The sequence below is a fragment of the Onychostoma macrolepis genome, chromosome 22 (genome assembly GCF_012432095.1).
Source record: "Onychostoma macrolepis isolate SWU-2019 chromosome 22, ASM1243209v1, whole genome shotgun sequence".
NCBI classification, from domain to species: Eukaryota; Metazoa; Chordata; class Actinopteri; order Cypriniformes; family Cyprinidae; genus Onychostoma; species Onychostoma macrolepis.
Window position 1 is genome coordinate 413,002 of NC_081176.1, and position 67,371 is coordinate 480,372.

Sequence of the window (67,371 nt, forward strand, 5' to 3'; positions counted from 1 at the left end):
TTGATATCATGATATTTTTGTCTTCACATGTTTATGGCAAACAAAAGCCACTGAATACACTTTTAAGAATGTTTACATGAGGCAAAAATAAACCATGTTCAATTTGTATATATTGTGCTGGATTTATTTGCCACTAAAGACAGGCCTATGCTATAATTTTGTAGAAATTTCTGCATAACGTATTGTCTGTTTATGATACAGCAGATAATGTAAATCTACAGAATTTTCCGTTTTAAAGTTGAAGAAAAATGCCCGTAAATTTAACAGAAAATGTCCTGGTAATTTTCTGCCAGTACATTATCCGTTTTTTTACCCCCATCAGATTCTCAGATGGATATTTAATTGAGTTATTAACTCATTTTTAAATGGACAATTTATTAGCTGTCCTACACTATTCACTCAACACAGAATATAATTTCTTCTTTGTATAAAACCAGACACGCTATTGTGTGTTTCACATTCCTGTCCAGTTGGTGGCGCTGATGCACAAATCTGTTGTGAACTGGACTCTGTTTTTCTCCGAGATGGAGTCGTATCTGGTCGGGTGACAAACATCAATCGTGAAGATCGCACAGGTGTTTAACAGCGATCACAAACCGAAAGTGTTTTAAAGACTTCTGGATTCTGTTCCTACACAAGATCGTCTGAACTACTGCAAGTAAGTCTGAATACTTTCACGATTACAGTTATTTAGGAGAATGATGAAAGGGACATTCTAAAACGCTTAACGTGGCTTAACGTACCTAAACGTACCTAAACATCGACCAGGGAAAACCAAATTTCTGTCAAACCTTACTTGTAATAAACACTAACTACTGTCAAAAGAACGAGCCCTTATTCCACAGATAAAGTGAATAATTTCACGTTAAGCGTTTTCTCCCCCATAGAAGTCCATTATAAGGAAACAGTTTAACGTGGCTTAACGTACCTTAACGACGACCGGGGAAAACCACATTTCTGTCAAATTTTACTTATAATAAACACTTTCTGCTGTCAAAAAAGAGCTCTTATTCATCGTATAAAGTGAATAATATCATGTTAAGCTGTTTCCTTATAATGGACTTCTATGGTAGAGAACGCTTAACATTATTCACTTTAGACGCTGAATAAGAGCTCGTTCTTTTGACAGCAGAAAGTGTTTATCATAAGTAAAATTTGACAGAAATTTGGTTTTCCCCGGTCGTTGTTAAGGTACGTTAAGCCACGTTAAGCTGTTTCCTTTTAATGGACTTCTATGGGGGAGAAAACGCTTAACGTGAAATTATTCACTTTGGAATAAGGTCTCGTTCTTTTGACAGTAGTTAGTGTTTATTACAAGTAAGGTTTGACAAAAATGTGGGTTTCCCTGGTCGATGTTTAGGTACGTTAAGCCACGTTAAGCGTTTTTCACGTTAAGCGTTTTAGAATGTCCCTGATGAAAGGGTTTCAGAGCTGAAGCGTGATTTGTTAAGTTATAACTTATACCTGTCGCCGAAGTAACAAACACCGAGAAGCAGAAAGATATTAAAACAAACCGTTTAAAGACGATGCACGTTAAAACCTTTGTACAAGTCTGTAAAAATGTGGCATTAAGAATAATTCTAAAAGGGTTATTTTATTTCCTTTTTCCATTTTAAGACGCGAGGCTGAAAGTATTCTGTGGTCAAATCAAACCTGTTCTTCCGGATAGAGAGGAAATAAACCCGAGCAAAATTAATCTTCTTTTAAACTTCTTAATGCTCCGAAAGTTGTTGCAGTAATGTTCATGTAAATAAAGACATGTGTTGTGAGTAATCTGAAGAGATTATGACACCAATTACATGGCAGTATATTTGTAGCATATGTTATTTTTATATTGATTGTTTGATAACTCAATCATTCACCACTAGTTATTTTTCTTCATCATGTATTCCTCTGAACTCTCATGATGTTGATCTCAGACAGAGACACATTGTCATGTCCAGGTCCTGATGAGCATCTGATGGTCTTCAGAGACACAAAGATCTCAGTGTTGAGCTGTTCATCTGCAGTATGTCAGAGAAGAGAGGAAAGATGAGTCTCTCACAGAAACAGAGGTAAGACTGAGTCTGCTTTCACAGAAAAATCAATACTTTTCTATTATCATCTCAAATGCTTTGCAAAACAAATGAGAACGTCCTAGAAATGTTTTTAGATTGTCACAGGTGACTTGAGACTTGTTAAATGTCTCGTATACTGTACAGGAATATTTAGCCTAGTTAAAAATGTTTGATTCATCATATATGATAATCCCAGAATTAAAATGTTTTACATTTTGTTTTCAGGTTGCACATTTAGTCGATAGAAAATGTAAATAATATGGTAACTTAAGCAAGTCAAAATAATCATTGAAAACTGAAGTATGTTTTGCTGTAAAGTGTTCTCTCTCTCTCTCTCTCTCTCTCTCTCTCCACTTTGAATTAGTTTTAGAAAAAGTCCATTATGTCATACCGAGTCGAAGGCTTTTTTTTTTCTTTTTCTTTTTTAAATCAATGAAGCAGCCAATTTTTTTTCCGTGTTTTTTTTTTTGATGAACATATTTTTGTATGAGTGTGTAAATGTGATTTGAAGTTCTCTGTTTAGGCATGAATCCAATTTGACAATTGTTTAAAATCTTGTGTTTTTGGAGAAACTGAATTAATCTGTTATTAATGATGGAACATAATAGTTTTCTGAGGTTACTGCTCACTATGATGCCTCTATACACAGTACACAGATGTCATGGTTCGGTACGTACCTCGGTTCGAGGGTCACGGTTCGATACAATTTCGGTACAACGGGAAAAAAACAAAAATCTACTATGCTCTGTTTCGTTTAATTTATTTTGAAAAGACAGTAGTACAAATTACTACTTTTTTTTTTTCTTTCCACCTAGATGTGAAAATACTAAATATTATTGCATTGTTATATATATGAAATCTGCTATATATATATATATATATATATATATATATATATATATACATACATACATATTTCAAGAATTTATTCCTTGTATGTATTTGATTTAGTTTACAGATAAACAAGGGAAAAAAACAGTGCGACACATGACAGCCTATATATGCTGAGTTCCTGTTCATTTTGTGACGCGCTTAATTTGTTCACAGAAAGGAAACTCAAATGGCAGAAAGCGACATCCTAATTGTTTTCTTGTTTTGTTTTCATTGTGAGTGTACACAAATAAAAGCAGACCTTTATACAGTGATGCATTATTAATAAGACAATAAGCGCACACACACAAACAAAAAAAACACATCAGTTCCAGCATTGCTAACTTGACAGCACAGTTGGTACTTTATCAAAATAAAATACAGTGAACCAAACATCAGTGCGCCCGCCTCTGTGCTGGAACAGACTGAAGTACAAAGCCTATCATTTACATAATAAATAATAGTTTCGCATTCAGATATGTTACATCGCAAATATGGAAATATGATGGAATATTTGGATTTGTGCCGAATGAGAGAGGTAGGATACACAAGCACAAAGCCCCATTTCGCAAACAGTTGAGTGCACAAGCCTTTAAAGTATACTCCCTTGTCAGTGAGAGATGCGTTCAGAATCAGCACATGGTCACTGTTTAGGGGGCTTTGTTTTCAAGTGCACAACTCATGGCATTCGCTGTTCTTCTGCTGGCGGTTATCAAACAGCGTTGCATTACTGCGGGCGCCCCCTTCTGGATTGAGGGTGAATTGCCTGTATGCCTCATGCACCGAACCGAGATGTCCGTACTGTGACGGTTCAGTACGAATACATGTATCGTGCCACCCCTACTCTATAATTATTTGGGTCGTACTTCTCACCTTGTTTAAAAATTGGGGTGATCACGTTCTCTTTCCAGATCTCAGGGAAGTGTCTAGATTTTAATAAGGGATTGAATAATTTCAGGATAGCAACTCTCAGTTTGGAGCTGCTGTGTTTTAGGATCTCATTTCATCCAAGCCTCCTGATTTCTTATTTTTTTAGGGATTTCATCTTCTCCATCAGTTCAGTTAATTCTATGGGCTTGTCTAAATGGTTTAGCCGGTCTCTTCTAGTGTATTCCAGGTTATTTAGTTGGAGGTCAGATGTTTTTGGTCGAGGGTTGGTTCGTTTAGTGAATAGAGTTTTCCAAAATGTTCAGTCCAGATGTTTGGGGCACAGATGGGAAGGTGTTTGGATTTGTCTAATTTGTTCCATAAATCCCAAAAAGAATTTTGATCGACTGCCTCCTCAATTTTGTTTATTTTTTTATGTGATCAGTTTTCTTCTGTTAATAGTGACTTAAGGGTTTGTTGATATGTGGCTTGTATTTGTTGGTTTGCGGGTCTCTGTGTTTTTTTTATTTGATAATGATCACAATTCTTTTCTTAGTTTTTGGCATTCTTTATCGAACCAAGCATCTTTAGCTATTTCTTTTTTACATCTGTAATTTTTTTTTTTTTTCCTCAGGGCTTTTCTGACCACTGTAGAAAATATTTTAGTTAACTGCTCAGTTGTTAAATTGATACTTCTCTTCTCTTCACTAAATGTAGTCAAGAGAAATGAGTCTATCGTGTTCTCAACTTGTGTGCTGTGGAGCGCAGCTTTGTACTGGACAGGACTGACAGGACTTTAGTCTTTATCTGTGATGGTGGCGTAATCTACTGTGTCGCTGCCTAAATATGAGCAGTATGTAAATCGACCCAGAGATTCACCCTTTATTCTGCCGTTAACTACAGGCCCAGGCTTTTGCAGAGCTGCAGGACTTGTTTTCCATTTCTGTTAATTGTGTTGTCATAATTCTGGCAAGTGAACTGTTTACATATTTGTCTCCATCTGAACTAATGTAATCCACTTCCTTCCCTGTTCTAGCATTCAGAACCCCATTAATAAAACTGAACCTATAGACTGAAAGTAGATGATCTCTGACTGTAGGGTTGAGAAGATGCCTTTGTTATAATAAGGCGACTCATGTGGGGGGATATGTGACACACAGGTACAGGTACAAAAATTTTGCCACTAGATGGCGGGCCAGAACATAGTCAGGATCATTTAAGAAATTAGTTGATAAAAAAATGCAACTATAATTGCCTGACAGACTGTTACAATGTCTTTTGTAACTGGTAATGAGCTGTTACTCTCTGTTAAATCCTGTAGTAGGACAATCATTAACAAAAAGCCACATGTGGCAGTGTCTGGCAGAGTAGGCTATGTGAGCGGAGTGGAGCGTCAACAATTTCCCCTCCGTGCTTCGAGCATTTAATAATCACTCCGCTCTGGGTTCAGCATTTCCTGCTCCACTCCTCGCTCACTGATATCAGAAACACCGCTCACATTCTTTCTGATCAAGCTAGCTAAATATGTTTAACGTGAATTCTTGCTAAATATGCAGTTATCTGTTGGCATGAATTATACTCTGGATGGAGCGGTGGTGGAGCGAGTGAAAACCACGACGCTCCGACTTTTTTTTTTAAATCTGCTCCTCGCTCCAGTCAAAATCACACCGCTCCACTCCGCGCTGCACTCCACTCATGTACTCTGATTGTGAGTAACTGTTGCTGTCATGACGGATCTATTTCAGAACCAGCCGCTATCAAAATAATCTGGCTGCGGGCACGGGCCAAATATTATTGCCAGTTTTGGCCCGCGGGATGCCTGTTGCCGACCACTGGTATACGTAGCTCTCTGTAGTTTGAAGGGGTGTAGATTTTGGAGTCTAAACGGCTCCATGTCTCAAGTAAAATAATTATATCTGAACCATGTACAGCGTTAACAAAATCAGGATTAGTACTTTTCTCTCCAAAAGCTGAAAAGAGCATCCCTTGAATATAATAACATGTTATTTTAAACTATGACATTGGGAAGTATTTGTATTTACCAGAATAATGTATGAATTCATGACCAAATCAAAATATAGATTAATCAACTATAAAAGGAAGTATAGCGGTTATACATAAAAATATCACGAGTGAATCAGTTTTACAATTGTCAAATTTGAAAGTTAGTAGAAATAAGTCAAATAAAAGTCATTAAGAAATACTGATCATATTTAACTACAGACACACTGTGAGTAGTTAAGCTAATAGTTTCTCACACATAATTTTCAGCATGTTTTTATCTGGTCGTTGGTGTCTGTTCTACCTCTTCCTGCTGCTACAGCGGTGTAGCTGTCTGACTGTCTTACCCTCTCCTCGTGATCACAGAGTGTCTCCTTGATGGTTTTTGCAAACAGTCTCATGCTCTCTCGATGGATGCGGTCACACAGATGCTCATGAGTGATGCGCTGATGGTCAGCTCTGTGGACATTCATCATTGAAGCACAGACTCCAGTGATCTCCGCATTGATTGAGTTGATGATCTTTTGTGGTACGTCTCTTTGAGGTAGAAGGGTTGAGATGATGATGATGATGATGATTTTGTCTCTGAGGTAGATCCTGCTAGCTGTGTTGTACAAGGCTTTAGTGACATATATCTTTCCAGCACTGAGGTGGTTTGTTCTGGTGTGAAGAATGATGTGTGACGGTGCACCGAACACACCTCTCGCAGCAGCCTCAAAGCTGAGTGTGAGGAGAGACACCAGAACTTCTTCACAGATCTCCCCGGAAACAGTCGTCTGGGGTCAAGATGATGGTCGTTGGAATCACCGAGTATTACGATGTTGTCTTTGCTCTTCTGTTCTCTGCTGCTGCTCATGAATGGTGGTGATGTTGTAGGTGGATGAATCTGTGTAATTCTGCTGTTCTCGTTCCTCTTGAGGTTGTGAGGGGTTTCAGGAGTGAAGGAGCTCTGAGACTGTGAGTTGATACACTGCTGATGTTGAGTTGTGTTTGTGGTGTGTTCATGAGTCGGGGTGTTATGATACTCTCTTGGTGTTTTGTGTGTAGCTGGTTTCTGGTCTCCTCCAGCAGTCTCTCCAGTGTGTGGCCGTGTTCTCTTCTGACCAGTTCCTCTCTCACCTCCTCAGCTCCTGCCGCAGCTCTTGATTGTCCTCCTCCAGATGTCTTACAGCAGAGCAGAGCTGTTGAAGTTGTTGCACACTGTGGTGGCTGGTCAGGTTTAGCAGATGATGGAGATTGTTGGTAGTTGGTAGTCCTGCTCCAGCTCAGTGATGTTATCTCTCTCTTTCTTAATCTTCTGAACCTCCTGTTTAATGTTTCTGAAGCTCCTCTGGAATTCATTAAGGCTGGTTTCTAGTCCCTGGACCATGACTGTGCTGTTATGATAGAAGTTCACAATCAGCTTTGTGTCGTTCTCTCCTTCTAGAGTGAGTTGTCTACCTTTGCTTATGCCTCCTCTTCTTTTACATGTCATGTTTGAGCAGAGGACGGTGTGTCAGGATGATGGTGTTCAGTAAAGAAGAGCAGGTTACACCGGACTCTGTTGTTTTCTGGTCCACTGTAGTCAGATAACAGCATCTCTGGGTTCTCTCTCAGAATAATCTTTCATCTTTTTCTTGTCTTTTGTAGATTTAACTTCAGCTGGATATATTATCTCCAGCTCCTCTTCATTTTTGAAAAATGCCTCTGCCTTTGGCCCATGTTGCTTTTAACTGAAGTAACTGTCACAGAATGTTAGCTTGGCTAGCAGTTAGCTTGTTACAATGAGTTTGTATGTAGTTTTTAGTTGATGACAATCTTTTTAGAGGTCTAAAAGTTCAGCTCTAAACCTAATCGAATTATGAGTCAGGAACATTAGATAGTTACAGGCAGGTTTGTTGGAGCAGGACTGACACTGAACTCTGCAGGAAGGTATCTACTGAAACCGGATTGGGTACCCCTCATGTATTATGTGCCTTTTAAAAAATAGTCAGTGGTTCTACTTATTTGTTTAAATAGCAATTTGTTGTATTTGTTGTGTTCAAATGCATGCTATGTCCAGTACACATAGCCTTCTAAATCGAATGATGTGCCATATCTCAAAAATAGTGCAGTAAAATCGTTTCATATGAGGTGTGCATATAGTATGGGATGTCCCGTATAAGAACTGACCAATCATTTTGTGTACTTATTAGAAATGAGGTCTTTATAGCTCTCTAAAATGTAATAATGTACCATTTCTTGAAAATGCTGCAGTAAAATGGTTTCTTATGAGGTGTGCATTTAGTATGGGATGTCCTCTATAAGAACTGATCATTAATTTCTTCTACTTATTAGAAATGGGGTCTTTATACCCCTCTAAATTGAATAATGTCCCATATCTTGAAAACGCTGTAGTAAAATGGTTTCATATCAGGTGTGCATATAGTAAGGGACGTCCCATATAAGAATTGACCATTTATTGTACTTATTTGAAATGGGGTCTTTATAGCTCTCTAAAATGTAATAATGTACCTTATCTTGAAAAAGCTGCAGTAAAATGGTCTCATATCAGGTGTGCATGTAGTATCAGATGTCCCATATAAGAACTGACCATTCATTTATTGTACTCATTTGAAATGGGGTCTTTATAGCTCTCTAAAATGTAATAATGTACCTTATCTTGAAAAAGCTGCAGTAAAATGGTCTCATATCAGGTGTGCATGTAGTATCAGATGTCCCATATAAGAACTGACCAATCATTTCTTCTACTTATTAGAAATGGGGTCTTTATAGCCCTCTAAAATGCAATAATGCCCCATTTCTTAAATTATGCAGTAAAATGGTTTCTTATGAAGTGTGCATATAGTAAGGGACGTCCCATATAAGAACTGACCATTCATTTTGTGTACTTATTAGAAATGAGGTCTTTATAGCCCTCTAAAATGTAATAATGTACCATTTCTTGAAAACGCTGCAGTAAAATGGTTTCATATCAGGTGTGCATATAGTATGGGACATCCCCTATAAGAACTGACCATTCATTTCTTCTACTTATTAGAAATGGGGTCTTTATAGCTCTCTAAAATGTAATAATGTCCCATATATCAAAAACGCTGCAGTAAAATGGTTTCATATGAGATGTGCATATAGTGTGGGATGTCCTCTATAAGAACTGACCGTTCATTTCTTCTACTTATTAGAAATGGGGTCTTTATAGCTCTCTAAAATGTAATAATGTCCCATATATCAAAAACGCTGCAGTAAAATGCACTGTAAAAAAATTAAATGTAAAAAAACAGTGAAATGCTTGGCAGCACAGGGTGCCAAACGTTTACCATTAATGGAAATAACGGTTAAAGAACGTTTTTTTAAAAAAAACAGTCAATGAATGGCAGAAGCAGCTGCCAAACAAAAACTGTAAAATTAAGGTACAACATCCTATTTTTTTTCTTTATTTTTTTTACTTTACAGGTATTGTCTGGATTATAATTGTGAAACATTCTCTGTGAAACTTTTTTTTTTGCAGTTAACCATCATCTAGCAACAGCATACGTGCAAAAACTAATAACTATCGCTACATCAACAACTCCACAGTTACTGCTTTTAAATAAAGCTACGTTCAGCATAACATCTTGTTTCTTGGTCTTCTCCTGGACTGAAGCACACACTCTACTCTGCAGCACAATGGTGACCCACAAAACACAGACAACGGTAACCCTTTAGATCCCAACAGAACATTTAAACACTAACAGATCTCTCTAGATCTCAGCATCTTCACTTATTACAAACCAGTCTGACTTTATTTATTTCATACAAAACTTCTTATTGAGAATTAACAGAGGTTTACATGTTGATGTTTTATTGAAATTAATCAAGTTTGAAGTCACCATTGTGGAGATAAGCGTTTGCTTTAGTTGGGCTTCTGACCCTTCACTTTTTAACAATGTTTTTTTCTCTGGCTGCTGTAACTGTGTGTTTCTAAAGCACATTTGTTACAGCAAAACCTGCAAGAAAAATTCTGATCAGATGGAGTGGTTTACATACTGATGATGGTCTTGTCATCGTATAGTGGCCTAACTCACTAGCCTCATCAGAAATATCTGAACATGTTAAATTTATTAATTTCATTTTGTTGTAGTGTTACAATTTCATTGCTTGAAATGTGGCCCTGCTTTGATATTTTAAGGGTTGCAAAGTATTTTGAAGAAATTATTTAGGTGAGAGCACGTAGAGTCACAGACATCAAGAATCTGCATATGAACCTCAACAATGGTAATAATCTACAAAATATTCAGATCAGCTCTGATCATCACAAAACAAGCTTTTTGTTGATTGTCACCATTGTTGAGATTCATGTGCTGATTCATGATGTTTCTGTGAATCAAGACACTTTCTATATAATAATAAAAAAAAATGAATCTCTGACTGTCATATCACAAGAACGCTGTATAAAAAAGACAAATAAAAATAAAAAACATTAAATGCTAACATACTCTGAAACAATGCTCATGATGTGATCAGGCTACTATATGATGATTAACTCATCATCAATAAATAACCAGGTTTATATGATCAGAGTTTTTGCTAGTAATTTTTCGCTAGCAAAGTCACAGCAGCCAGAGAAAAGCTGATATTATAAAGTGAAGAGTCAGAAGCCCAACTAAAGCAAACGCTTATCTCCACAATGGTGATTTCAAACTTTATTATTTTCAATAAAACATTGACATCTAAACCTCTGTTAATTCTCAATAAGAAGTTTTGTATGAAATGAATAAAGTCAGACTAGTTTGTAATAAGTGAAGATGCTGAGATCTAGAGAGACCTGTTAGTGTTTAATGTTCTGTTGCTGCCAGTCATGTGACGTTTAATTAATTAATTAGTTAATTAGTTAATTTTACAGTGAAGGTGTTTGATTGTAATAATTTATGAAATTCCTGTAAATTAACAGTGTTGTCAGCTTGTTTAAATAAGGAGATTTTACTTTAATTTTAAGGTTTTAGTTTGGCACCCTGTGCTGCCAGTCATTTGACCGTTTTTTGTCTTGTTTTTCAGTGAAGGTGTTTGATCATGAAAATTCAGGAAATACCTGTAAAATAACAGTGTTTGTCAGATTATTTAAATAAGGATATTTTACTTTAATTTTATGATTTTTGTTTGGCAGCTGTTGCTGCCAGTAATTTGACCATTTTATCATCTAACGGTTTTATTTTATTAATTACAGATTATTTTTTGTAATTTTACATACATTTGTTTGTAATTTAAGAAAACAGAAAATGTACTGTATAAAAATACAGTAGTTTTTCTGTATTAAAAACGTGAGTTATTGTAATTTGTCATTAATGTCATAATCCTTAAAATAACAGCCAAGTAGTTAATTCAGAGATAATTTTACAGAGTTTTGACTGCAATTCAAAATAAAAGAAAACAACCTGAAAAAAATCACAGTTATTTTCCATAAAATTACGATTTTTTTTTACAGTGTGGTTTCATATGAGGTGTGCATATAGTGTGTGGGATGCCCTCTATAAGAACTGACCGTTCATTTCTTCTACTTATTAGAAACGGGGTCTTAATACCCCTCCAAATTGATTAATGTCCCATATCTCCTTTTCTACGAATCTTGCAATGATTTGAAAGGTAGAAGAATATAGTAGGCTTAAAACAGAAACGTCAAAAAGACCAATAAAAACACAAATATTAAAGCAGATGTACAAAAAACAAAAAAATCCTGAAAAATGTCATTCTATATCTCAATTCTGGGTGTCTAGAATGAAAAGCGCTCTGAAAGCGCGTTCCCTCTGTGTTAGTCCTGCAATTATCATAATCATAGTAATACGCGCGCACCATAATTTCAATCGCGGCTGGTTTGACCGTGTTTTTCTGAACTGCGGCTGGCTTGACCGCGGTCGCGCGTCTGCGCCATACATTAACACAGAGACACGCAGAAGTCATATTTAAATAGACGTTTTGCGGCTTAATATTTACAAGTAGGAGTGGGAGTGTGCTCACTTGTGTGTGCGCTTACGTTTGTGTGTGTGTGCGAACCGGGGGGGAACTCCGCTGTGCGCGCGATACAGAGAGCGCGACCATGTAATGTAGAGACAGAAATGACACGCCGTCGTGTAAATAAGATAAATAACATAAGGCTATTTAGTTTGTTTAATAAAAGAACAAGGTATAGACCTGTTCTATAGGGAAGGTAACATTGAATGACTTCGTTTGTGGTCTGGCGCTATAGAGAAAATAAAATGTAAATAAAATTAACTTGACCTTCAAGGGGGGCTGGCCGCCCCCCCTAAAATAATGGTAGGGGAAACACTGCTTTGCTAGTTTTGACTAAACCTAACTATTGAACAGTTCCACTGTTGTCCAGGAAAAGATACACATCATACCTCAGAAAACACACACCGACTCTTTGGGGGGCATTAATCACTATCGGTAGAGATACTGCTAGAGAAACCACTTCTCCTGATGCACCAGTAAAGGACAAGGTCTTAAATTCTGTGAAATGCTATGGAAAGAAGAATAAAGCTGGGGAGAGAGTATGCCTTATGTTATAAAACATACATAGATATGTTCTCTAATGCCTCTCAAAAATAATATGGCTAGCTATATTTGAGTTCAGTAATATTAAGACTATTTTGAGGCTGTTTTGTGAAACTCTCCTGGCTCACTCCCTCCCTCCAGCATCATTAACATATGAAAGGTCTGACAGCCACCAGTCCTCACAACCAGCAGTGTTTCAGCTCTATATGTCCATGAAACTTCACCGATTCCTGTATATGTCCGTGTACACCGGAGTATGTGGGTATTTCTGGAAATGTACTGTTCTGTGTAACTTTGCTCAGATAATTTCCAAATACATCCAGCAAACCTGAAATTACATGCCAGTTTACCATGACCAGATATTACCATATTTGACTCTTTTCATGCAGTGTAATTTATCATATAAATCTGATTGCATTACATGTTTGGGTTGCATATTTAGTGGGTATTAAATGTAAATAATGGGCAAACTAGATTTCATTTAAATTAATAAAAATAAGTAAGAGTTTGATGTATATTTTTAAGTGAAATTTAAAAGATTGTTGTCTCTTTCACAGACTCATTCACTGTACAGTTCATTATGTTCATTGCTATAGATACAAGATTTTGTTTTTATTTTAGTATTTTCTCTTGTCAGTGGGGTCAACAGCGTTTTACTCAACAGGTTTAATATGGTTGCACTATAACACAGTTTTTGAGCCGTTTGTGTTTTCAGTGAAGTGGAAATTGTGCAGAATGAGAAAGCAGCACTTCACTTGACTGTTAGATGATTCCTTTATAGCAGGCCTGATGAGTTAGTCAATTAGTTTGTTAAACTGGACTAAACGAACTCAAATGAGACTGAAGTATCTCTATAGTTTTCTCTGTTCTTTGTGTCAAAATAATCATGTTTCTGTTAAGAAAATATTACAAAAAGAAAACATACAATGCTTTGTGAATGATTTTAATGAGAACAGATGCAGTAACAAAGGAGCAGCTCTTGATCTCACGCTCTACTTCCTGAGAGAGATGAAGCAAGATGAAGCTGCTGATACTCTAGAAGGTAAGAGACTCGTGATCATCTGTCACACTGTCACTTATAAATGTATTGGAGTAAATAGTGAATCTAAAATGCTAAAAAAAAAAAAATTGTCCCTGTGTTTAGATGAGCTGATCCTCATTCATCAGCTAAAATGTAGCCTAAAGAAGAAGTATCAATGTGTGTTTGAAGGAATTGCAAAGCAAGGTGACTCCACACTTCTGAATAACATCTACACGGATCTCTATATCACTCAGGGTTGTAGTGAACAGGTCAATACTGAACATGAGGTAAGACAGATTGAAGTTGCTTCCAGGCGTCATGAATCGCAAGAAATACAGGTTGAGTGCAAAAATTTGTTTGAAGCACCTGAACAAGACAAGCAGATCAGAACTGTACTGACAAAAGGAGTTGCTGGCATCGGAAAATCAGTCTCTGTGCAGAAGTTTGTTCTGGATTGGGCTGAAGGAAAAGAAAATCAAGATATCAGCTTCATATTTCCCCTTCCATTCAGAGAGATGAACTTAAAGGAGAAAGAAAAACTAAGTTTGATGGACCTTATAACTCAGTTTTTCCCAGAGACAAAAGGACTGAACCTTACAAGAAGAAATCAATTCAAAGTCTTGTTCATTCTTGATGGATTGGATGAATGTCGACTTCCTGTAAACTTTAAGGATAATGAGACGTGGTCTGATGTTTCATTACCAGTCTCTATGGATGTTCTCCTAACAAACCTCATCAAGGGAAATCTGCTTCCTTCTGCTCTCATCTGGATCACCACCAGACCAGCAGCTGCCAGTAAGATTCCTCCTGACTGTATCGACCGGCTGACAGAGATACGAGGATTCAATGATGCACAAAAGGAGGAGTACTTCAGAAAAAGAATCACGGCTCAGAATCTGGCCAAAGAAATCATTGATCATGTTAAACAATCAAAGAGTCTCTTTATTATGTGCCACATCCCAATCTTCTGCTGGATTTCAGCCACTGTTCTCCAGAACATTTTAGAGGAAAAAAGTAATGTTGTGAAAAATAATCAGGCTGATGATGCCTCCAAAACACTGCGGGAGTCAAATACTGCAGACACTCCCAAGACTCTGACACAAATGTATACACACTTTCTCAGATTTCAGATCCAGCAGAGCAGACGAAAGTATGATGGAGACTATACACCAGATGTTTCCTGGGATAAAGATGCCATCTTTTCACTGGGTAAACTGGCATTTGATCAGCTGGAAAGAAACAATGTGATCTTCTATGACAAAGATCTGGAAGCCTGTGGTATTGATGTCTATAAGGCATCAGTGTATTCAGGCATGTGTACCCAGATCTTTAAGGAGGAAACAGGGATCATTCTTGGTACCATGTACTGCTTTGTTCACTTGAGCATTCAAGAGTTTATTGCAGCCCTTTATGCACATCTGTTTCTAGACATCAACAACAAATATGTGTTTGATCAAGACTCTACAGAACAGGAAAACAAAAATAAAACCATGTTTGATTTGCTCAAGACTGCAGTGGACAAGTTACTCGAGAGTAACAATGGACATCTGGACCTTTTCCTTCGCTTCCTCCTTGGTTTGTCACTCCAGTCCAATCAGCGACTCTTACAGGGACTGTTGACACGGGAAGACGCCAATGACCAGAGCAAAAAGGAAATAGTTCAGTACATCAAGCAGAAATTAGAAACTAATCTGTCTCCAGAGAGATCCATCAATCTGTTCTACTGTCTGAATGAACTGAACGACCAAACTCTGGTGAAAGAGATTCAGACCCACCTTAGCAAAGGAAGTCTCTCATCTGCTGATCTTTCACCTGCCCAGTGGTCTGCTTTGGCCTTTGTGTTGTTGACATCAGAGGAGGAGCTGGAGGAGTTTGAGCTTCAGAAATTCAAGAAATCAGACGAGTGTCTCATGAGATTATCAGCAGTCATCAAAACCTCCAAAAGAGCTCTGTAAGTTAATCATTTTTTGCTTTCGTCCTGAAAAAGACATTTGTCTAGGGTTTCTTTGCATCCTGGAAAACCTGGAAAATTAATTGGTGAAAATCTTGTTGTTCTGGAAAATTATTTTAAAAATATTTGTGTTTTTCTTTAGCTGAGAATAAAGAGTTTTTTTTTGTTTTTTCTCGAAACAATTAATGTTAGTAGAGAAAATTCTTTGTTGAGGGATGCTGAGGTTTGACATATGTGAGAGAAGTATTTTGAATGATGATGGTTAGTCCATCAAATATTTGCAGTAAATGTCAACAGATAATCGGCTACCTAGTGATTGTGATTTATTTTAATGTATAATTCTAGCCTTTCTGCAGTACCAGTAGTACCAAATACTGGGTCAATGTGGTACCCGCTGATAGGTTGGTGCTTTCAAACATTCCTGTGCATATATTTTGTAAGCACTCTGTAAAGAGCATTGTGTTTTTACAACATGTTTTACAGCACTGTGCATTGTAGACTATGTTGAGCACATGATCGCAATGGTAAAGGTGTTTAATCAGAATTCACTCAGTAATAGGGCTGCCGCGATTCATTGATTTTATTTGACTATTCAATTTTTAAAAATCCTCGACTTCATTTTGCTGGCGTCAACTAACCGGCAAAATACCGGAAGTGGCGCATTTCACGGACGAGAATCCATACTACTCAATAATGCTTTTCCTTGAAACCATGGAAGTAGCACTTTCAAATATATAATTCATTATAATTAAAGCTATGAAAAATATATATGTAGTATTTGTATTTAGCAAATGCATTCAATCTAATTATTCTGTAATCTTATTTCTCTTGTAGGCTAAATGATTGTGGCTTAACAGACAAAAGCTGTTCAGGTCTGGCTACAGTTCTTGGATCAGATTCCAGTCTGAAAGAGCTGAACATGAGCAATAATAATCTGCAGGATTCAGGAGTGAAGCTGCTCTGCACTGGACTGGAAAATATGAAGTGTCATTTGGAAATACTGAGGTAAGTTTTGTGGCAATAGACAAAAATTGAGCTCAACAAAAACATAAGGTGAAAACCAGACTTGGATAATGAACAAGTCTGTATGTTGTGCATGGAGATACTATTATATTTATGCCTGCTGTAGTGTTCTTTTTCTGATTTGGTCTGTCATCAACACTGTCCTAAACCGACACATTGTGCTATACTGTTTACAGAATGTATTTGGTTATGTTCAAGGTAGGGATAACTTAACATATATTTGATGGTTCATTTGTATCTATGATTATGCATATCTGTTTGTATATATAATTGGATATCAAAAGCTAACATACGATGTTTTCAGGCTATTGTTATTTTTACATTTTTGTATTACATTTACTGATATAATATACTGTATGGGAGTTCAGGGTTTTCCTCTTGAAGTCTGGACCATTTTTATATTTTGCTTAAAATAAGTATCTTCTATAACAAACAAACTACATGAATAATGAAAATGCTCTCATGATGAACAGGAAAAAGTTAACCCTCTGGGGTCTGAGGGTGTTTTGGGGCCCCGGAGAAGTTTTGACATGCCCTGACATTTGTGCTTTTTTCAGTTGCTTATAAACATTTTAATGGCTAAAGTCTAAAAACACTGTATTCAGCACAAACTGGGCTACAATAATATGTGAGCAGCATGTACGTACGTGATTGTGTTTTTGAGAAAACAACGTTTATGCGTGGTTAGAAAAAAACTAAAATTTTCAAGTAACTGAAATAAGGCCATAAAACACATACAGAACATTTGTTCACAAGACTTTTGAGAACTGGATCTTGTAGCCTAGAATATTTGCTTCAAAATTATCTGAAAATAATCTAACTCACTCATTAAGAGAAAACAATATATTGACTTAAATTTTCTTAGTCACTTTTTGAGTAGAAAGGGTCTATGCGAGAGGGCGTGAACTATCCTGGATAATGCTGTGACTCACACCTGAGAAGACAAAGGCCCGCATAATGAGCTCCATAATGAGCCATTCAATCAGGTGTCTGACTGAGAGGGAAGAGTTACAAGAAAGAATGTGAGGAAAAAATAAATGTGTATACATATAACTATCACATAAAATAACTTGAGATTCACTTGCAAGTGCAGTTAAACAGTTTATAAGGAACAAACAAACAAATAAACAACAGAAGAGTCAAGACATCGTGGGTGCAATATCCAAAATATTCAAAACAGTGGCAGGAAACTGGAACCCAGGAAAACAGGAGACAGCAGAAACTGCATGAGAAAACACAAAACAGACGTGAGCAACACAATGAACGGACAAAGACAAAGCAAACATGGTGACAATACATACACTACCAGTCAAATTATTTAAACAGTAAGATTTGTAATTTTTTTTAAATTTTTTAAGAAGTGTCTTCAGCTCACCAAGTCAGCATTTATTTGATCCAAAGTACAGCAAAAACAGTACATTATATTTATTATAATATATAGGCCTACATATTGTTACTATTCAAAATAAATAAAGCACCCCCACACACACACACACGCACTAAAATTAATAAATAAATTAGTGAGCATGTTGATAGGCTTATCAGGAGCAACTATATTATTACATTAGCAATCACCAATATTGCCAATATTAGACATTACTTTTATATCATTGTTTATAGAACATATAACTATCCTCACGTCGTGCAACATTTAATCATATTTCAAAATGTTGCACTCGATTTCACACATTTTATTCTGGAGTTATAGTTTGGGAAAAGTTTGACTAGTAAATGCGCTCAACTTTGTCACAACAACACATTATCGAATGCCAATAAGAAACATTACTTACTCGGTATAAAATCTCTCCTCCTCCGCCGGCTCCAGCTGCGCTCGCGTTCTGTTTGTGAGGTAAACAAAGCTTTTTCCTCTCAGCGCGTTTCTGTGGTAAATACAAGGCTTTTTCCTCTCAGCGCGTTTCTGTGGTAAATACAAAGCTTATTCCTCACAGCGTGTTCTTCCAAAACTGAAAAGTATCTGAGATGAACGCGTTGCTGCTTTGTTTACGGTGGTGTGTGCATTTACATGCCACGTGGCTCTCGTAGAGATTTGTAATAACAAAAGCGCGAGCAGCGCGTGGGCGTGACCTAATTAGAGATAATGAGACCAGACGGAAAAAATGGACATGTCCTTGGTTTCATACGGATCACTTTATCACAGAATATTTGTTTTCGGTAAGACTTACTTCATTTAACAGTAGACATGTCAAGCTTTCTATAGATATATTTCTCATGTCTCTGTGTGAAGTATTTGCTGAGTTACAGTTCATTTTAGTGACGTGTTTCAAAAAGCAGTTCGCGGAGACGGAGAAGACAGAGAGCGCACCCTGTTTGTTTTCTTTATTCTTCAAAAGCACAAAGTTTAGTTGTTATTATGAGTGTATACAAATAAAAGTAGACCCCTTACAGATTCAAATGGTGTATTGCTCTTATCTGTACGATCAAAAATGGCAGAGTAATTCAAGCTCATTTCGGCCTTATCAGGAAAATCTGCCTCAAAACGTGCATACGTGTTTGTCGACCCCAGAGGGTTAACCCTCTGGGGTCTGAGGTCATTTTGGGGCCCTTGAGATGTTTTGACATGCCCTTATATTTGTGCTTATTTCAGCTACTTAAAAGATACTATTGACCAACATGTAATTTTTTTGTATTCAGCACAAACTGTGCTACAATAATATGTGACCAAGATGGATGTACATGTTTGCATTTTTTAGAAAAAAAATATTATGCGTGGTTAGTAAGTTTTGGGGAAAAAAATGTAGCTGAAATAAGGCCATAAAACCCACACTAAATAGTTCTGAATAAGACTTTTGAGTAATCCGTCTTGTAGCCTAGAATATTTACTTCAAAATTATGTGAAAATCATTCTGCTTACTCATTCACAGAAAACAATATATTGATTTAAAATTTTCAAGACATGTTTTGTGATCGAGGGTGTATATGCGAGGGAGTGGCAATGGCCATGAATATTAAGTGAGTCTCACCTGAGAGTCAAAGGGCCCTCCCCTAATGGCCCCTAATGGCCCATCAGTGTGACTGTGACTTTGAGGCAGGTAAGAGAGAATGTGAGGAGATTGAAAAAAGGGCTTTTTAAATTATTTGTATTTTATTTACAACACAGTATTATCAAAACATACATAATGAAGGTCAAAGACACATTATTGTGCACACTGATCTAACCACAGAGATGTGAACAGACTTTGAGTCATTCCTGAAACAGATTCTGTTCAACAAGTGAAACAAGTAAATCATACCTGATATTTACGTGTTTTATTTAAGTGTTTCTACTTCTTTCCATGGATTCAAGAAGAAAAAAACATAATCAGTAGAAAGGGAGCTTGTTTTAACATAGAATATCAGTGTAGTTGAACATCTGATGTTGGTGCAGCGCTCTCAGAGGAAAACAGTTTGAAGAGACATCAGGATACATCTGGTGCTGGTATCTGATTCAATAAAATACAAACAACCAAAAAAAAAAAAAAAACATTTGTGAGCATGTTTAATATCAGGAACATCTGTATATACAGGTGTATATATATATATATATGTATATGTTTTGTAGCCATAGACTCACACATGCTTTGTACTATCATAAAAAAAGAGAAAGAAACCTTATATCTGAGAAACTAATTATTATTGTTTAGCACGTTATTAAAATCTATTTCTGAACAGAGTAGGCTATTAATAATAAACATGTACTAAACATACTTAGACTCGTAGCATTCATCATGTTACAGTGTACACTCATATTACTTTTATTGTTTTATATACACTGTAAAACCCGACAAGTTAGGGTAACTCAAACCGTTTCAGTAAACCGATTGCCTTAAAACATTTAAGTTTTTAAAACTAACAATTATGAGTGCTCTGAACATATTTCAGTTGAGTTCAGTTAAGTGATTAATTAAGTGCTGATTGAGCATTAGTGATGAACACCTGCTGTTAACAAACAGAATCACTGACCGAAAGAGAAACACAAGAACAACAACTGACTTCAGCATAGCCTTAGATGAAATCAACTGAAATAAAATACATTAAATCTCTCAAAACCTGATTAAACAACCCCACAAACCGCATCACCAGCTCCACTTATTAATAACCAGACTGACTTTATTTCTGTTAGACATCTACAGAAGATCTTATTGAGAATTAACTAAGGTTTAGATGTTGATTTATTGTTTCAATTGAAGTAACCATGTTAGAGATCAGTGTCTGCTTTAGTTGGGCTCTTGACCCTTGACTTCTGTGTTAGTTGTTTTTTTTTCTCTGGCTGTTGTAATCATGTGTTCCTCAAACATATTTGTTACAACTCAAAAGCCCAGAGACAATTATCGGTAGTTGGTTGTTATATATTTATAATGACGATCATCTGTAAGTGAGCTGATCTTGTTGAGAGTGAAGATAGACTCATTATGTGTCTAGTCTCTGATTAAAATGATGTTGTATTGATTATAGTAAAAGCGATTCTAAGAGCCACTGGTTCTGTGACAGTCAGTTAATATAAAGGACTTTCCAAACAGTTTGTTCACAAAAAGTTTGAATCTATGGCAGAAATCAGACTCACACATACATCAAGAATCAGCTTGTGAACCTCAACAATGGTGACCATTAAAAAAAAAATTCATGCTGCAATGCATGCTGGGAGCCATGGATGAGTTTTGTACTATGCTAGTACCCAGCATGCATTGCAGCATGATTTGTATTTTTTTTTAATGGTCACCATTGTTGAGGTTCATAAACTGATTCTTGATGTCTGTGTGAGTCTAATTGCTAGAAATATATTTGTGAACAGAGTATTAATAATAAACATGGTCTAAACATTCTTAGACGCGTAGCATTCATCATGTTGTCGTTTGGGAAAAACCCAACTAACTGTTAGTAAATGTGTTCAAGTTTATGTCACAATAACACGGTAACTAATGCAAAAAAGAAACATTACTTACTCATCAGATTGCTCTCCTCTACTGGATGAAATCGTGTTCTTCTTTCGAGGGAAATCCTGCCTTTACTCAGCGAGTCTTCTTCCAGAAACAAACAGTAGCCGCAATGAGGATCTCCGCTCTTTGTTTGTGTTGGGCGTTTGCTTGCGCGCACGTACCACACGGCTATTTACATATGAACGGCGCGAGCCGTGCGGGGGCGGTGTAATGTAAGGTTTTATCCTTCATTTATAAATTTTAGCTTTAGGGAACCAAATCGTAGAAATTCGGTTTTGATCTGATTAATTGATATTAATCAGAATGGTATAATTTATACCTTATTAACGACTCGACCAGCGAGTATTAATACATTAATACAGTCCATCTGTTAACATGGACCTAGATAATTTGCCACAGAATTGAGGACAGAACTGCTTCAGCTCAGTGAAATTTATAGGCTTTAATTCCAGCATGAACTCTACATTCCAGGTCCTTCCACAGCATTTCAATGTGGTTTAAGAGTGGACTTATATTAGGCCATTTCAACTTTAATTTTCTTGTTTTTCAACCATTTATATTTTCATCCAAGGTTGTTTGTATGTTATGGATCATTTAGATGAAAGACTTTCACACCTGTTGAGTTTTAGATAATTGAAACCTTAAAGGGGTCATGTACTCCATTTAAAATTATTTTATAATGTTCTCTATGATGCACCTATAATGTTAGATTTTTATATCAAAAAACATCAGAATTTAGATATAATAGGCTATTTTGTGTCCAGGTTTTGACTCTCTCTGCAGAACAGTCTGTTTTTATAGGCGGGTCACATTCAAGATGCTGAAGTGAACACCCACTGCTATGATTGGCTAACAGTTTTGCATACTAATACAATACAATACAATACAATATTTATTTGTAAAGCACATTTAAAAACAACCGAAGCTGACCAAATTGTTGTACAGAATAGAATAAAAATTCAGAAATAAAATTAATAAAACAAGATTATCAAATTTAAAACTCAACATTAACAAAACAACAATTAAACCAATGATCAAGGGGTATTGAAAGCTAGAAAGAATAGATATGTCTTTAGAGCAGGCTTAAAAGTAGAAATAGAGGGGGCTAACCTAATATGAAGAGGAAAAGCTGAAGTAAGTATTTTAAGTGTATCCCATTAATTACCCTGACTCTAGTGACCTACCACAGCTTCATAAATTTGAAAATATTTTACACTTCTCATCAGGACTGCACAATTAATCAAAATAAAATCGAAATTGTGATATGGGTTAGTGCAGTTATCAAATCACAAAGGGCTGCAATTTAATTAAATGTACAGTCTGCAGTGCCACATGCTTACGAGCGAAGTGCGTTTACATGTGAGCAGATAATGAGTTAGTATCAATAAATCCTGTCCTTCGACCAGTACCCTCCAATACTTAGCATCCAGCACACTGGAAAAGAAGCGCCATGTCTTTTAAAATTCACTTTGTTCATTCTTTAAGTGAACTTTTGCCTGCACACTAGTGATTAGATTCACTGTTTTGAAGCTTGAACATCAGAATAGAGTACAGATGACACATCCGGTGTGTAACGCCTGTGAGATGTCTGAGTCACAGCGCTTGTTACTGGAGCTGCTGGAAACTTTTTTTTTAAAGGAGTTCAGTACACAGATATTTGTGAGGAAAAAGCCTCTCCGTTAATCTTTAACATGTTTACCACTAAACATTTATTTTGGACTGAGCTATATTTGGAAATAAAAACAAAATAAATGCTGGTACATAAGTTATGGAGAATTGTTTTATTTTTATTTTGTTTATTTGTACCTCCAAACAAAATTTGACTGTTGTAAAACTGAAAGCATTCAATAAATCAGGATCAGATTCAGTATTACAGATGAAGGTTGTGCTGCTCTGGCATCAGCATTTAATTCAAACCTCAGAGAGCTGGATCTGAGCAGGAATCAAATAGGAGACTCTGGAGTGACAGAAATCTCCAGTCTGCTGAGAAATTCACAGACACTACAGATACTCAGGTCTGAATTTGGTTAATCTAAACATGAATCAGTGTAAAGCTCCAGCTGGTCTGTAAACTGGTGCTGTGTCTCAAGGAATGGGTCAGTAATGTGAAATTGGTGTGTTGGTGTAGATACATTTTATAAAATGTTGACAAACAGATTGTTTTTTTGAGGTGATGGGAAATGTTAATATGCTAATGGTGTAATAAATGTTTTTAATGTGTGACTGCAGTATCACTGAAGAAGGTTATAATACAGTTGCAATCAATATTATTCAACCCCCTTAACTTGCAAGACATTTTGCTGTAGAGAACAATTTTTTGAAAACAATTCAACAAAGGCATCAGTAAAGTATTAGAGAAAGTTTGTTAATACCGTTTTGAGTGATTCTGAGAATGTAACATTGATGAATCATGCTAAAATTCAAACTGGCTCTAAACATTCATGTTCAAAATTATTCAATCCCCAAAAAGACAGATAATCTTTGGTTTTCACATTTGCCACTGCTTTCTTTAAATTCAACCAGATATTTTCAATGAGAATTAAATCTGGAGACTGAACATGACACTCAATAACATTCTATGACTGATCCCTGAACCAAGCAAAATTAGATTTGGATGTGTACTTTGGGATGGCTGCCCTGCAGGAAAGTCCATTGATTGTCAGCTTCAGTCTTTGCACCAAAGGCATCACAATTCTTGTCAAATGTTGGGGAGCGTAACTATTTGTGATCCCGACTGTTACGTCACAGTCGGTGATATGTTCTGATTCGCCTATTTTTCAGTGGTCTTTTTTATTCACGAGATTTATGTAAGAAAGAGGAAACAATGGTGTTTGAGGCTCACTGTATGTCATTTCCATGTACAGAAAACTTATTATTCAACTATGCCAAGGTAAAGACCGTTTTCCATTCTATGGCACCTTTAAAGCTAAGCCTGGGAGCTTTTAATGTCTTGGAAATCTTCATATAGCCTTAGACTTTCTAAAGTAATAAAATGATTTATTCTCTATAGCTTCTCTATAGCTTTTGTGAGATCTCTGTTGACTTTGCCATTTTTGCTACTCAACTTCAGCACATACATAGGCTAACTTTATGTATGTGTAACAGCTCAAGCTAATTTCTAAAGCGAGTTTCTAAAGGCTTAATTGTGTTTTGAGACTATTTTATTCCCCACCATGCAAATAAGTGACTTAAAAACAGCAATGTTGAATAATTATGTCATACCTCCTGTTATTAAAATACTCAAAAATATTACATTTATATATTGACTATCACTTTTAGTATGGCAGTGAACTGTTATAGATGCAATTTTTATTTTATCCTGGATCTTCAGACAAGCTTGTATTTGTAAAGTTATGCAGTCTCTGAGGGGTTGAGTAAATTTGATTGCAACTGTAGGTTATAATTGTGGAAAATAATGCAAAAATTGCATTTGTTGTAGTTTACATTCAACAATCTAGAACTTTACCCAACTAAACCGTGAAAAGGGTCCGTTCAGGCCAAAATTCCCATAGTGCATCTTTTTCTTTTTCTTTTATAGAACACGTACTTGTATGACAATCTGTGTTATGAGGAAGAATAACATCTTTTTTTAATAGACTTTCAGACTGCAGTATCACTGAAGAAGGTTATAAAGCTCTGTCTTCAGCTCTGAGGTCAAACCCTTCATACCTGATAGAGCTGGATCTCACAGGAAATGATCCTGGACAATCAGGAGTGAAGCAGCTCAGTGATTTACTACAGGATCCAAACTGTCAATTGAAGACACTGAGGTGAGACGTGATGAAATAATGCAAAATAAATGATATGCATGTGAATTAATTACCTTATGTATAAATATATTATATTATGTTAGGTAGAGCGAAAATGGAAAAGGGACAAACTCCAAGTCTCATATCAGTGTCTAAGAGCATGCTTAGCTAGTTACCAAAAATCAGTCAAAGAGGCTAAGTCTGAATTTCTTTCTAAACTTATTACTGAAAATGTGAACCGGCCGAGGATGCTGTTTAAGACTTTTGATTTGGTACTAAATCCCATACCTGCCCCGTCTCTTGATCCGTCTCGGGAGACCTGTGAGAACTTTGTAAAATTATTTGACAATAAAGTACAGGATATCAGAGCTTCTATTAAGCCATCAATATTTGATCCTCCATTGAGCTGTTCACCTACAGAGTTGTTAACCTGTTTTCACCCCATTTCCTCTGTACAGCTAGCTGGTATTGTTTCTAAGGTTAAACTGTCCACCTGTGAGTCTGATGTCATTCCAGCTCGTCTACTTAAGGAAGTGTTTGCAACCTTGAGTCCGGCTGTAACAGCTATCATTAATAACTCTTTGGAAAGTGGAGTTGTACCGGCTAGTTTTAAACATGCTATAGTTCATCCTCTGCTAAAGAAACCTCATCTTGACCATTCTATTTTCAGTAATTTCAGGCCTATTTCCAAATTACCTTTTATCTCAAAACTGTTAGAGAGAGTTGTCTACAGTCAGTTGGATTCCTACATTAGTATGTCCAATGTTCTAGACACTTTCCAGTCGGGTTTTAGATCACTACACAGCACTGAAACTGCATTGTTGAAAGTCAGCAATGACCTTCTGCAAGTTCTTGACACTGGTTCTTATGCGGTACTTGTTTTGTTGGATCTTAGTGCGGCATTCGACACAATCGATCATAGTATTCTGTTACAGCAGCTGGAAAAGTTGGTGGGTATTTAGGGTGTCGCTCTGCAGTGGTTGGCCTCTTATCTTAAAGATAGAACCTTCTCAGTGAGTATTGGGAAGTTTTCTTCTTCATTGGCTCCTTTGTCATGTGGCGTGCCCCAAGGTTCCATCTTAGGCCCTCTTCTTTTTTCATTATACATGCTTCCTTTGGGTGCCATTTTTAAGAAATATAAAATATCCTACCACTGTTATGCTGACGATACACAGTTTTATCTTCCAGCAAAAACTGACGGCGGTGGCTCTTTGGATGTGCTGTACGATTGTCTTGAGGAGATAAAAGGTTGGATGGCTGATAATTTTCTACAGTTAAACGAAAGCAAAAGTGAAATTTTGATTTTAGGTCACTCTAGAACTTCATCCGATTTTAATTTAGGGTCCCTTTCCGCTAGTGTTCAACCTTATGTAAGAAATCTTGGGGTAAGAAATCCAGACCGCAAGACCCTCCAGCGGACAGTGAACACAGCTGCAAAAATCATCGGTGCCCCTCTCCCCTCCATCCTGGACATCTTCCTTACGCGATGCTCCAGCAAAGCCAACAGTATCGTGAAGGACTCCACACACCCCTCCCGCAGTCTCTTCCAGCTCCTACCATCAGGAAGACGGTACCAGAGCATCAGAGCCCGCTCTGCCAGACTGCTCAACAGCTTTTTCCCCCAGGCTGTGAGAGCCCTGAACTCAAATCACCCCGCCCCTCTCTGAACCCCCATACAAACCCCCTACCTCCTGAAACATGGACCATCTGAAACTTATGGAACTTTTTTTTTTGTGCAATCGAAGTGTGCTACACGCAGGTGAGTGGGCCTGTACAAACCACCTGTAGTAGCACACTCTCCTCCTCTATGCGAACTAGTCATTTTCCACACACACTGCTGTGTGTATACAAATCCCACAAAAAGACTTAGTAATATACGTATGTTTACATGCTCATGCACTACAAATCATCCTGCACTGTTCCCCAGCCAGATGCTGACTCACAATGTTTCTCTTCGCACATGTACAGTATTTATCTGAAGCACTCGTATAGTTTGTATAGTTTGTATTTTTAGTTTATGTATAGGTAAAAAAAAAATTTTTATATATAGTATATTTATAGTCAAAATCTATCAGTAGGATAGTTGTGTATAGGTTATATTGTTTTACTTCATTGCTGTATGCCTGTATTTATGTAGCACCGTGGTCCTGTGAGGCACGACATTTCGTTCCACTGTATGCCCCCGCATGTAGCGGAATGACAATAAAGCTCAACTTGACTTGACTTGACTTGACTAAACATTTGAAACATGTAATGAGCTCATTTCTGTCCGCTTCACTTGTTGCTCATACAGCAGGTCAAATACACAACCCAAATATCCAATAATTTCAGTTAATAATACCAAAATTACACAAACATTTCACTTTTATCCAATGAGACAGAACTGTTATCATTGTGTTTATTAATGGGACGCAACAGAATAGTTCTGTGCTGCTGTAGCAGGACATATTCATAGTGTTTATTGATGCTCCATATCATCTCTCTGCCATCAAACCACCAGATTAATGAATGTCTAACACAACCGAACAGAACCGGTCCAGACTGGGCTTTATTCTGTCCAGGCATTGGTTCTTCAACCTTACCTGTTTCAGAGAAATATTACTGTACTTCACATCTACACCCAGACAAACCTACAGTTTTATTTAGATGTGCAAAGTTGAATCCGTGTATCAAAGCTGATCGAGCCACTGGACAGAGCAGAGCCAATGCATTTACGTTGTAGTGATGTGCAGACCAGTATCAATTTAAGCACAAATACACAGCAGTCAGAACTTTTATTTTAGACGATATGCTTTTTTAGACAAAAGATGAAATGGGAATTATATCAGAAATAAAAAGATATGAAATATTTTAACACCTTCTACACAAGGTTGTTGGGAATTAAAACTTCTTTGTATTTCTATCAAGAATCAGGGCAAATTGTACATAAACCATGAGAAGTGTAAATTGTTTGATTAAATTAACTACTTTTTTGTTTTTCTGTTTTGAAGACCAAATTGTGGAAAATTATCCAAAGGTATCCGGGCACTCTTCCTCTGTTTTTTGTTTTATCAAGACATTGTGACTTTATTAAATGGTTTTCTTCTATCTTCTCTCTTTCTCTCAATGTAGGTTAGGATACTGTGAAATGACAGATGAAGGTTGTTCTGCTGTGACTTCAGCTCTGAAATCAAACCCATCACACCTGAGAGAACTGGAGCTGAGAGGGAATAAACCGGGAGACTCTGGAGTGAAAAACCTCAGTGATCTACTGATGAACACACAATGCAAGCTGGAGAAACTAGAGTTAGTATCATTATACTCTACAGCAGTTACAGTGATTATTAAAGTTTACCGTTTAGTTTCTTAAAATCACGAAATCAAAATCGACAATATTTCGGTGGTTATTATGATTGATTTATCTGGGTACATAATTTATTTCCAAAAATGAATGTACCCTTGTGATCTTTAATGAAAATAACTCCCTTTCCCTCACAAAAACATCTCTTCTCTTGTCTGATGTGAAGGTGGGAAAACCTGTCAGTCACGAGATCACAGCAATAACAAACAACAATTATCCAGTTTTTCATCAAAAATGAATTCCTGACCTGCTCTTTTTTTTCAAAAAGCTGTTTCACTCAGACATGCATCACGATTAGAACAAAATATGATCACAAAATGTTGTATTTGTTGACTGTAAACTACAATCTTAAAATGTCTTGAAGTCAATTTTGAGTTATGAACAGATTTTTCTTGATTTGTTACATTAAAAATTCAATTTTTACATTTTTAATGTTATTTTAAAGTGGTTCTGTAGTTGATCCTGTATCTTAATTACGTTACAAATCACAAACCTTTTTTTTTTTGGTCTGACTAAAGATTTTCCAGACTTGAAATGTAACTAGTATCCTCAAATTCTAGTTTTAGTTTATGGCTGTATGATTATTTATTCACTTATATTGTTTTCAGGTTTTAGCAACATTTTATTTATTGCACTGTATGGTGTTTACTCATGATTAATTTAACTCACACATGAACATAACATGTCTGATTCATTGTCTTTTCTCTTTCTGTCTTCAGTCTGCGTGTATGCAGTATTACAGAGAAACAGTGTCTCATCCTGACTTCAGCTCTGAAATCAAACCCATCACACCTGAGAGAACTGGACCTGAGCTGGAATCAAATAAAAAACACAGGAGTGAATCACTTATGTGACGTACTGAAGGATTCACGCTGTAAACTGGAGAGATTGAGGTCAGTAACATTCACATACAAGAATAAAAAAGTGTTTTATTTAAATTATACCGAATGAAGTGTCTTTTCTCATTTCTCTCAATGTAGGTTAAGCTACTGTTATTTGACAGATGAAGGTTGTTCTGCTGTGACTTCAGCTATGAAATCAAACCCATCACACCTGAGAGAACTGAACCCGAGCAGGAATAAACTAGGAGAATCTGGAGTGAAAAACCTCAGTGATCTACTGATGAACCCACAATGCAAGCTGGAGAAACTAGAGTTAGTATCATTATACTTTACAGCAGTTACAGTGAGATTAATGTTTACTGTTTAGTTTCAGAAGGTCACTGTGAAATTAAAGTTGACAGTTATTATTTTTTTATGGAATATTGCAATGCTTAAATGATTTATCCACGCACATAATGCATTTCTAATTGATGTGCCCTCCTGATCTTTCATCTAAATAATTTCCTTCTCCCTCACAACAACATCTCTTCTCTCCTCTGATGATGGAGCAGGAAAATCTGTCAATCACCGGAGATCACAGGAATAACAAACGACAGCAATCCAGTTAATTGTTAATGGGCCAAATTAAATCCTGCCATACTTTTTTTTTTTTTTTTTTTTTTCGCATTCACTCAGAAATACTGTACAATAAAGAATGACAATTGCAAAAAAAATGTTTATTGATGATAAAGCGGGGTACATCAGGGCTAAAGGCACCCCGAGGTAAAAGACACCTTTGATATTATTTTCATCTAAACCACTAGATGCCACAAAAACTTGGCGTAGCACTTTCCAAAACATCCGTTTTTCAAGATGCAGGTGTATATTTATCTGATCTTTGACGCGATCGCCGGCAGCAGCACAACGTTGATTCTGTGATTACTTGATCTAATATTTTATGTTTTTAAAAATGTTGTAGATTTAAGCAGCAAATGAGAATCCCTAAAATTAATGCATATATTTTGAGACAAAGGTCTTTTTTATGAATTGTTTTGTTTAAGATAATTAAAGCAACAGTTTTTAAATAACAAAAGAATATGTAAAAGTATGGTATTTGGGGTAAAAAGTGCCCCTGCTGTTGGGGCTAAAGGCACACAGTTATTAACATGATAATTAATAGATCGCTGACTTTTCCATTTGTTGACATGACATGGTTAGATTCCGGTGGTAAATATCATATATTATGTTGGGTGTCCATATTAGAGATAATCTCCATGTTTAGAATGAAACATTTAAAAACGATATTAATCATATCATATAATAAAACATAATTTGTTGTTACGACTGTAAATATATATTCAATTGTTATTGGATTTCCATCAATACTTTCAGAATCTTTACTTATTAAAATGATTTTTTTTCTATATTTTAAAATATATCTTTATGTATTTTTTTTATATTTTAATGACAGTATGTATTGAACAAAAATTAATTATTTTATTTTTCAAAATAAGCAGAAAATAGTGCAAACTTTGCTAAAGTGTTTGTTTTGAACAAGTATTAACTTAGACATTATTTTAAAAAACATTATTTTAGCTATAAGTATTTGTATCAATACTGTGTGTGGGGTAAAAGGCCACTCTTGCCACCTTTATAATCCATACATTTATAAGATTTTTAAACAAAATAAACAACTTGAATGGTTTATTTTCACACAAAATTTGTTGCTCCATTAATGTTCAATACAGCGTATTATTATTATTATTATTATTATTATTATTATAATTTTTTGCAATTATACATTTTAGGTGCAGTGAATAGCACATTTATTCTTAAGGTGGGCCTTTAGCCCCGTTGTCCACAGAGTTTAAGTGGTTAAAATGTCTTCAGGTAAATTGTAATTCAGAAACACCTTTTATTTTATTTTTTTAAGTAGTTCTATAGTTGATCCTATATCTTAATCTACTTTGTTAATCTTTTTTTTTTCTGTTTTTTGTTTATGGTCATATAATAAGTTTTTTGGCAATGTTTTTTTAATTATTGCACTGTGTGGTATTAACACATGATGAATTACTCGCACATGATTCATTGTCTTTTCTCATTCTGTCTTCAGTCTGTTTGCTTGCAGTATTACAGAGAAACAGTGTCTCATCCTGACTTCAGCTCTGAAATCAAACCCATCACACCTGAGAGAACTGAACCTGAACTGGAATCAAATAAAAAACACAGGAGTGAATCACTTGTGTGACGTACTGAAGGATTCACGCTGTAAACTGGAGAAACTGAGGTCAGTAACATTCACATACAAGAATCAAAATGATGAAAATCACTTCAACAGTTTAAACCAAAACACTTTATACTCAATATCTCATGATGAGTGGGTTCATGGGTTCACATTATATTTGTGAAAAATTCTTCACCTTAATGATTTGTTTGTAAGATGATCTATCTTCCTCTGTTTGTCTCTTTCTAGTCTTCATGACTGTGGTATTACAGATGTTTCTTCTTTAACTCAGTCTTTGACAAACACAAAAGCACTGCAGTTTCTAAAAGAGCTTGATCTGAGACACAATATGATTGGAGACTCAAAGCAGCAGCTCATTGATGTGCTACGAGACTCAAACTGTGAACTGAGGTGAGTGAATATATATTTAATATCAGAAAGTAATGTTTAGTTACCTCTGATATATGAACAAATATTAACTTTCAAATATTTGTGAAAAGAGTTCATCAAATTATCATCAAGCTTTATTTCAAAGGGTTTGTGTCAGAATTAATTGTAAAGTTAATAAAAATGTTTAACACAAAGCAGGAAAGAGATCAAAAGCACACTGTCACAGCTTTATACAGCAACAGCTGCTTTATTAATTACATCAGTAATAGTGAATCATTACAGTTTGAAATAGATTTGGTCAGATTGTAGGAAAAGGCTGGTAAAATCAGAGCAGATTCCAGCTTCAGCTCACAGTCGTCCAGCATCACATGATCAATGTCTCTGTCTCTTGTGTGTTTTTACTTTGACAAGCAACACGTCACATTACTTTACAATTACTTTATGTAAGAGATAAACATCCAGCCGCTTGTTCTCGAGTGCACTCATTCAATCCCACAATGCACAGCAGTAACCAGGGCTGGGGAGTAACGAAATACATGTTTTTATACGTATTTAAAATACAAAATATGAGTAACTGTATTTTGTTATAATTACATTTTAAATAGGTGGTAATCAAATTACAGTTACAACCGAAAAGTATTTTAGATTACCAAAGTGATTACTTTTAATTTTAATGTAATTTCTTAATTTAATATTTATGTAAACAGTTTGGGGATTTTAACCAATAAGGCAACTGATTCTCCGTTGAAAAAAAAAAAAAGACTGCTTGCAGCAGCCTGTTCATTTATTATATTGATTGGTAGATTTAAATGACACAACTTTTTTTTCGTCGTTCATAGAAATGCTGTGGAAAACTGATGAATGAATGAAAACTGAAAAATGCAAAGAGAAAACAAAAACAAGAAATTAAGTTATGTTCCTTTGTGTTATATAGCTTAAATATTTCAAAGTATTCTAAAGTATTTAGATTAAGTTACTAAACCTGAGTAATCTAACGAAATATATTACTGATTACTTTTTAAAGCATGTATTTTGTAATCTGTAGTGAAATACATTTTAAAAGTAACCTTCCCAGCCCTGGCAGTAAAGAGTGTACAACTGATGTATGCCCAACGGCTAGAGAATACCCATAATGCACTGTGAGAGTTGCATGCCGAATTAATTCCCGCGTCTCGCCAAAAGATGGCACCCGCAGCTGAAGCATCCAGCCATTCATTTTATAAACTGCTTGCTTGTGGCGTAATACAGTACAAATATAAATTTGTTGTAAATTTAATTGTTTAATTAGGGTTTATACATAATTTCCATGACCGTTCAAGATAAATAATTTCATACTGGACCTGATAGTTTGCTAGTTTCAAATGATTATTAAACAGCAGCACAGACTATGCAAAAGCGGCAGTTCTTCCAGTGCACTCAGTGTCCAAATTCACTGGTTTTCATTCACTCCTTCAGCTGAACTGTATTAGTGTCCTAATGTAGGGAATAGTGAATGAGGGTATATGGGGGTGAATTTAGATTCAGCTAAACACTTCTCGTCAGTTAGCAACAACTTTAACAACAAAACACACTTTTAACAATGTCTCCGCAAGCCTGCTATTAACAGGAATCTCCTCCGGTTTGGTTTGACGGTAAATACAGTCAGTAACTGAGGCACAAGCTAATAGCAGTTGTGTTTGAATGAAACGAGTGAGAGCGCGGCGGTGTGATACGAGAGAAGTGAAAGAAATGCCGGACTCAAATACCATATGACTGTGTGTTATTCTGCATCGCTAATGATAACACATCTAATGAATAACACACCTCAGACTGTCACGACTGAGCAATCAGAATCCAGTATTCCAGGAAGATGTGCAATAATTTCAGTTATTTACTGAGAACAATACAAACATGTTTAAACTAGAGGACAAACAGCTTTAACTAGTGGAACATTTAACTGAAAGCTTTTTGTTTTAAGGTAAAATCACATTTGTATTTGTTCCTTATTTATTATATTTGGCGTACACACGTTAGTATGTGTTTCACTTTATATTGACTCAATAGAGACACAAACAGAATGGAATTCATGTTCTAAATGTTATTGCATATATTTAAAACACAAATACTGTTTTAAAAATATGTATTCAAAATCAGGTATGGTCAGTAATTATTCTAATTACAGGATTTTTAATGCAACTTTTTTTTTTTACTGCAAAAAAAAATGTGATTGAAATATAGTAACTAATTTGTACTTTGTTCCATTGAACTCTGATTATCTTCTCTTCTGTTCCACCTTACAGTGTAGATAGAGATCCATCACCAGAAGTCACAGTTCAGTCACAAGAAATACCTGATGGAGTTCAATCACCAAAAGACGATAAACGCTGTATATATTCAGAGGAGGAAGAAGCTCAGATGAGTCTTGATCATACATAATTGAGATAGATAGATAGGTAGATAGATATACACACACACACACACACGTTTACTTAGCTATCTAAATGGGGACATTCCATGGGCGTAATGGTTTTTATACTGTACAAACCGTATATTCTATTGCCCTACACCTAAACCTACCCCTTACAGGAAACTTTCTGTATTTTTACAATTTCAAAAAACCTTTGTTTACTTTATTTTTAAACTGGTTTTACAAATGAGGACGTCCCCAAAGGGAGGTTTTTGGAGATTTTGTCAGGTTTAGCTCACTTTTGGGTACAAATTTGTCCCCAAAATATGGTTAAGTAGGTACACACACACCCATACATACAAACACACATTTCCTTCGTGTACATATGCATACACATACCCACACATCTATATATTTACGTATAAAGATTTGTAATCAATTATATAATTCATGCTGTATATAAGATGTATGTAATTATGTAATTAGCTGGAATTAAATAGAATAGGAATATGTCAAGATATATATTGATGCAGTATATTTATATAATCTAACACTTCTTATTCTATTATAATAATATAGGGCATCAATTCACCATTAGATAGTGAATATATAGTATACAATATATAATAACAATGTGGGATATAATATAAAAAAATAATAGATGGAAGATACCTAAATGTCCAGATAGAAGAGGAGAGGTGTGAATTGTAGTGTAAATATGTCCAGTTGGTTTTTAACTATAGCGGTTTGTCTTTCATTTGTTATGTGTTCTTTTAATAACTGAGACCATTGTGTGACAGAAATTTGGTTTTTATTTTTCCAGTTTATGAGAATTGTTTTCTTGGCGATAGCTAGAGACAAGTGGAGCGGTGTATTCTATTGTAGTGGATATTACTGAGGTATCACCTAAAAGGCATAGTGATGAAGTAATTGGAATGTCACAATTGAAATGTGTTGAAATTGTTTTAAGGACTTCCTTCCAGAACAAAGTAACAGGTGGACATGACCATATTGCATGCAAATATGTATCCGGCGTGTTAAGCATACAGTGTGTACATTTATCTGATTCTGCTATACCCATTTTAAACAGTTTTTGTTGAGTTAAATGTGTTCTGTGAATGACTTTGTATTGAATTAATTGTATATTTTTATTAACGCTGAAGTTGAATATATTTTTACAGATTTGATTCCAAAAATTGGTGTCTGTGGATATGCTGAGGTCCTGTTCCCATTTTGTGATTGGTACAGAGCATGTTTTGTCCGCAGATAATATTACGTTGTATAGCTTACTTATTGATTTTGATGATGAACTGATCTTCTGAATGTTTTCCAATAAGGAATGTGGTTGTATTTGCGTGTTTCCAGTTTTAGCTGTTATTGCACTCTTTATTCGTAGATAATAGAAAATTTGATTTTTGTTTAAGTTATACGTTTTTGATAATTCTGTAAATGGAATGAAGGTATTATTCATGTAGAAGTGATGTAAATACAGGATGCCCTTCTCCATCCAGGCTTTATTAACTAATTGGTGTTTATTGATAGTGAAGTCTGGATTATTCCATATTGGCGAGAAAGTATGTAGTGAAAGGGGATGGCCGGTTATTTTATTAGTTTTCCACCAAGCTGTTAGTGTTGTCTGGATTGCAGTATTTAGAAATAGATTGTGCTTGTTGATGGTGTTGCTGAATCGTGGCAAGTCTGATATTGGAATTTCCTTGCATGCTGATTGTTCAAGTTGTATCCATGGGTTTTGAAGGTGATTGTTATTAATCCAATTAGTTAAATGATGTAACTGTGCTGCCAGATAGTAATATTAGAAATTGGGTGCTGATAATCCTCCTTGTTCTTTAGATTTTTCGTGGGAACTGATCGTTAATTCCATAGTGCGTTCCACGTAATTCTTTGTCTTTACTTTTTACTAGTTCTTTGTGTTTGTAGTGTTCGAATTTTGCCACTATTGGTCGGGGTCGTTTGGTACCTGCTATCTGGTTGTTTTTACGGCGAGACGGTGGACGCGATGAAAGGTTACCTTCTCTACTGTTTCTTTTGGCATCTTCAGATTTGAGTGCATGAATTCTTTTATTGCGTCTTCTGGGTTGTCTTGTATTTGTTCGGAAATTCCTGTGAAAATTAGGGAGTCGCGCATACTACGACACTGAAGATCAAGGATACTTTCTTTCAGGAGCTTGTTTTCCTCTGTGATTTTGTCCATTTGTGTTGTGATTGTTGTTATCTTGATTTGCAGTTTGTTGTTATCGTTTTGCAAGGATACGATTTGTGTTTGAGTGAATTCCAAACTTGCCTTTAGGTCTTTTATGTCTTGGTGTAGAAGTTTGAGTATTGCCAGTTTGTTATTGATTGATTCTAGCACACATACCTCTATATTCCGCGGAGTCTTCCCGGCGTGGTTGCTTTTTCTTTGGCTGGGGCATGGTGAGTAATCCAAAAAATTAACTGTCTATAAAAAATTCCAATGTTTCTATCATTTCCGTGGCTTATATGTTGTATTTTGCGTTATATGAGGAATTGTTTATACTCGGCGTGTTGCCATGTTGGATCGCGTCCGTCGCTCGCGAATTCTCAGAGTTCACGCATGCTCCTGAAAGTTCACGCACGTTCATGTTAATCAGTAAAAATACAACTGCTTAAATGTGATTGTCAAGTGCAGCAGTTAAATGTATCAAAAGATATAAAGCATATCTACAATTTGAAATTTCCATGTTACTGAAAACATTTGCGTGATCTTTTACATTTTATACACATTGTTATTCTATTTTAATTTTATATTAAGTTAGCTATGTGTCTGTCTGTTGCTAATAATCACAAATCCTCTCATTACAACAAAAGCAGAAACACAATGTAAATAAAAGATGGATTGTGTAGTTTTGACAGATGAATTGATTAAAACGGGAGTTTTCACACACAGTGAGTTTGTGCTGAACTGACTGACAGCTTCAGTGTTTATAAATGCTGTGCCTTTTACTCGAGGTTTGTGTCATTTTATTCACAATTTGAAGAAAAGTTTATTTTTCATGAAACTGTGACTTCCTACACAAGTACAAAACATGACAGAAATCTATTTGTAAATGTTATAATGGTGATTGCTGGTCACTATTCTGCTGGCTATGATGGTAATTTAATGTCTTTTTAGATTTTAAAATAAAAGTGTTTGTTTGTCATCAATTGTTTGTTTTCCTACATTTTTACTTTTAGATTTACAAATGAGGACAATCTTTGAAGAATAAACAAAATATATTTTTGGTCATAATATTAAAATAACATTTAAATTGGATAATATTCAGACTTTATTTAAAAAAAAAAAAAAAAGAAAAAAAAATTCTGAGATATCCTTGTCTCAATCTTAATATTAGCAAATGTGAGAGATTTCCACTGAAGAGTGTTAACTTTGAGGAGATTGAAGGAATCTGTTGAGGAGGAGGTCACACACTATGGAAGAAAACTTTGTAAAGATCATCTTGTGCTTCTCTTAATTTTCATGCCATTCTCAACAGTACAAAACACTTAAAATAAATTGGTTAAAACAGTTTATTAAAAATAGTACTTCTATGTGGAATATTTTCTCTAACCATTTATTTAAACCGCTTGGTGTTCGTTTTCTTTTTCTTAGATGCAATGTTGATGTTAACAAAATACTCTTAAATTATCTGATGTTTGCAGGCAAATCCATTTAACGTGGTGTTTGATTTTTAAACAACTTTTCTCCTCACTCCTTTTTTTATTTGGAATAAATATCACACAAACAAACAATAAATAAATACTTTTTTAGACATTGGTTTGGGATGGTCAGCTGTTGAATAATGTTTTTAGAGTATTAATGAGCTATGACTTAAATTTAAGTGCCATATTTCAGCTCTAGAATATTGTATTGTCATGAACTCTGTTTCTGTCAAAATACTTTCTCTGCTCAGAAATCAGGGCACTTGGTGTCAGTAAGGTCTCCAAATATTTGTTTTTAGATAAATTTGATTTAATTATTGAAAAGTGCAGTAGCCAATCAGTTAGATCTATCTTTGGTAATATTTCTTCTCCTCCTTCAAATGTTTTATGGGTAAATATGTTTCCCTCATTTGTGTGGAACATTTTTGGAAAGTTCTTAGTCATTACTGTATAACAAATCAAAGTAGAGTCATTTAAGCACCATAACTCTTATAATATCATGTTAGGGTCAAATTTTTATACTCTGCTTCACAATGGTAAATAGGTTATTTCATGTTGGCGTGCTCCAGTGTACTCTCCTCTTGAAGATACGCATTGAATATCTGTCCATGTGAGAACAGATAAAGGCAGGTCTCTCCCATCTCTCACACTTTTACTGTGTCTAATGGATTGAGATTCAAGTCTTCAATGTAAAGCATGTACAAAAATTTGGTTCATCACCTTTTTTCAATATACAGTCTTTTACCCATCATATTACATCTCAGTATTTAAACACTTTTAATTATTTAATAATTTATACTTCTCATTTTTCAATTTTCTGTTGCTTCATTACAATTGAACTGTCATTGCTTAATACAATATTTGTATACATTTCCTATAATTAAAATCACACATCTTCTTACATATCTTGTCTATTTTTTATCCATCAGTTTTTCTTCTGTACCAGACACCAGATCCAGATTTCAGTTATGTATTTATAATACATAACTAGGCATGATGCAAGGCTAATAATTTCCCCAAACTTTGTTTTTAGAAATATCTAAACTGTAAAAAGGACCGATTTTGGACCTTTTTACAACCTTTGTCAAGTTCAGATGTGTAAACCTCAAGACATAATTTAATGCCTTTGACGATGTTACACAATGGGTGTGTGATTATTTTATATGCAGGTTAATGTATACACTTAAATTATGCAGCACATCTTATAAACATCCAGAAGATGACACAGTTAGATGTCCAGGGACGTGCAGAAAAGACATGCAGTTCACAGCCAGAAGACATCAAAGACGTTGGTTCAATTTTCATTTTGGATATATTTTTCAACGGTCATTAAACGTCCAAATGTTTGCAATATGGTCATTTCAGTGTGGGTTCAAATTCTCTGTGGAAAAAAACAAAGGTAGTCCTCTTCACTAACAAAAGGAAAGGAGTTGACACCAAAATCATAATCTAGAACAGGTGTCTAAAATAAGATTTCTAGGTGTGTGGTTAGACAGTAGACTTACATGGAAAGAACACATTAAAGGGATGGACGATAAATGCAAGAAAGTGTTGAATATAATTAGATGTGTGGCATCAAACACAATTTACATAATGTTAATCAGATCTATACTGGACTATGGCTGTGCAGTATATGGCTCTGCAGCAAAGACACATCTTGGAATATTAGAAACAATTCAAGCACAGGCATTAAGGATATGTATAGGTCATCTCCCGTTTCAGCGTTACAAGTAGAATTGGGTGAGATGCCTCTCAATTTAAGAAGACACCAGTTAACTGCGGTATACTGGGCAAACTTAATGGCTCAGGATAACTCACATCCCACAATACATGTTCCAGAGAAATGTTGGGAGTATGGATAACGGGAATGTAACAGATTTGGATGGATAACTGAAGGTTTAGTAGAATAATTAGGTATTAATGGATCAAGTATTGTTCCTAGAATGACCTTATCAGCAGTTGTGGATTCTGCCTCAACCTACAGTTGATCTAAAAATGCTAGAAACAGGCAGAAAAAAGGAATGAGTGAATTTCGAGGAAATCCGGGTAAGGGAATATTTGTGGATAGAGTATGGACATTTAATACAAGTGTACTCAGATGCATTGAAAAATCCAGATAATGATCAAGTAGGTATAGCATGTCATTCCTAAATTACTCATTTCCAGAAAAGTAAGGATTTCAAATAAGTTACCAGTATTTTCAGGAGAGTTAATTTCATTAATCATGGCTTTAAGGTGGATAAGTGAAGCAGCTTTAAAGGAGGTTTTAGTATGCTCAGATTCTAGTTATGCTCTCTTGAGTATTGAAGAAAAATATGCAGTCACCAGACAGGATTTAATAGTTGAAATTTTGCAGTTATAGATGTTAGAGCGAAAAGGGTGAGTAATATTCATGTGGGTTCCAGCCCATGTGGAAGTGAAAGGTAATGAAGCAGACTGGCGAAACAAGCTGTGATGGACACCAGTATAGAAATGACCGTATCATATAGCAGATATGAAATTAAAGCAATAATAATAATAAAAAATAATGCAAAGATGGCAACATCAGTGGGAAATGGAAAACAAAGGAAGACATATGTATTCAATACAGCCACAAGTGGGAATATAAGAGAGGAAAACATACTATCCAGACTTAGAATAGGCCACACTGGACTTAATAAATCAAAGAAGTTAATGTCTAAGCATCCAACAGGTCTCTGTGATTGGTGTGGAGGAAGTGAAACGCTTGAACGTGTCATGATGCATCATGGGAGGTTTATGGAGGATAGAGAACAGTTATTAGAAGAGTTTAGGAAGAAAGGAGAGTATGATATTATTATTATTATTAAATACTTATTAAAGGGAGGCACAATAGCTGATGTCTGTTGTTTGCTTAAGTCTGTTTGTAACCCACGTGTTGGATTTATAGCAATGAAAAGGAGGAAAAATATCTATTGGGTCTGAGCTCACCAAATAAAAAAAACTATTTTTATTACAGTATTTGGAGTCTCGGGTTCGGGGGCTCACACTGAACACAAAATTTCAAATAAATTGTGTTAATGAAAAGTGTCTGCACTTGTATGCAATTCAGATCTCAATTTAGTCACTAACTGCTTGAATAAGACAAACACAGAAATCAGTTTTAGAGTATACTTTTTGTATTCAGTATATCTTCTTTTCTTCTCTTTTTACTACTTTGCAGTATACTTGTAAACCTTTTCACACATTCAAACAATAAATCAACTAATGAATTTAGTTGATTAAATTCAGCCCTTGAACAGTAAAGCTGACGATCAACAATTACAATGGAAGAGAAATTTTTTTTTAAAAAGGAAATAGTCCAAAAAAAAATAGATGAATACCAAAGTCTTGAAAGAAGTAGGAATGTGTTTGGCTCAGTTCAGTCAATATGAGTGTATAGGTGCCTACAGAGTCCTCGTAGAAACGAACGATGAAGAAACGTTTCCGCCTTTACGAACGAGCCCTCTGATTGCGCAATCCGTCCGTAGTGAAATCCAACTCGTTTTCCCCCTCCTGGCGTGAATCCAAAACGACCACGATGCGATGAAACAGTCTGATATCTTCGAGCACAAACGGCATCCTCCGATCACTAATGCAATGAAACAGTTCAGGCATATATTTAAAGAAGAATTGGTGAGGATGGTAAAGATTAAGCGACAGCCGAAACGCGGCTCGCATCTCTCTCACCACGAGCTGGCGCGCAAGTGACGAAATTCTATTTTGCAACAAAATTAAACAAATACATTTATAAATGTATAATTTACATGCCTGAACATAATATGCATTAAGCAAGAGAAAAAAAATACATTGTGAATAAGAAAAAAAAATGTTTCTCAATTATCACAATTAATCCATCAACTCAATTATTTGAGTGGGTTACATCTTCACACCAATAAAATGAGCTTAATGTGGCAATTTACGGATCTGAAGTCATCAGCATAATAAATGAGGTGAAAACAGGATCTATTGACATGAAATTAAGAGGATTTTCAGCAGCTGATAATATTGATGAGCTTCAGACTATAAACACTCATTAAACAAACCATTCAGGATCAGCAGCAGATCAGCTCACTTTTTATACAAGTATGTGGATAGTGATTATTTCCATACGAATATTTGTTGAAAGACTATAAAACTGCTCTATTAAAGCATAATATGATCGTCTCATAAAATGATACAGAACATTTCAGATACTGGAACACCTAAAAGACTCTCTACCATCCACATTGGACTCACACCAGTTTGCCTACCGTAGCAATAGGAGCACAGAGGGTGCAGTTTCCATGGCACTGCACTCTGTGCTCACTCACCTGGACAATAAGAACACTTATGCACGTATGCTGTTTGTTGACTTCAGCTCAGCATTCAACACTGTCATCCCAACCAAGTTAATAGCCAAACTTGGAGACCTGGGCATCAATACCTCAATGTGTAACTGGATTTTGGACTTCCTGACCAACAGACCCCAGAATGTTCGATCAGGATTCACCTGCTCCACATCCATCACACTTAACACTGGTGTACCACAGGGCTGTGTGCTAAGCCCATTTCCCTACTCCCTCTTCACCTCCGACTGCAAGCCTGTGTATGGATCTAATTCCATCGTCAAGTTTGCAGACGACACCACGGTGATTGGCCTCATCAGTAACAACGATGAGACTGCCTATAGGGAGGAGATCCAGCACCTGGCCACATGGTGCACTGAAAATAACCTGCTCCTCAACACCACCAAAACGAAGGAGCTCATCGTGGACTTCAGGAAGGAGTCAAGAGACACACACGACACCATCCACATCAATGGAATGGCTGTTGAGCGTGTTTCCAGTTTCAAGTTCCTGGGGATCCACATCTCGGCGGACATGTTGTGGAAAACCAACACCTCCAGCCTGGTCAAGAAGGCTCACCAGCGCCTCTTCTTTCTGAGGACACTGAGGAAGAATCAGCTCTCCTCGGCTATCCTGGTGAACTTCTATCGCTGCGCAATAGAAAGCATCCTGACCAACTGTGTCACAGTATGGTATGGGAGCTGCTCTGTTGCGGAGCGCAAGGCACTGCAGCGGGTGGTGAAAACTGCCCAGCGCATCACAGGGACTCCACTACCTGCCATCGAACACATCCAGAAGAAACGCTGTCTGCATCGTGCTCGCAGCATCCTTAAGGACTCCTCTCACCCAGCCCACAGACTGTTTTCTCTCCTGCCCTTCGGCAGGCGTTTCTGGTGCCTCCGGACCAGGACCAGCAGATTAAAGAACAGTTTCTTCCCCAGAGCTGTCTCTTTACTGAACTCTAACCCCCGTTGATCCACTTCCTCATATATTATTAACTCTTCTCTCCTACCTCACATCTGCCTTATTTGCACTACTGAATGTCAATTTTTATTACAGTAACAACTGTTTACTTTTGTATCTTGCACTACCATACCTAAATTGGACTATGCTCATTTGCACTGCCGACTGTTGTTTACATTATCAATGTTTACATTAACATTTTGCACCGTATGTCTAATTGTAATATGCAATCACTTCCACTGCACTTTTACACCTTGTTTATAGTAATAGTCATCTGTATATATATTATATTGATAGTACATATCACCTGTAAATTCTGTTTATAGTAATAGCCATCTGTATATTTATTCACTATACATATTCACCTGTAAATTCTGTTTATATTAATAACCATCTTTCTATATATATTTATACATATATTCAGTACATATACTTGTCCTGCACTTATTCAACCATTGTACATACTGCACTTGCTGCTATTGCACTTCTGGTTAGACCTAAACTGCATTTCGTTGCCCTGTACCTGTACTTGTGTAATGACAATAAAGTTGAATCTAATCTAATCTAATCTAATCTAAAGAACATATCAGTAATATAAAGACTGACACTAATGATAATGATATCACTGAAATTTGTTGCATATTGTTTTAGTTTGATTCATAGCATGAACTAGTAACTGGATCACAAACACATCTTTTTGTTATGTCCAGAAACTGACAAATTATAAAACCTTTAAAAATAAAGAGCATTACCAGCAACATAATCACTCAAACATCAAGATAATCATACGAACGAACATACAAAACAAAATTGCTCAGATCTTAACATTTTCCCTCACATGCTCGTCGCCTGCTGTGATAAATGTTTTAGTCAGCAAACACAGAAACAAAACAATTCAGAAATTACCTATTAAAATGTTGCTTAAATAAACAGTCAAGTATGTTTTACAATCATGTTGTGTACAGCCGAACGAGCAACCTTTCAAACTTCACTGCATCGTAAGCCCAGGTATGTGTCGCCACATTCTCGGGTTATGAAGGATAAAGAAGGGAAAAGTTAATCTTCCGAAATGAGCAATATCTTCTCAGGTAAAAGTTATTAGAACCGTGTCTAGGGACAAGCGGGCCATCACACTGCTCTGTCCTTATCAACCTGTTTGTATCCTATTATTTGATTCGCTGTTGTCGCTTATCTTCACGAGGATTGTCTTCGGAAAAGATTATTTTATTCACTTACGTCAGAAACAGCGAATCCTTTTTAAAACTGGCCGTTGTTCCCACTACATTGCATTGTTACATTTCAGAAAATGTTTTACCCGCCAACTGGCGACTGACACTGTTACATATACTCGCCAACGACGATTTTTACTCGCATTTGGCGCTTGGCGAGTGTTAATTTTAGGCTCTGTTTCTACGAATAAATCATTATTTTTGCATAGGTGGTTTGAAAGGAATATATACTGTGTTTTGTTATAGATATGTTCTATGAGAGTGGAAACATTCTGTCTTATGAAGACTTTATGCATGTTTACAACTTTTCCATCCCCTTTAAAGTGCCCCTATTATGCCATTTTTAAGGTTGCTAATATTGTTTTATGAGTCTCCTAAAACAGGTTTACGTGCATCCAAGGTCAAAAAAACAGTTTAGTTTTCTCAAAAAATAGCTTTAATTTTACCTAATTTCTAAATGATTCCTAAACGACTCGTGCAAAGCAGTTCGAAGAATCAGTCTCTCTAAACCCCGCCTTTCCGTGAGCACTCGCTGCTGTGATTGGTCAAATGGCACAGTCCTTTGTGATTGGTCTACTGCGTACAGCGTGAATGACAGCCATGGGCGGTCATTATGCAAATGTGTTACTTCGTGACGTACAGCCGTAACAGAATAAGATTTGAATTCCTGACGACTCGTTTAGGCGATTGCGAGTCGAATCTTTTTTTTGATAGACAATAACTTTATATATCGTGCACTTTCGGCTTCACAACTTTGCAGAAAGTTTATGTTCACATACTGCTATATGACACACTGCATGAAAGGAAATATTCGAAAAGGCATAATAGGGGCACTTTAAATAATTTCAACAAGTGGTTAAAGCTATTCCAAATGGGTTGATACAACTAATAAATAATCACCTCTATTTTGGGAGCAATTAAAGGATATTTCCAGAATTAAAAGTTGATGGTATTGAAATATTTTCTTCATCTTGTAATAATAAAAATATTAGACACATTTTGCAATCAAAACATAAAATCTCCCCTTAACCCTCTACCGCATGGTGTTGCCATATGGCAACATACACTTTGTGTTCATTTCCTTGCCACTGTGTCTTTAAGAGAACATTCTCGTTTTTTTTGTTGGAAAGAGAAGACCTTTGTTTAGCCAATGATGTGCTTTGGTTAAGTCACGTGACATGCAGTTTTTTTCTGTGGAGCGATTTCGTATAGACTGCCGTCTCTTGTCAGTAGTTGCTGAAAGCAAACTAGGGGTGTTTCTCAAACGGAAGGCTGCATCCTACAAAGGTTGCATATCTCGGCTGCCACGTCATCAAACGTCGCTGAAGGCCATCTCAATCAGAAGGATCCTCGGAAGACAGCCTTCGTTTCGCGTCCTTCTTTCAGCTGAATTTGAAGGATGCATGGGATGTATCCTCCGCGACCTTCATTCACCCACAATCCTTTGTACCCATTCCATTTCATGAAAATAAACTGACGAAAAACGAGTCAGTACTGAGCTTGTCTGAATTTATTATGAAATCTAAGACAAAAATAATGTTTTCGGACATGAAAGGATAGATGTTATCTTTTGTTTTGGTGTAAATTACTTACTAAACGCTAAACTGCCAATAATTTATGCCACAGGGAGATCATAGATGGCGGTTTTTCATTGTGTTGCATTAATAGAAAGCCAAATAATATAAAGATTTGTAATACAAAGGTTTTTTTCCAAAACTAAGTTTTATTAGTGTTTTTGTGCCGTGACGGTAAGGGCGGGAACATATGTGACGTAGCCACGCGCACTTACTAGAGCGTCTCATTCTAGAGTTTATATGCTGATGAGGAGTCTAGCCTACAAGACTCTGAAGGACTGAACTAGGAAGGACACAGCCTTGGTAGGATCCAGCCTTCCGTTTGAGAAACACCCTAGAACGTCAGTAAAAAACAAGGACCAGCCCGTGTCACATGCACAAAAAAATCATAAAGATCACCTCAGATAAGTTATAATGACATATTCACTACTCAAAGTTTTTATGAAATTAGTTTTTGGTAAATCAATCAAATGTATATGTTGCCAAGCGGCAACACTGTGCAATAGTGGAATGATATTATTGCAATAGTTTAGCTAGCTAGCAAGGTCAGCTGCAATCTGTTAAGCTGTAACAATAACATCATTAATGCTAGTGATATAATGTTGATTAGTTGTATGGTAATGGCATGTGTATAATGGATAAAATCAAATTTAAATGGCAATTTTATTTTGATTAGATATGAATACAGGTAATATTACATCAGTGAGCCACTGGCCTACCGTGGTGTCTCAAAAAGGTAGATGCATGTATCCTGGCTGTAAGGATGTTGTTAGGATGAAATGCACCAAATGTGAGGTATACCTGTGTCTCACCTCTGAAAAAAAAAACTGCTTTGAGAAGTTTCATACATAAAGTTACCAGGATTATTGGAGGAGGAGGGGGTGCTCAGCCTCAAGTTCATAGTCTTCCTCTCATAAGATTGCGTAATGTTGAATTTTCATGAACTGCAGTGTTTTTGGTTTTATGTCAGTGTTTTATGATACATGATATACAGTATTAGATTTGTTTTAACTGTATAAATTTGAAATTTAAATAATATTCATGAAAAATGTATTGAAATTCAAAGAATATAAAGCATTCAGCTAAAAAGAATGGAATAAATAAAAGCAGAAGTTGTTGGAAAGTATGTATAAGGTTATAAGTACCGTGTTAAAGCTTATTAGAACACCAGTTGAATCACCACAAACATTTCTGCGGAAAAATATTAACTATAAGTAAACTTACACTTATTCTAAGTTAGATCCACTGTTGTATGTTGTTGCCGTATGGCAACAAATCATAAAGTACCTTAAAATAATATTTTTTTCCCATTTTTTTTTTACAGCACTTCAAGTTAAGCCATTCCAAGAAAAGACAAAGAGTCAAATATTTTTTTTTATAGGTCTATCATAATGCGTGCGGAAAATTCTTTTGGAATGCAACAATTTCTGAGATTAATTAGAAAACAATCAGGTCAAATCCTTACGAATTTTGTATTTTGAATAAAGTTAAAGAGGCGCATTTCAAAATACATCACAAAATTTACCCATGTAAAGTAGCTCTTTCTAAATTCATGGACATTGACAATACTTGCAGTTTCTGTAACACGCACGAGGAAGACTTGTGTCATTTGTTTTATAATTGTGATTTGTCTCTTAGATTTTGGTCTGATGTTAGTGCCTGTCTACTTCTGCAAATAAATGTTAATTATGTGCTATCTTTAAAAGATGCTATTTGTACTTTTTCACACAAAATTAAAATGATTGTCATTAAATTTTAAATTTTGCAAGGTAAATATTACATTCACACACAAAAATTTGTGAAATGCATACCAAAGTGTAATCTATTTTTATCAGAAATGGAAGCTTTGAAAAAGTCTCTAATGCAAATTAATAACAAAACAATGACATATTGTTAGATTTCATGGAGATTTTTTTTCTGTATAGCTCCCCCGCTGCAGTCTTTGAATATGTCCTAAGGATAAAGGAAGAAAATTTGTACTCTTGTTTAGTTGATTCTGTGTTTTTTTTTAATGTTTATTTATTATTTAGTTTTTCCTATGTGGTTATTTGTTTATTTTATTTATTTAATTTCTCCTCTTAAACACTGTTCTACAGTTTAGGATTGCTATTATATTTTGTGTATCTGGATTTACTTGTTAATATATTTTTGTAATGTTCCATCATTCTTCTTTATTAAGAATAAATAAATAAAAATAAAGTTCCAAATATAGCTGTGAAAAACCTCAAATTAAATAAATCACCCGGTCCTGATGGGCTAACTTCTAACTTTTATAGATTTTTTTTGGATGATTTAAAATAATTAAACTCGAAAAAAAAAAAAAAAAAACTCTAGATATATAGATAATCTACGTCCGATAACCTTGGTAAATACTGATTATAAATTTTTTGCACACATTTTTGCCAACAGACTTAAAGTCTAACACAGACTAATGATAAAATAAATGCTGTTAGGACATTTGTGTCTTGTAGATATCATAATAGTAACTGCATAGTTTAAGTCTGACGATAAGAATGAAATGAACTTTAACTGACAGTTTACAGGAAATCTGCATAATATGAGGTGAAAACAGGAGCTATTAACAAATATAGCCTAGAGGATTTTCAGCAGCTCTATTATTATTGATGAGCCTCAGACTGTTAACACTCATTAAACAAGCCATTCAGGATCAGCAGCAGATCATCTCACTTTATTCTGAGTCTGAGTGCTTTCCATTAGCAATACAGAGCTCTATTGAAGAAAACACACACTTCTCACACTGACATGACTGACACACTTATCTTTACAGTTTGTTAGCAATCCTTTTCAATTATAGGCTATTTAAAAACGTAAAGTAACTAAAACTATTTTTTATTTGACAAACATAAATGTCAAAAAAGAAAGAATGATAAATAACATTAAAATTGCATCAGCATGTCTAATTAATTTCCCTCACAGATTCATCCTTTAGTTTTTGGCTCCAAACATTGAAACAATCATACACACGAATGCTTAGTGAAGAAGAACATTTTGAACCTGTAAACATCTTCTACAAATATGAATTTAAGAACATTTTGAACATAAAACAAAACTTGTAATGAAGCATAACAATATAATGTATATCATAAAGAAAAATTGTACACAATAATACAACTTTAGATATTGTTCTTAGGGGAGGAACTCCATCTTTGAGTTGATCTGAATCTCTCAGATGAAACTGTTGGTCTTGAAGATAAACTTGATTCACTGTGACTAATTTAGATGATGTTTCTTATGACAGATTAATATGGAAGAGATGCGGTGTAGCACTTGAAAGCAGTGGACCTGAAGATAAACTACTTAATGTGATTGTTTATTTTATGACTGCGTAGAGAAGAAGAATGAGTGAAACTCTTCCCGCATGCAGTGCAGTGATACGGTTTCTCTCCAGTGTGAATCCTCTCATGTGCTTTCAGGGATCCTGAATCATTGAATCTCTTGTCGCAGTGTGAACACTTGTAAGGTTTCTCTCCAGTGTGGATCCTCTGGTGCTGTTTCAAATGTGAAGCTGTAATAAAAGTCTTCTCACACTCAAAGCACATATAATCTCTCACACCAGTGTGTATCTTCTGATGAACTTTTAAACTCTGCAGCTGTGAAAAACTCTTTCCACAGAAAGAACATGAATGTGGTTTCTCCTTCGAATGAACTTTCAGATGATCCTTCAGGCATGAAGCCCACAAAAATGTTTTTCCACATTGATCACATGGGTGCACTTTCTCTCCAGTGTGGATGCTCATGTGCTCCTTAAGCTTTGATGATTGTGTGAATCTCTTCTCACACTGATCACATGTGAATGGTTTCTCTCCAGTGTGGATCCTCATGTGAATCGTGAGATTCTGTTTGCATGTAAAACTCTTTCCACACTGAGTGCAGGTGAAACTTTTCTTGTCTCTTCTTTTCAGTAAAGAAATACTTTGTCTGTGAGCGAGTTTTTTTCTCCAGTTTTGACATGATGTTTCTCCTCCATTAGACCTGAAATTAAAGTTAAAAAGGTTACAATATAAATAAATCATTAAAAAAAATAATAATAAATTTGAGAAATGTGAAGTGAAAGCAGACAACGACTACACAAAATTATGATAATTTTGACACATTTTTACAAATACAGACACTAATGCGATGTTTCTGTAGTGATAACTATTCAATGTTTGATCAACTCCACAATTTTTCTATTATAAACTAATTAACTGGCAAATATTTTTCACTCAACACAATTTCCATTCGTTTTCTTCCTTTTTAAAATTAAAGCATTTTTTTATGGCAACACCCAGGAAGTGACATCATTTGAACGTTTGAGTTTCAGTCCCTATTTTGTACCCTGAGATAGAAAGTCTCCCCTATATTATTTATTTGACCTTTTTTTTTTTTTTTTACAACTCCTAGAGTTTAGGACACTAGATCAGAGACACTAAATCTGATGAACTGCTGATAACTTTAGTTTTAGTTTTTCCAGCCTCATCGATGAAGGATCAAGAATAAACACCAACCTGTTTGTTCTTCAGTGTGTTTCATTCTGCAGGGTTCTGGATCTCTCATGTTCTCTCTGTCCTTCAATAAACTCTGTCTCTGCAGATTTCACTTCTTCCTGATGCTCTGATGCTCGTCTTCACTTGTAGACTGATGGGAATATTCCAGCATTTATTGCTGAACTGCAGTGGGAGGAGCTTCACTAAAGGTGTGATTGTTGTGGGAGGAGCTTCACTGAAGGTGTGAATGTTGTGGGAGGAGCTTCACTGGAGGAGGAGCAGATCTGCCAAAGTTTGTGAGTTTGTTTTTCTACTAATTCACATATTAAGCATTTATGTTTTTCTGGTATTTATAGTAAAGTATCTGAATTTTTATACAAATTTACACATGCATTTCTGTTTTGTCTACAAGATTTTCACATTTAATATTTACAAATATTAAAATGTTAAGAAAAAATAAAGAATAAATAGAAGTACAGTTATGTTACCAATAAAAATCAGTGTTTCCATAATTACTTCCATTTGAGTTTGATTTGTTGTTCATTGGTTTTTAGTTTTGTGTTGGTTTATATTAAACAAAGTCTAATACAGACTAATGATGAAATAAATGCTGTTACGACATTTGTGTCTTGAAGATATCACAATAGTAACTGCATAGTTTAAGACTGATGATAAGAATGAAATTAACTTTAACTGACAGTTTACATGAGATCTGCATAATGGATGACGTGAAAACAGGAGCTATTAACAAATATAGCCTAGAGGATTTTCAGCAGCTCTATTATTATTGATGAGCCTCAGACTGTTAACACTCATTAAACAAGCCATTCAGGATCAGCAGCAGATCATCTCACTTCATTCTAAGTATAATATTCTGAGTCCTTTCCATTAGAAATACAGAGCTCTATTGAAAAAAACAAACATACTTCTCACACTGACACGACTGACAACACTCATCTTTACAGTTTCTGTTTACAATCCTTTTCAAATATAGGCTATAATTTAAAAACGTTAAGTAACTAAAACTATGTTTTATTTGACAAACATAAATGTCAAAAAAGAAAGAACGATAAATAGCATTAAAATCGCATCAGCATGTAATTAATTTCCCTCACAGATTCATCCTTTAGTTTTTGACTCCAAACGCTGAAACAATCATACACACGAATGTACAGAAAACAAATATTAGAAGAACATGAAAAAAAAAATCGCCCATGAATTTAAAATAAAAAATAAAAAAATGTTTCTTTTGCCATTTGACCAGGTTTGATGTTAGTTAGACCAAGATAATAATCAGAATGCTCTGTGGCTGAATATAATACATAATAAATAATTAACACAATCAGGGTTAATCAATTTCCTGCTTTGAGATGTCTTTTTTTCGCTCGATACTGAAGTGGTCTTGAGTTAACGTTACGTGACTGCACTTGTGAATTTAAAGATTTCTAATAACTTGACTTTGATTTGAGAACTCTAAATTAAACCTAAACTAAATATCACTTGACTCGATATGACTTTATAAGAATTATAATTAAACTAAAAAAAAAATCATTAAACATCTTTGCGACATGAACTAATAGCCTATACCACTAGTGTAGCCAGAAATTTTTAAGTGGGTGGGCCTACATAAAACTGGGTGGGCCAGGTGTGTATATGAAAACTGCATGTCAAATTGCCAACAAAAAATAGAGCACCAAGGTTCATTACACAGTACTTCTAAAGCAAGCATTAACATTAGTAAATTGTTATATTAATGTTCATTTCAAAATGTACTAATAGGACATTATTAAAATTAAAAGTTGTATCTGTTACCATTTGCCTGAGCTGGTTAACAAAGATGAATAAACATGGTAACAAACATATTGCTAATGTTAACTAAAGGAAGTTTATTAAAAAGCATTACCTCAGTGTGAAACAACAGGGCTTCGCTGATGATTTCATAATCAAATGTCTCTGTCAGTTCACGCACATCGAGGACTGCAGAAATGTGCGCAGCTGCAAATTATGCAGTTTGTTGTGGCGACCAGGATCTAGCACAATGTGTATGTGTTTCTTTCCACAAAGGACGCATCTGTTTAGCGGATCAAACACTGTACCTATGCTAATATGATGTTTCAAACACACTTGGTTCAGAAGTTTCCGATCGATAAATCCAGCACCCTCAGGTGGTCTGTCGGGTTTCATTTGTAGACGGTCCGGATTTATTGCTAAGACTTTTACTTTTTAAAAGTATTGATCTGATTTATGTTTGCTTCACTAGGCTATTTTCAAATTTTACTTCACAAATGCACACATTTTACTATTATATCCGTACGTCGTAAACATAGGTCGTAAACATAACATTGTGGGTGGGACTAACAGAAACGGACAAATCATCATTTTGACAAGCATATGATGCACCTATAGGAAGAGGGAAACGACCTGTAATTGACCATGAAAACAAGCGTTTAATATTGTTAATAAATAAAGTTACAGTGAAATAAGACGTTTAGTATCGTTTAATAAATTACATCCATTTGGAAAATTACAAACTTCTTATTGGGTGGGCCACAGATGAAAGTGGGTGGGCCCGGGCCCACCCAGGCCCACCCGTAGCTACGCGACTGGCCTATACAAAATGCAAGCCACAGTGGCCTCTGGTCAGATCTATGCGGCTGCATGACGCTGTGCAAGCACAGAACAATATAGGGGTAGAGAGAATCTACGAACAAATTTTGGGGTATGCACAATTTGCAACCCGAGCACTTCGTTCACCACATGTACAGTATGGGTATGCACCTGTTTCTTATGGATTATTTGACTAATATAGTATATGTAGCTTGTGTTTTATAAACCTTGTTAATAATCATTAATAGCACGTTTTGTAGTTTCAATAATGTGACCAATGTCAAATTTAACGTTTCCTTTAGAAACTTAGTGCTTTAAACCTTTCACACATATTTAGTTTAGAATGAGTACCCCCAGTCATTGTCTCCAGCGATGTCCCTTGTAGACTCCACTTTGTTAAACACCTGCAAACCTGCGTGTATCATACCGTCATTACCTGGATACTTAACTGTGTTTGCAGTGTGTGCTTTCTGCCATCTTCCCAATGTGTGTACTCCACTTCCCCTGTGAAAGAAAAGGGCATTTATTATTACTCCTTAACCATTTCAATTAATAATCATTGCAATACTTACCTTATTCTCCAACTGCTCAATAAACACCTGTCTTGATTCTGTTTATAGTTCCTGGCAATAATGTGTGAATAAAGGGTGACAGATTTAACATTTTAATGGCTAAACTATTAATTTATCAGTTAATTACAGAGATTAAGTTTTTGTAATCTGCCAATAAAACAATAGCATTTAAACAAATAATAATTTTCTTCTTTTTTATCTCTGTTATCTCAGACAGTGTAACAGGATGAAAAGGCAAAGAGATATTCAGTATTTTTTTGCAAAGAAAAAGCCATGCCAGACAGTGAGGGAGAGTCAGTCTGATGGTTTACACGCAGTGATTTCAGAGCCTGGCTGCTCACACATCTTGGAGACATCTTGGTTCAGGAAGATACGAGTGTAGTTCAGAACAGCCCTGTACACCCTCAACCAGGTTAGTAGAGCAGCTAGAAAGTGGACAGTGGCATGAGGTTGGGTATATTCAGGGCGACACATTTGCTTTTATCAGAGAATCCCTATATTGATATACTGGTACTAATTTCAGTATCGTACAGAAGAAGTGCACTCCTGAATGCTATTCTAAAACTATGAATGCATAAATCCAAATCACACTAAACAAATAGCATGATATGTGGTTAAAAACCATGTATTTTACTAAAATGCCTCTGTATTATAGCTGTCTCTAGGGATGAAACCGATGACAGTGACAGTGATGTGGAAGAGATGGATACTCATCACCCACCTTCAGAAGCGGAGTCTGAGGTTCCACTCACATCTGACACTGCTCCAACTGGACCTGATGGTATGTCTTTTTTATTTTACATGTAAAATCGGCAATACTTACTGGTTGCCTTAAAGACCTGTTGCCAATTGTGTGTCATTATAATGTGGGACCTTTGAAACAGAAAGTGCCTCTGAGAACTGATTCCCATTTTCATATGCTTCTTCCCAGACATTTCTCAATCCAGATCTGAGGGAGCCGTGCAGCCTCATATCAGAGCTTTCCCCAAGACACAAATGGGCAACAGGAAGAGAGCTTTTAAAGATTCCTGGTACAAGGACAACATTTGGTTGGAGTACTCAGTAAGCAAGGACTCTGCTTTTTGTTATCCTTGCAGGCATTTCTCACTTCCAAGTGCACCACAATCTGTTTTCACATCAACAGCTGGATTTTCCAATTGGAAAAAAGCCTTGTGTAAGGAGAGGAGTTTTAAAGCGCACTCTAAATCAGAGCGCCATCAAAATGCAATGTTTGCATGGAAGCAGCACCATCAAGTTGTTAAAACTAAATCTTGCATATTAAATTCAATCAACAAGGAGAGAGAAAAGAAAATCAAAGAAAATCAGTTGTATATCAAAACGATTGCTGATGTTCTTCTACTGACAGCCACACAGAATATTTCTTAGAGAGGTCATAGAGAGTCTGAGGATTCAAACAACAAAGGGAACTTCATTGCCATTTTGGAAGAGATAGCCAAACACGATCCTCTGTGGCCTTGACGGTTAGTTCCATTCCTCGATTCAGATTGGTCAGCAGCTGTGTTTTATTCACGATACAGCACGGCTATGACCGCTTCACCCAACCCAGAGCCATAGAGAGACAGAGTTGCGACAACGGAAGTTCGGAACGCTCGATCTTCATGTGATTCACGTAGAACTCAAATAGTTCCAGGAAGTTCATAGCGGGCAATTGGAATACATTGAGTTAGGGAGATAGAACTGCGATTTTTGGTAATTAGCAGACTATAAAGTAATTTCTTTACACTATTTATATATATAATATATAAATGTATGCGTAGTATACACATGTAGTTGTATCACTGATGTTTTTAAAAGATAAAATCCGCTAATATTTGAGGATTAATGTGGTCAGCGATTCAGTTGTGAGACGACGTCCAGTAGGTGACGTCTTTTACACGTGCATTTATAGTCCATCATGACCCTCTATGAAATCCTTATGAAATATGCAAAAAAAAAATGTGCTTACACCTTGGTTAATACTGCAAAAATTAATTTAAGTGCCCCAAGTAGTTTTTAAGAGGTTGTGAATAGACGTCCACTGACGTCCTTTACACGTCTAGTCAAGCACCCATAAAAATAAACAAAGCAAGGGAATCTTTATAATTTTTTTTTTTTTTTTTTTAAACACACGACCATTTGTATTTACATCTTGTTTAATGACAAATTATATTCACAAAGTGTCCTGTGTGGTTAAGTGATTGTGCCACTGCATTTTAGTCATTACTTGACCCGTTTTCCGTACATTAGAATACTTATATATACATTTATAAATGTATAAAACAGACTGAAAACAAGAAATCAAAACATAATTTCAGTGTAAGCCATGTATGACAGTCATTATTGTCACAAAAACTATAGATATGGATAGGGACATAGTTCAGAGCACTTTTACATGATAGATGAGTGGTTGTGAAATATATATATTTATAAGTGTACAATACTATATATATATATATATATATATATATATATATATATCAGTGGCGGCTGCTGGTCTTTCAAAGAGGGGAAGCTCATTTTCGGCCTACATCATAAAAATTGTCCATTTATTTATACGTAAATTCTGCCCTTTTGTTCCTTTTCAAGAAAATGCTCTGTGACCCTGTCTTACCAACTAGGCGTCTTTTCCAGTGACGCTAGCCTAGCCTGCTGTATGAATGAATGAATGAACAAACAATCTAAAAAAAAAAGATATTAAACTCGACGGAGGAAATGTGGGAATTAGGTTAAACTGAAACAAGGAATGTGGTGTATAATAGGGTTGTCACGATACCATAAAAATGTCTTACGATACTATACCAGCTTAATTTATAATTCAGTTCTACAAAATGAATCAAAATTTAATAAATAAATAGATGTAAGTGAAAACAGACAATATTATTCTCTGAATACTTAATGTGAATGAATGACTGGCTATTGTTATCCATGAAATGATCTAAACAAAACTCACCTTAGCACTGCACAGAAGCTGCATGAAGTGACATTTAGATGTGGCATTTATTCATTTAGACTGTATTTATAATTGCATAAATAATGTTATGAGATTAATGTTTTAAATACTAAATTCTGAATATAGAAATATGTTGGAAAATAATGTAATATGCCTACTTTTAGATGGGAAACTTAAAAACGGCCAGCAGGTGGCAGAAGTTCGTGATTGAATCACTGAGTCATTCAAATGATTCTTTCAAAACGGCTGAATCCTTCAGGAGCGAATCAAATGACTGTTTTTATGAATGGCTCAGTGAATCAGTGATTCTCCCAAATCAACGCGGATTTGGATTTGAACACAAACGAAACAAAAACAGCACTCTTGCTCGTGTCGTATTGCCGAACTGTCAGGAGCATTTTTTGCTCACATATCTTGAAATTTCCGAGTTAGCAGCATGTATATTAAAACATAACATTATAAATGAATAAAAAAATATATATAATGATTGATAAGAACCAAGTGCAAAGCCGCTATGGGACTGAGCTTGAATAGCTTCAGCGTCAGCGACTTTTTATAGAACAAAATCGCTGTCAATCAAACTGAGATGCAGTCCCTCCAATCATCACGCAGAAGCCCGGCGTCCAGGCCAGCCCACTCCTCCATTCACCCCCAGAGATGCTGAGCGTCCGTGGGCGGGACATAATCGCAGCATTTATCCAATGACCGTCTAGTTTAGAAGCTCTGAAAAAAACTGTTCAAAGCAGCCCCATTGAAGTCAATAGACGCTCGGCTTCAACGGGGAACTGCACTGACGCTACGGGAATGAGAAGGAAATCGAGTCAGCCGACCTGCTATATGTAGCTGATTCTGAACGAACTCGTCTTCGAGATGAACGTGTTCTAACGCATTTTTAGTCAATAAAATATTAACACAATAGTACATATTTGACCATAAATTTTTTGACATTATAGGGGAAGCCGAGCTTCCCTTGCAGCCTTAAAGAAATCCCCACTGATATATATATATATATATAGTTTCCTCCTCTCTCTCATGAAATGGGTAAACGCTGGTCCACACTCCAATACAGTAGGTGGCGATATTGCACCTTAACGTTGGCGCTACCCGTCAGAAAACTGAAGAAGAAGAAGAGATGAGAACTTGAGGAGGGTGCTTTGTTGTGTTGCGAAATTTGACAAATTATTAAAAATCTACTGTTGGGTAAGTACATTTTGCATTAAAGGAAGTTTGAGTGGAGGCACAGTCATCAGTGCTAGAAGATTGCAGATGTGGAAAGATAATACAAGATGTGAAAGCATGAGCGTAATGATTCAGTTTAAAGGGAGTGCTCTGCCGATAAAAGTGAAGCTAGGATTTGTAAGCTTCTCAGTACGAGAGTTCATACCTCCACCTTTGAGATGCTTCAAATGCCAACGTATGGGACATACAACAAAATGAATATGGCAAGTGTGAGGAGGGTGCAGAGATTAAATGCTGTAATTGTGGGGGAGGACATGTGCAGGATGTCCTGTACAACAAGAAGCTTGTGAAGTACAAAAAGTAAAAACAGTGCTAAATTTAATATATGCAGAAGCTACCCGTAAGGTAAAAGGTATAGTTGAAACAAAGAGAACTACACTGTAAAAAATTGCTGTAGTTTCTACAGCAAAATTTTACAGAATTTTACTGTTTAAACATTTTACAAGATGTAGCTGTAATTCGCAATGCATTATGGGTCAAATAAGGTTTTACAGTTGTTAACTGTATATTTCCATGTCAACTGTAATTAATTTACAAGAAGCAGGTGTTATCACTGTAGCTCCTGCTTTTTACACTACTTTACTGTAGTGTGGCATTATGGGATTGCGCGCGCATCGTTCAAATCTGAAATCCAGCGGACTGGAGCAGAGCCAGAACGATTGAAGATTAGAGGCTTTATTCATAATTCCTGGTAAATTCACTTAAGAAATATATCATTTTATATTTATTTAAGTTAATGTATAAGTGATATCATGTCACAATAGCCTGCTATCACACATTTAGACAAGCGGCCTTGGTATGTGCAGTAAAATGGAAATTGCTATCATAGCATAGTTAGGCTAAATGCTGCATTTTTCTCATTTTGGCAGTTTAATTTTCTTATTGAGAGCATTTAAAGTAGTGTTTACCCAACTTTTAACGTAATGCCCAGTTTGAACGATTATCATAGTAACGTTAACTACTATCTGTCGAAATAACTGACGAACAGCAAAATATGTGAAATTTCATTTGTTTATATTTGTACAACTGTACCATATTGACGTGACATCTTACTATAATTAGAAACAACATGTAAATGAGAAATTGTGTCTATCCACTGTAGTTGTACTCGACATTAAAGCTTGTCCGGGGCAATTTTTTTGTGAAATACATCTTTACATGCCCGATTAGACAAGTTAGCCTGATTAAAACTCGAGTGAAAAATAAAAACTAGGGAAGCATCGAAACGCAAGACTGATTCTGATTTTGCTAATGTTACATTCAACAAACAAATAACCTTAACAGCGCACACAAACTCACGAAAGAAACATGAGGTAAATGTTCAAACTGTTGAGTTTATTTATAACACATGATATTGTTAAGTAGCATAACAAGTGATCTGTTGCTGATTATCACGATTGCAAATGTTACGTAGTTCAATAAACAATTAGTTAACATTAAGTTACTTACTTTTTAGACACAATATTGACTGTTGTTTTATTTCACCAACGAAAATCGTTCCAAACAAAGATCAAAGCAAAACTCAGCTGTGTTTTTACTGAATGATTCAGCATTCTGAACGAATCGGTTCAATGAATGACTCAATTGACTCACTCATTAAATTATTTGCTGCCACCTAATGGCGGTTTAGTTTCACGTTTAAAAAGTATCATTGCATTTTTCCAACATTTCTTATTTGTAATTTCAAAAATTAATGTAAAACATTAATGTCATAACAGTTGTAATTTTGCATTATAAATTATTTAATTTGATTGGTGGTACAGTTCTACAATGTATTGCTATAATTGAATTTATTAATCAAATGTAAAAGTTTATTTTAAAATATATGCCTTTTTGGGTGTTCATTTTGGTCTCATTTATGTAAATGCATTTTTTTTTTTAAATCACAAGATAATTTTCATTATTTCTTGTAGGTGCAAAGAATAGCAGCTGATGTGGAGAAATGTTTGATGCTTCAAGACTCTCTGAAGCTGATTATATTAGGTAATGTATTAATTTTTATTAATTCTCTTGTAAATCATTTGATAAACTTGTATTTTAGATTACATTTTATATTGAAATACTGTATTGTAAGTTACATTATTGCTTCTATTTATTTATTTCAGGTGCACCCAGTGGCTTTTGACTAGGCCTATTCGAGGGTCACATGGTTGTGAATTCATACCTCAACTTTGCGGCTGGATTTTCAGTCTTATTACAACTTCAGTCTGGCGTCCCGGGAGCAGGCGTCTTTTGCACACTTGAATTAATTTCAAAGGTAACATGTTTTACTTGAGTAATTTCATTTGTGAAAAAGGTTACTTATTTAGTTTAAGTATTGTATAAGTCGTTTTTTAACATTTATTTTATTGAGCTAGTTTCATTCAATACTGAACTTTATTCTAAAGCTTCTGCTTGTTTTTATGTGCAGATGTTTTGTTGGAATCACAACACTCACTGGATACAAGACGGATACACAGAGGCAAAACAAGTGGAAAGATCTCAGAGAAGAGGGACAGCCCTCATGTGTGTGCTCATCTCAGAAAGTTGATGGACTTTCAGTATGTATTTATTAAATTGTCTTTTGCAGGAATATTCTAAATTTAATATAACATAAGCTCAAACAACAGAATTTGTGGTATAATGTTGCTTCCAGCATTTTATTTTAATCCTTTAACCAAAATTATACAAATTCTGTTGATTGGCTTTTTTCAGAATTTTTTGTGATATAACAGTTATTTGTAGTTATTTTGTGATGCTATGTTATTTTTATGATAAGATTTTAACTGTTGAAAGACTGACATTTTTATTTTTACCAGTAAAAGCCTTGCAATGTCTTTCTGCCAGTTTTAATAAATATTTATTTGCAACATCTTTGACTTGGTTTTTATTCATTTGTAAATGTATTAAGATAGTTCTCATGATAATTCATTTAAATCAGTATTTTACTGTTTACTGTTAAAATTATTCTTTGCAGCATTTTCATTGTTAAATTATTACAACATCATCTTGGATTTAGGGATATTTACAGGATTTTATTGGCAACTTTTGTTGCCAGGTAAATACTGTACTTTAGTGAGATTACAAAATATTGCTGTAAAATATATTTACAGGATTTTATTGGCAACTTTTGTTGCCAGGTAAATACTGTACTTTCGTGAGATTACAAAATATTGCTGTAATATAAATTACAAGTTTAATTCAAAGTTACTGTAAAAAATACTACAAATTACTGTATTTCACATACAGCAATTAACTGTGATTTGTTTTGCAGTATTATACTGTAATCCATTTTACAGCAATTAACATCATTTTTACAAGATTTTATTGGCAACTTTTTTGCCAGTAACATCCTGTAAATTCTACAGTACATTTTTTACCGTGTAATGTGCAAGGAATTATGGTGGAATCCTATACCCAGAAAGGAGTAAATCTTGCGAGGAATTAATCAGATATACATATTATGATGAATAAAATTGACTTTGTGGCATTCATTTGTGCAGTGGTAAATGGTACTTCACAAGTGGAAAGGAAAACGGACAAGCTAAAGATTATCGTAGGATGTGCTAACAAATTTCTAAAGTTAACAGGAGTTACGGTGGAGGTGGAGGAGGTCCATGGGATTTTGAAAGCAAAGGAAGGAACTGCTTCTTTGGATATAACTCAGAGTAATAATACATAGCTGTATAATGTCTTTCCTACTACTACATTGGAATGCCAGGAGCTTACAGTTTTTTTCAATTGCTAACATCCTTTTGTCTAATCTGTAGTCACATTTTCAAAACTCTAAACACAATTAGTACAACATCCGTCTGTTGTGACCATACCATTAGCACAGTTTGTGTTGTTTTCACACAATATGCAGTCAATTACCATGTTTCTAAAATGCTTACATTTTCTTTTCATACAAGTTTACCCAAAACCAAAATCATGGATTTTAGTCATATTTACAAATCCTTAAACACAGCATGTCAGAATTGAAGACCAAGGGCCCTATCATACACCCGGCGCAATGTGGCACAAGGCGTGGCGTAAGTGTTTTTGCTAGTTTCAGCCCGACGCAGTTCTCATTTTCCCATCCTGCGCTGCGTTGTTTAAATAGCAAATGCATTTGCGCCCAAAATGAGGTGTGTTCAGGCGCATCGTTGGCGCGTTGCTATTTTGAGGAACTGAAAATAGACTGCGCCATAGACCAACTGAAACCTGGTCTAAAGTCAATGGTGCAATATTTTTGTTATTTAAAGAGCGCGTTAGTAGAAAATGAGCCTCTGGGCGGGTCCACAACGTGCCTTCACTTTGCTTATGACACAGGGAAGCGCAGCAGAACACAAACATGCTAAATATTAAAAATTAAAGGATTACAGTGTAAAATAATATTGTGTAGGCTACATAAATATAAAAATGTCATAATGGATAGTCATTGCGTGTATCAGAATTAGCCTACCTATTTGCTCACGCATGAGCAGATCCGTTTGCTCTCTGGAGACGTGTTCAGTCTGTGCACCTTAAAATTTTGCCGTTTAAATATCGAATCCGCCATGGAGTGAGCGCAACTCGCTCTTAAAGGGAATGGGAGATGAGACTCTGATTGGTTTATTGCACATTACGCCCAAAAAAACACCCATTACTCATTAAGAGAATAGGGACAACCCATTTAGACCATGTGCACCGACCGTTTTCCCGTCGTTAAACTAGCAAAAGTGGATTTGGACACGCCCTGAGTGCACTTGCGCCATGCACTTTAGACCATGCGCTTAGATCATTAAAATAGGACCCCTAATGTTCCAAACCTTAAATATAAAGTTTCTACTTATGCTACAACAGAAGCTCAAAATTATTGAAAAAAAAAAATCTCTATATAAAATACTGTAACAACTGATAAGTGTCACATACACTCTGGAGCCAGGGAAACGAGGAGGCAAGGAACTTCTTCAATCATTAACTTTATTTAGACAAACTCAGGGATCGCTGGAGACGTCGAACAAAGACCATTAGACGATAGATCTTGTGAGGAGCGGGCACAGGCCTGGGGGTAGTCACGACCGGTGGGCTTGCCATACTTGCTGCCGGCGGGCTTGTGTTAGCCGCGAACGGCAGGCTTGGGTGGGCCGCGGACGGCGGCGTAGACTTCCCCACAGACGGCGGGCTTGCGTGGGCCGCGGTGTTAATTTCCCCGCGAACAGCGGGCTTTCTTTGGCTGCAGACGGTGGCGGGTTTGCGTTGGCCACGGACGGCAGCGTAGACTTCCCCACGGATGGCAGGCTTGGGAGAACTACAGATGGCGGCGGGCTTGCATGGGCCGCGGACGACGGCGGGCTGGACACTCTCCAGACACCGGAGGATCCCTTCCCTCCAGCACAGTCCCTTGGTGTCTGGGAGGTCCACAGGGCGATGGGAATTGGCCCCGTGCCAGAACAGCGAGAGAATGGTGGCATCATCGAGAGCCATTGCCACGGCGAGCTTACAGAATTCCCAGGAATACTCGACGAACGGGAGATCTTGGCGGGCAAGGGCGATGGAAGCCGGCGGCGGCTTCCATCGCCGCAGAGAAAAAACAGGAACAACAAAAACGGAGAAAACAAAACAGGGAGAAAAGGCACAGAGGTCACTGTTTTGGTCCGGTCTTCTGTCACATACACTCTGGAGCCAGGGAAACGAGGAGGCAAGGAACTTCTTCAATCATTAACTTTATTTAATGAAACTCAGGGATCGCTGGAGACATCGAACAAAGACCATTAGACGATCAGGTCAGACACTGAGGCAGGGAAACACAGGGCTTATAAACACAGGGTGAAACTAGATGATAAATGATACACGGCTAGGGACTAATCAACTAATGAGGACACCAAACAAGGACAGGAACAGGAAGACCAAATAAGGGCACGAGAGGAGGGGAAACACAAGACACAGAGACAAAGTCTGACAATAAGCACGTTAAAGTAACAGATCACTGAAATTTTAGAAATAGCTGATTCCAGTCTCAGTTGGAGGAATAGTCAGGTGTTGAAGCTCTTTCCATTACATCAACAACAAGTAAAAAAGACCTCTTTGAATTGGTTTTGTGGATGCAGAACAACACAAAGAATCAGAAAGAGAAATAAATAATGCCTGGGAGAGGGATAGTTGTAGGAGGAAGTAATAGTTGGATCAGGAAAAGGGAGAAGAGGTAGTGGAGAGGAGTGAGAATGTGTGTTAGATTGTGCATTGTTTATGTTTGTTTGTTTGATTATTTGTTTGGTTTACCCCTTACACATGTGGAACCTATGAAAGCTTATTTCTGCCATGGAATATAAAGGGTAAAGGGTAATTGTGACTTTATCTCAGAATTCTGACTTTTTTCTTGCAATTGTGAATTTACAGTATCTCACAATTCTGATAAAGTCTGAATAGCAAGATGAAAGCTCACAATTCCAATATAGGTCTGAATTGTGAGATAAAAAGGTCACAATTACTGTTTTTACTTTTTTTTTTATTCGGTAACGGAAACAAGCTTGCATATTAACCAAAGGCCATGTGTGTTGGAATTTTCTTGATCACTGGCATCAGCTCCATGGGGACACCATCACAACACTCCAACACTCACCCACTGGAAGGTTCAAGGTTCCAATTGAATTTCTGCATAGGGGACCCTATTTTTTCTATTGTACATTCTATAAAGTAATGACTCATTCAGTTTTAGTTAGTATGTTGCCAAGAATGAACAATGTAAAAATGTAAAAACACAATGTTAAAAATGTAAAATGGTTTTCAGATGAAGGTAAACTGAAGGATAAATTACAAAAAACTATGGATTTTTATATAGTCTATTATATGCAGGTAGAACTGAGACATGACAAATAATGCAGTTTTTGTAATGCCATTAATTGTTATCATTTTGACAGTCTATGCACTAATATGACTGACTGTATGTTCCTATTGGATAGAAAACCAGTGCCAATGTTTTGACCGAATGACTCGATTTTGAATTGTGTTTGCTGTGTTTTGATAGAGTTAGTATATGTAGAAAAAGGTATTCAGCATTTTGAAATGTAGAGTTTTTATTTATTTAACAAAATGTGGTTTTGGCCAGAAAATTAACTAATTGGCTAATTGTGTGATGTAAGTGTGATGCTGTGTTAAGAGTTTAGAAAAAGTACTTTAAGTATTGGTAAACGCTTGTTAGCAATTGAGAAAAACTGTAATAGCAAATGGGCAAGAATTTAAAAAAACATATCACAGAAATGGAAAAGGTATCAGACATCATGTGTATTCAGGAGACATGGTTAAATAGCTCCTTGGATTTTAAGATCAATGGATATGTAGTAGAGAGGAAATATAGAGAAACTGGAAGAGGTGGAGGGTGTGCAACATTTATTAAAGAAGATATAGCATATAAGAAAATATACAAAAATAATAATGTAGAATGTGTAAGTATAAAAGCAATGGGAATAGATGAAGAAATTATTACAAATTTTTATAACCCATGCAAAGAAATAAATAATAGTATTTTAGAAGAAGTGATGGGTGATACACAGGGTAAAATTATTATATGTGGCGATTTTAATGCACATAATGGTTTATGGGGTAGCAAAAATACAGACAATAATGGGATAATTATAGAAGAATTTATAGAAGAACACTCGCTTGTATGCTTGAATGATGTGAAACCAACAAGAATGGATATAATAAAACATGTCATGTCATGTTTAGATCTCACAATAACATCAGCTGCTTTAGCTGGTAAGTGTACTTGGAGTGTACATGAAGATAATTTGGGTAGTGATCACTGGCCTGTAGTATGTGAGATTCAGAATGTAGTTCGAAAGCAAAACTTTAATCAGTGTGCAAGATGGGGATTTAAGCAGGCAAAATGGAAGGAATTATATGTGTTGTGTGAAGAAAATTTTAAAAATATGAAGCTGGAAGGGAATATTGAGGAGAAATACAGTAAGATAGTAGGTGAAATCATTTCGGCAGCAAATCAATCTATACCATTAACAAGAGGCAATGGAAAGAAAAAGAAAAGTGTACCGTGGTGGTCTGAAGAGTGCACAGTGGCAATTGGAGAGAGAAATTAGTCATTTCGGATTTTAAAAAGGTTAATAACTCAAGATACAGTTGTAGAATATCAGAAGAAAAGGGCAGCTGCAAGAAGGGTAATTAAAAGTGCAAAGAGAAAGGCTTGGCAGGAATTCTGTAACACAATCGGGAGAGAGACTGGAATGCATGTGGTATGGAGAATGATTTGGAAAATTAATGGTATTAAAATTATAAACAGATCCCTGTAATTGAAGAGGAAGGGAAAATGGCCATAACAAATAAAGAAAAGACAGAAGTCTTAGCTAAAACTTTTGCTAAAGTTCATAGTATTGAAAACTTGAATGATAAGTTCTTAAAAAGAAGGCAAGAACTAAGTAAAACATATGAAAATGTTCTTATGAAAAAAACAAGGAGTTGATAGTAATATGGATGAGGATTTTAATTCTTTTGAGTTAAAAATAGCCATTAACAATTCAAAGAATACAATGCCAGGAAGAGACATGATCAGTTATAGTATGTTAAAAAATTGACCAGAGGTAGCCATTAAAGCATTATTGGATTTATATAATCATATATGGAATGAAGGCACCTTACCCAAAGATTGGAAAAGTGCAATAGTGATACCAGTAGTGAAACCAGGTAAAGATGCAACAAAATCTAATAGTTATAGGCCAATTGCTCTTACATCTACATTATGCAAGGTAATGGAGAAAATTATAGTAAGAAGGTTGAATTATTTTTTGGAGAAAAAAGAAATATCATCAGCTCAGAGTGGTTTTAAGAAAAATAGATCTACAATGGATGCTCTGATATTATTTGAAAATGATGTCAAAAAAGATCTAATAATGAAATAATTTCTTGTTGCGGTTTTCTTTGACATTGAAAAAGCATATGACACTTTATGGAGGGAGAGACTGTTAATTAAGTTAACCTCTTAACTGTCACCCTGTCTTAACTGTCAAGTTTACTTCACTATTTTACAATTAAATCCTAATCTAATCATGACAAACTATATATCGTTGGAGAGGTCTAAAGCCCAGTCACACTGCTCTTTTCGCTCCATTGACTTCCATTCATACGCATGCGCATGCGCCAGACCGCAAATGCAAGCCTGTGCGAAAAGTTTTCGCATTTCGCTGCGTTCCAAAGTTCAAACTTGGTGGCCTGCGAATTCGCATCATGTGATACCGTGTGACCAACGGCAGATCGATGCGTCACAGCATGACCTTCTGTCTGAATTCAAAGAAAACTGCAGCGCTGCAGGAAAGTGGAGTAGATTGTATGTTTTTACATTTTAGATGTATTATTATATGTTACTTGTTGAATTTAAGTTTTTAAAAAGACGCTGCACAGCGTGACGTCATATCACAACCTTTGCAGCAAACAATTTCGCATGCTCAAAGACTAGTGACCGCGGCTTAAGACTCCTAAATAGATATTTTACCACTTTTTTTGTTAAAGAAATATGTAGGAAAAGTAATAGATTAATTTATGACAAGTGCACCTGAAAAATCTACATCATAACAGGAGTTCTGACCTTTGTCACAGAAAGTCTTAGTTGCCTTTTTCTCAATCACGTTTTAGAAATCATAAGAAATTATATATCAG

General features: G+C 35.8%; 1 protein-coding gene across 8 annotated transcripts; it reads left to right on the plus strand.

Moving 5' to 3' along the window:
* The first annotated feature begins 519 nt into the window (after positions 1 to 519).
* LOC131531233 (NACHT, LRR and PYD domains-containing protein 12-like) lies at positions 520 to 60,605 on the plus strand. Of its 8 annotated transcripts, XR_009268610.1 has the most exons (17): positions 10,981 to 13,344; positions 13,447 to 15,274; positions 16,109 to 16,279; positions 24,828 to 25,001; positions 28,092 to 28,265; positions 29,040 to 29,213; positions 29,301 to 29,474; positions 31,255 to 31,428; positions 31,615 to 31,776; positions 50,504 to 50,606; positions 50,639 to 50,693; positions 53,790 to 53,988; positions 54,232 to 54,357; positions 54,508 to 54,638; positions 59,679 to 59,748; positions 59,871 to 60,022; positions 60,176 to 60,605. XR_009268610.1 is itself a non-coding variant. In XM_058761876.1 (12 exons), exons 2-12 carry the CDS (start codon positions 2,011 to 2,013, stop codon positions 34,168 to 34,170), a joined length of 3,297 nt encoding a protein of 1,098 aa, XP_058617859.1. In that variant the 5' UTR covers positions 520 to 658; positions 1,944 to 2,010; the 3' UTR covers positions 34,171 to 37,064. The 8 variants fall into 8 exon arrangements, 5 of the variants coding, with proteins under 5 accessions (XP_058617859.1, XP_058617858.1, XP_058617857.1 ...); XR_009268609.1 differs by having other exon boundaries at positions 50,504 to 50,693; XR_009268611.1 differs by lacking the exon at positions 53,790 to 53,988 and having other exon boundaries at positions 50,504 to 50,693.
* The last annotated feature ends 6,766 nt before the right edge of the window (positions 60,606 to 67,371 follow it).

Coding starts and splice junctions, on each gene's coding strand:
- LOC131531233 (XM_058761874.1), top strand. CDS start 13,137: ATGAGACTGAAGTATCTCTATAGTTTTCTCTGTTCTTTGTGTCAAAAT. Junction 15,275..16,108: donor AAAACCTCCAAAAGAGCTCT/GTAAGTTAATCA, acceptor TTTCTCTTGTAG/GCTAAATGATTGTGGCTTAA. Junction 28,266..29,039: donor TGCAAGCTGGAGAAACTAGA/GTTAGTATCATT, acceptor TTCTGTCTTCAG/TCTGCGTGTATGCAGTATTA.